The 72089-nt window shown below is 36.2% G+C and overlaps 2 protein-coding genes across 4 annotated transcripts; one reads left to right on the forward strand and one right to left on the reverse strand.

Moving 5' to 3' along the window:
• Nucleotides 1-480: 480 nt before the first annotated feature.
• LOC121267797 (putative PAP-specific phosphatase, mitochondrial) lies at nucleotides 481-21737 on the reverse strand. Of its 3 annotated transcripts, none has more exons than XR_005941082.1 (11): nucleotides 21506-21737; nucleotides 21314-21410; nucleotides 20844-20946; nucleotides 14219-14430; nucleotides 13876-13935; nucleotides 11115-11482; nucleotides 7111-7189; nucleotides 6973-7023; nucleotides 5058-5229; nucleotides 4694-4743; nucleotides 481-757 (listed from the first exon to the last, which is right to left on the reverse strand). XR_005941082.1 is itself a non-coding variant. In XM_041171862.1 (10 exons), the coding sequence occupies exons 1-9, from the start codon at nucleotides 21613-21615 to the stop codon at nucleotides 5080-5082; spliced, it is 1230 nt and encodes a 409-aa protein (XP_041027796.1). In that variant the 5' UTR covers nucleotides 21616-21737; the 3' UTR covers nucleotides 4489-4743; nucleotides 5058-5079. The 3 variants fall into 3 exon arrangements, 1 of the variants encoding a protein (XP_041027796.1); XR_005941083.1 differs by having other exon boundaries at nucleotides 481-769; XM_041171862.1 differs by lacking the exon at nucleotides 481-757 and having other exon boundaries at nucleotides 4489-4743.
• Nucleotides 21738-44611: 22874 nt separating this feature from the next.
• LOC121267798 lies at nucleotides 44612-45449 on the forward strand. Its single transcript, XM_041171863.1, has 2 exons — nucleotides 44612-45034; nucleotides 45150-45449. Exons 1-2 carry the CDS (start codon nucleotides 44771-44773, stop codon nucleotides 45315-45317), a joined length of 432 nt encoding a protein of 143 aa, XP_041027797.1. The 5' UTR covers nucleotides 44612-44770; the 3' UTR covers nucleotides 45318-45449.
• The last annotated feature ends 26640 nt before the right edge of the window (nucleotides 45450-72089 follow it).

Raw genomic sequence — 72089 nt, forward strand, 5'->3', positions numbered from 1 at the left:
CAAAATTATACAAGACCAAACTCTGGCAGAGAGAGAAAGACATACTCAGAGCTAGGAGGCTGGGGTCAACGAAGAGAGGAAGAGAGAGAGACAGAGAGAGGGAAAAGAGAGACAGAGACTGCTGGGGGGAGGGGGTTAAGTTTTTACATAAACTTAATAAGAAATGACATCATTTTATTACAAAAATAATTTTTTTAATATATATATATATATATATATATATATAAAGTGGGTTGGGTCTAGTCGGGTAGACAGGGTAAACCCCAGGCGGGCTTGGGCCCAAACCAGGCCTTGCCTGTAACACCCCCAAACTCTTCTTAGGATTTGGCGTAGCTTGAAGTATTGGGACATGCAACATAAGGTTACATATCTCCATTCATGATAGTTAAGAATGCAATGCACCAAGCATACTTTCAACAATATGCAATAAACTTAGAGGATAGATTTTCTTTTAGGAATACACAATGCACCAAAATACTCATCCCAAAACATAAACACTTTCCATTAATATTCACATAAACAAAAGTCATAACATTTGTCCAATTTGTTTGTAAGCAAAATAATATAGTACTAGAGACAGAACTCCATAGTTACAAACAAAAGAAAACCTAATCTAAATGCCAAGTTACTCGCACAACTCAATTATCAATTCCAAAATAAAATCCAAAAGCAAGAGGATCAACTCTATGAGCTCCCCTAGGCTCCTCCTTGGCCTATTTGATGTCGTCTAGCTGGGGGTACGTGAGTTCTTCGATCCCTAACACATCATCTACCATTCGGCGAGAATGATAATTGGGACTACCATGGTGAGATTTATAAATCTCAGCAAGTAAAACTCCTAAGCTACTAATAGTATAAATAAACATGCTTGATAGTAACATGACATGTATACTTGATGTATATGGTCTTGCTTATGAAAATCATAGCATGCTTCCTTACTTAAGATAGACTTATACATGATGTATTGTCTAATTGGGTTGCCATGATGTCTTGTCTCAAAAGGTTGCCATGATGTAAACTTGACTCTTCATGCTTGACTTAAGAATATTTCATGACATGCTTGCATACTTTATGACATGATGGTTGTGACATGTGACAAATGATCACGAATTATATACATAGCAATATGGCATAAAATAATTCAATCTAATAAGCATAATTAAAACATGAATTTAATTGCATGAACCTCACCACCTTACATACATAAAATACTATAGGTAAATTAGACGTTAACTTACAAAATTCTATGCATAGCGTAGGTTGAAATGAGAAATGTTCTAAAGTTAGAAATTCTCAATTAATTCTCATAAGAAGAACTTACTAACTTTGGGCTTGCAAAATTTACCCCTTAACTTTTGGAAAATTGTAAATTAGCCCCTAAACTTACCAAAATTTACATACATCATGTAAATTTCATCCTAAATCCAAATATGGGCTAAGCATTTACAAAACTAAACCCTACAATAACTTTTCTAGGCCGATTCATACATAAGCTAAAACCCATGGTTTTGCATGCTACTTGTTCATTTATCACCCTAACTTGCTTAACCCGAAATTAACAACTCAAAATATCACATTCCTAGTTGTAAGATCATGCCAAGACACTAAATTAAACATTATATAAAACCTTAAACTAATCATTTCAAAGAATTACCCTAATCTTGGTGTTTTTGGTCCAACACTTGCATTTTCAGTCCAAGGACTCCAAAAGTCCACAAATCTTAATTCTAACATGTTCATCATCCAAACCTAGTTGATAACATGCTTGAAAATCACATTAATCATTAAATGAAACTCAGCTTGCATGGAAAACATAGAAACCGAAATTTAGCATGCTTTCGACTTAAACATAGAGACTAAATCATTGATTCACATGCAATAAATCTTAAAGCAATACATGCATATACCTCACATTCAAGTTCTAACTTGATCTAAACATCAAATCCAACATATCATAGCAAATATCACACCAAAACATCACTAAACCCGTGAGCCTCTAAATCATGGTTAAAACCATACCCTTCGCATGTTTATAAAAAATCCAACAAGGACCTAAGTCACAAAACGTCAAAAATTCAACTTAATCCATAGATCAAAACTTTAAGAACAAGATTTTCAAAAATCAAAACCATAGAATCAAGATCCTAAGGCTAAAATGACAACTAAACCAAACAAAACTCACTTTGAAGGATTCGGCTATATCATTTTGTAGATCATGCAAAACCATTTTATAAACACCCTCATATGCTATAAGTCAAACCATAAACTTTCATAAAAATCATGCCAACACATCAAAGAACTGAGATTCACAAAAACTTTTCATCAAGACAACAAAAACTTCAAAGCTTAACATCATACATCCAAACCGAGTAGTTCCATCACCAACTCCAACATTCAACCATCAAAACTCCAATAAAAATTAACCATCACTCTCCCAATTATTCAAGACTCATAACTTAACAAAATATAAGAGATTTGAGCTACAGAAGAAGACTTACAAAGGGTTGGAACTCAAGGGAAGCACGCAGAAAATTCTCTTCAAGCTCACTCAGTCTCTCTAGGAAAAGTGATGAAAAAAGCCAAGAGTAGGAGAAAATGAGAGGGTGTCGGGGAGAGGGGGGGGGTATAGGAGCTGGCCTCAGGTGGTTTAAGTCTATGACACACGAAATGAAGGTTGCTTGCAAAAAGGAGAAAAAATCTGTTGCAAAGGCGCTACATCCTTGCTGCGAGTAGGGTGAATTTGAGGAGGATTTTGGTCGCTTGTTTGACTTTCTTGAAACCACTATTTGGGGGTAAAAACAAGGTGGGAAGTCAACCATTGTATGGTCTTGTAAGTGGAGGAAATATTGTGGAAGAAGCTTGGGGAACTAAGGGTTTTAGTGGGACTAAAGAAGGGCTAACTGAAGGGGTTTAAAGAGGGTTTCAGTTAGGGTTTTAGTCCATAGCCAATTTTCTTGGTCAAATGCAATTACCAAGATGTAAGGGAGTAGATGAGAGTGTACTTGAGTGGTTGGTTGCTTATGGAAGTGGCTTAAACCATGTGGGAATTGCTTAGTCAAAACCGACCACCAATGTTTAGGGTTTGAAGGTTTAGGGTTTTCGGTTACCCTAACCATTTGGAGTTTCATTTTGCACCATCAAGTTTTGAGTTTCACTAGGGATAAAACCCTCTTTCTGGTTGGCAAAAAAGTGTTTGAGTGGATGGAGTAGTGAATTGTGTAAGAAGCCTATTCACTTGCTTGTTTTTCACTCCAATCATTACAAATTTGTACTACTCTTGACAATTGTTAATTGGATTTCTAAATAGATGGCTAAAATTGTGTCATGTCTCGAAAAATGTTTTCTAGTGATCCTAGGCTGATTTGGACATCCAACATGATGATTTGACTGCTGTTTGAACCAAATGCCACGTCGCACTTTCTCCTGAAGGGTTACTATTCACTCAAAAAATCAAAACTTTTAGTATACCATAAAATCATAAATATTCATTCGAGTCTAATAGTGTAATTCATTTCGTAAAACTATACTCCTAAGTGCCTCAAATAAATAAAAAGGCAATTCCGTCTCTATAGCGGATCTTGATCCAAATATGCTAATGGACTAAAACCTAATCGATCGTTCGATTCAAGAAATTTCAGGATTTTATGATGTTTCTAAAGTCTATCGAATTTCTTTCGAGATGTTACACTGCTCCCGAATGGCTTCACCATGCAAGCGGATGCCCCTCAGACAGACGATAGGACCCCGCTACCCACCCCTAACAAATACTATATAACAATATTTTTAGAAAAGATTTAAAATAAGTGCCATGTTGTTCAATCTACAACTCAAATTTAAGCAAAAACTTAGTTGACGGGTCATTCATGATTCAAGTCAATTGGATAACCCTTGATGACCTAAATAAGCTTTTTTTTTTTTTTTTTTTCCTAATCGCGTCAATGATTTATTCATGAACCTATTAGCAACAACCACTCATTATTTATTCATGTCAGATTAGGTAGACATTAATTTGAATCCAATTATTCTCAATCCTAATCGATCGGAAAATACTAAAGTTACCAACAATGGGTCTCGATTGTTTTTCTTTTTTTTTTACTTAGTGATTAAGGAAATCTTTTTTAAAAATGAATTTTTTTTTAAAAAATATTTAAGAAGATTAAAAAAATTGATAAAAAAAATAAAATAAAATAAAAAAAAAAAAAAAAAAAGAAGGAAGGGAATTATACTTATCGGGCCCAATATCGGACCGTACACTTTATGATTACACGTCGTGGCAGTGTCAGATTGTAGATTTTGCCAAAAAAATGTTAGCCTTATGCACAGCTCATTGATGCATACAGACGTGGAGAGAAGGGAATATTAAAGGTGGTACATGGATTGTCAGCAGTTGTATTTATCGGTTGGACTTAAGATTAACATGTCCTATTATATGGAATGTCAGCAGTTGTATCCATCAGTTTATTTTTTATATATTAATTAAGCTCTTAGTAATAATAAATAATTAAGATTCTTACACATTAACGGCTCATGCTAGCTTAGTAGGGTAATGTTATAATATAGAGGGGAATTTAATTATGTGATGCAAAATAATACCATTATATAATTTAAAAAAAAAATATTATTATTTTATTGGATACCGTAAAAGTTATAAATTAGTTGGGTCTATGTATTTTTTATGAAAAAAATATGTTACCGAAAGTCCATGAGCATAGTTTCCTCCAGGCAGCTTCTGTATGCGATTTCCTGCACAACAAAAATCCCAACTGATCGATGGTTAATCAACTGCAAATTCACGGGAATGTGTTCAGATTTGACTTTGCATTGAAAGAGAAGTACTATAGCCACAAATAAATTTCACAAAAGTGAATTTATAAATTGATATGGCTTGATGTAGTGTTTTAGATCTAATGTATCATATGAAACACGTCAGTTTGTAAGTTTATTTCTATAAAATTCCTTTGTGGCTAAAACATCTCTCTTTTTATGTTAACTAAACTAGATATCTTTCCGGAATTGTATAATTAATGCTTAAAACACAAGAAAAGGAAAAATGATACCAATATCAGCGAGGTTCTGCCATCAAACAGTTGATGACAGGGAAGAGATCATCTCCAGAATCTCATTGTGTAAATTGCCATTAGTCACAAGCACTCCTCCTGAAGGAAATATAATTCTCCGTCCATTTTTATCCGCAGCAAGATCCAGCTGACTACCTTTCCAGTCAGTCACCTGATTTTTATTCCAACTTTTATCAATGAGTCATCAATGCAGGCAAAACATTTGTAGTATTTATAGTTTCTACAAATAACAATCCATCAGAAAGCTAGGCCAAGACATTTGAAGCATACAGACATACCATGGCTAATAACAATCCAAACGGTCAAGGCACCTGAAGAGGTTTCCCAACGTAATACTGATCTCAACATGAAACCCACTATATTTTAATTAGAAAGAAAATAGTGACTCTTATTTTTTCCTCCTTCTACCATGCACTGTCACATTTATTTAACAAGAAATTGTGTGATCGATTTTGTAAAGGAAAAGATTATCGACAAGCAACATGGTGTTATAACTACTCTACATACTGGCTTCCAAAGAATCAAGGATGGCAGGCTTCTTCCTTGTGCTTGTATAAAGTTGATCCTCTTCACTCTTTTTTCTCCCATAAGGTGTGAAAGTACTTCACTGTTAGAGATGATTGTTCCTTTTTTCGTAGATCCAGGGAACACTATCTAAACAAAGTTCCATTGAACTCCCTGTAGATTTTTTTAAAATTAAGTGCTAATTTGGAAGAAGAAATTTTCCTGCATGGAGCGTTCATTTGATACAGTGAAATAACAAAATTATCCCTAGGACAGTTTCTTCTCTCTCTATTTTTTTTTTTTTTTTTTTTAATGCACCAACACATGCACAAATTGCACCCCTTTACTCTTGTTTTTATGATTTTCTTACTTTCTAATCACCACCCAGCACCTGATCCCTCTCCCACGTGATCTTCCTGAACCACCATAGCCATGACCTCCCCCTGTACCCTCCACTGCCGTTTCCAACAACCCTGCCACCTCTGCCACCACTTGCATCCAAATCAAAAGGAGAATTAATGCACAAACACCTCTTACCATCATTGTTTGGGTGTGACCATCACCACCATAATCGTCACAACCGCTCCCTCTCATACCTGATCTCCCACCACCACCATACCCACAACCATCATGACACCCTTCACCACTTCGCCTCCACCACTACAACTTCCCTACAAGAGTTGGGGCCTTCACAGGGATTGGATCAATGACTTGTGCACATCCTCCCAACACCATCTCTGGGTTAACAAACTTAAACTGCTCATCTCTTGTCCTTAGATCCATTTCTTATTCCTCATCTTTAATCCCTGTTCCTCTTATACAGATTGTTTTTTTTAAACCCTTGCCATTGCTACCACCTCTTCGACAACCACCACCCACAAATTTTAATTTTAGTGATGGACCTGATTTGGTGTTTGAATCCAATTCATGAGGCAGTTTGGATATGTTTTTCAATCCAATTTTGTATTATGAAACTGGTTTCTTAGGGTTTGTCCAACAGTGGTGAAGATGAGCAAGACGGTGAAGTGCTTTGATGACCAATAGACCATACTCCTCATCCACAACACTCATAATCCTCAATCCATGTGCAAGAAAAGAAAATACTGTTCTAAGCACAATGTGGTCAGTTCATAATCCTCAATCTATGTGCAATGCACTTGTCATGAAATACACTTGTCATGAATTTCTTTCTAAATTGATGCTGAGTTTCATTGGAGGGGGCAAACTGAGTCAAACCTTTAAAACGGAGTCCCAGGTGTTCTAAATTGCTCAGGGCAAGTTACAAATGAATGGTAATTTATACAAGAATTTAAAATATAATAACTAAAACTTATGAACATCACAAAGACAAGGGAGTACCATGAAGGGGAGAGAGAGAGAGACTGCTTACCTTTCCCCCTGCTTCGTGCACACATATCATGCCAACAGCATGATCCCAAGCCTGAAATATGCATCATAAATGAGATTAAAAATTAAGGCATGTAATCACAACTTTGGAAGTAATTAAATCTCGAAAACAACACACTACCTTGACAGTTTTTTGAATTTTGGCTCGAAGAACAAAAACAGAAGTCCTGCCTGAAGCCACCATTAGATACTTGCATAAGCTGCATACCCCGAAAAGAATACATGATATACAAGTTAGAAAGAGAATCATAAATCCAAGAATAATATTAATTAATAACCGATAGAATAGGAAGCTTAACTTATCAAAAAGAAGATACAGTCAAATTAGTGAACAAGAACATAATTAGAGATAATGCACCACAGATTTTACAGGGCTATCAGAACCAGAGAATCATAACAGTAGGCTTTCTTCTCATTGTGTGCTTCTTGCCAAGGCGGGAGCTTATTACTGGCAAGAAAGTAGATACCTCATACACCTTGAATCCTCTCTTTCAAGGCATTTCAATAGAAACTTCCTTATCAATTTAAAGGTGACCCTATTATTCTTGAACAGAAGTAGCTCAAGATCAAAATGAAGAGCAGAGTACTATAGGGCCAAACTACTTAATACTCTTATGGTCTTTAATGTCTTAGATTTTTCTCTCTTAGTACAAAATACAAGACTAGGAAAAAAGGAACAAAAACCCAAGATGGACAGAAAATGGTGGCCAACTACCCAGTAATCACACCTTGACATGTAGGACGGTAAGCTAAGACTTTAAAGCCAGTAAGATATTTTATTTGTTGAAACTTGCAATTACTAATATAGGAATAAAAGTTTCATTTGGTTAGCTGGGATAAAAGATTTGTACTCCTTTGTCGAGTGGTGGGTTGGGGTTTAGAAAGTTGAGTATCTTTAATAAAGCATTGCTTGGGAAGTGGTTATGGAGATATCATCAGGATTGTGAATCCTTGTGGAGGGACACAATTGATTCAAAATATGGGAGTGCCTGGCAGGGGGGGGGGGGTGGAGTTCTAATGAGGTAAGAGGTACTCATGGTGTGGGAGTGTGGAAAAGTATTAGGAGTGGTTGGGATGATATTGTAAAACAGGTTTTTTGTTGTAGTTGGTGAGGGTTCCAGACTTCCTTTTTGGCATGATCCATGGAGTGGTAGGGTTCTTCGTGCTGTTTTTCCAGATCTCTTTCATATTTCTCAATATCTGAATGCTTCGGTGGCTGAGATTTTGGAGGTTTGTCCCATTGGAATGTTCAATTTTCTAGAGTTGTTAATGACTGGGAAATAGAGGCTGTTTCTGAATTGTTTGGCTTATTTTTTTCTAAACAGCTCGGGCAGGATGAGAGTGATAAGATGGTCTGGAAGCACACTGGTAATAAGAAGTTTTCAGTTCGTTCTTTGTACAAGTTGCTGTCTAGGCTGAGTGGGTACACTCCTTTCCTTGGAAGAGTAAGGTGCCTTCAAAGGTTGCATTCATTGGCTGGTCTGCTTCTTTAGGGAAGATTTTGACTTTGGACAATCTTAGGAAGCAACGAAGTGTGGTTTAATTGTTTTGGATTGGTGCTTCTTATGTAAGAAAGCTGGTGGAGTGGATCATTTATTATTACATTGTGAGGTGACTAGGGTGTTATGGTATGAAGTGTTTAATAGAAGTGGAATGGCTTGGGTGATGCCTAGGGGGGTGGTGGATCTTTTTGTTTGCTGGAGAGGTTTAAGGGGTAATTTGCAAATTGTTGCTGTTTGGAACATAATCCCTTTAATACCTTATTTCAGCCGTGGTCTTAAGCCGTGTCCCTGTGTCGCAAATTTAGATTCTCTGAGATGACGAATGGTTGTTGAAGGAGGGGAGTTGGTTAGCATGGGTTCTTCTATGGAATTGGTCATAGAATCTAAATCCTTTACATTGATGAAGGGGGGAGCATGTTGGTCATCACTGAAAGGAGTTGAAGGGTGATATCTAAGCTGGTTCTGGGCTTAACAACAGTATAGGTGCTGTAGGATCGTTGCTCGAATGCTCAATGACGTTATATGGTGGTGGGGGAGGAGGAATTTTATTTTCAATCCTGAGGAGGGGAGCAATGGCTGGAGAAGGATGGGGGAGGTGCTGCGTGATTTTTCCTTCGGCAAGAGAGGGAGTGACGATTTGGAAGGACAAGGTGCTGTAGGACATGGCTCTGTCAAGGAGCCGCGTAGCGGACATGGCTCTGTCAGGGAGCCACGTAGCAGACATGTGGCGAGGCGATCTTATGCAGCAACTCTAAAGACGGGTCAGGCTTTGGGGGTTCAGAGTGAGGAGGGTCTGCAAATTATGCCTCAAGACCAGCTTGTCGAGATGCACAATTCTTTAAAAAAGATGGAAACCCAACTTGGCGAGTTGAAGACAACGATAACTATATTATCTACGAAAATAGACCGGCTTTCAGTTAGAGGTAACAGGGTTGTAAGTAACAAGATAGGCCCGAATCGTTTAAACTCAGAAAAAGGAAAACGGAAGATCGGATTCGGCCTTGTCCCTATAACCAGATCCAGGAGAGTATGGCGGGTCAAAAAGAAATCTAGTTTATTTGAAGCAGGGTCTACATCGGGTATCGGCGTAGAGACATCAATGGAATGTCATTCGCCTCATGTAACACAGGATAGACCGATAGTCGGTTTTACACCCTTGGTCCCCAAAGAAACTATGGCTCCCTCGTCAGAGTTGAAGGAAAATTGTGTATTGCCGAGGTCTGAAGGAGATGTAGGATCTGTTATCACCCCAGAGGTGAAGGGACTTGTTGTCACCCTAGAATCTCCAATAGAGAGAACCAATGGAGTTGTTGGAGAACCTATGGGTTTGGCATTGATTCCTTGTGTAGACTCGGGAGTGCAATTGGATACTGTGTCTAGGAATAACGTTGCTTCCCTGGTCTCTCTTCCTCCAATAGCAGACTAGATTCTGCCTAAAATTAACGAGATTCAGCAGTTTGTGGGAATCTCACATGGAGGATGTGAAGATCAATTTAAAGAACTAATCACTGCAATTGAAGCAAGCCACGCGCTTGAAACCAAATCAAATTTCAAGAAAAACAAGGAATTACAGTGTCTTTCTTGAGCAATCAACTACGACGCTAAGGGTGGTAGCTCAACTAGAGGGAAGTCTAAAGAGAGGGCATTGTGAAGACGAGAATCAATGGGTTGGGGTTGGTTGTTCACGTAGAGTTTTAGTTCTATAGGGGAAACAAGGGGTTGGGGTCAGGGCTGGTATATTTCGGGTTGTTTTTTCACGGGTTTTTTTGGGTCATTATGGGCTTTTTAGGTCATTTTGGGCAAGGTGTTTTCTTATATACATTTAGTGTACTTGGTTTCTCCTTTTGATATATATAATTTTTTACTTATCAAAAAAAAATCAGTCTGCATTTTTTTAATCATTGTTATTGATGTTCAGCATGCCCTCAAATTGAGTAACAAAAGTTATACTCTAAGAAATAGAAACTCTAAGCAAATGCATTTATGAGAATAATGATTGCAAAAGATTGAAAACCATTGGTTCTTTCAGTGGAAGCTATTAAGTGTAAATGAAACCGCACATAGAATTCCAGCAATTAGTTCCAGAGCCAAGATACAAGAACTAAAAACTAAAAATTAAAAAAAGTTCATAGTAGAAAGCATACATAAATCAAACTAGCTTCAAGGTATTGGACTGAAGTTCAGGAAATGTTGAAATAAACTGATATGCTGTAATACATCAATTTTTTTAAATTCTTTTTTTCGTAAGGTATTTCACAAAAGTATTACACACTGCATTGAATTCAATTCAGGAATGAGCATGTAATTACAAGTACACCCATGAACCGGGATTTAAAAAGGCCAGAGCAAATTCCAAACTTTACGAATACACCTACAAATGAAATTTAGGTATGTAAAATACAAGAAAAATATCATCCTACGAGTGCGGGCCAGCAAAATAAGCACAATACACTAGTGAGGCACCTTTGTATACTCTATATGGTCTTTTTACCTATATTTATGCAATTATTTTACAAATAGAATACAGACAACCAGTTAACACCACAACATATTTACCTATTTCAAGCAGAAGCAGGTAAGAAGGAAAAAATTTAGCTTTAATATTCACGGAATTAAATTAAACCTTCCACAGCATGCTGGAAAAAGAAGAATCTGATTATCCTTAATACTGTCGGCATTAGCTGTTGCAGTGAATGTTGCTGAGAGTGGCAATGACTCCCATGTTTGACTTTCTGGAATACAAAAGCGTGCCTTGTGTACTAAGCAGCAATCGTCTACGAAGCATCTGGTCCAGCTATCCAGCATATTGGGTAACCTCTTTGTCCATGTCCCACAGCCAATATGAGCAACCATTATGATACCAGATGCTGATAAGTCTTCCCTGTTTTTCTGGACCTCAGTAGTGGATTCACTGGAAAAACCATAACGCCAGTTAGGGCAGCCCATAACACCTAACACAACATCTCCTTCAACTATAAGGGCCAAACCTACCTGAAAAATTAGGAAGTCCCCTTAGCTAAAATCAACATATAATGTAACATACAGGTCCTAAATTAGGGCTTAGAATTATTACTTTTATAATTATTATTATTATTATTATTGTTATTATTAGTATCTTTATTATTTTTAAGATATGTTTTGAGAGAGTAATTTGATTTGAATAGGATTCCTCCACTCCGTAGACTGTACGCCCCTTTTATCTCTCTGTTTGATTTCCTAATTTGAATAGTTTCCTAATTGGAAACCAACTCTCACCTCCAAAACCCTCCCATAAATCCTCTTTTTTTCCTAACGCTTTTTCTCCATCAAACCAGCAGCTCCCCACCGCCAGAACCTACCCACGTGAAAACAAAAATTTCCCTACCCATACCTTGCCAGAAACCACCACAGAAGATGCTGCCAGTAAGTCTTCCTCCCCTCACGACGTGCATCGACTCCTAAACCCCTCTCCGTCACTCTCTCTCTACTGTCAACAACCAAACAAGCCCAGGATATTTGACTTTGCCACCACCGGCCACCTTAAGAGGACGTCGGATCACCTCACTGCAGCCACAGAACTCGCCGACCAGGCAGCTCCCTCCACCTTGCACTATTCCGAGGGAGCCTCTAGTTGCACCGCCATGACTCCCAGCCAGCCACCCAGGCCCACAATCGTAGTTGGTTCTCCTCTCTCTCAGCTATGATGTGAGATTGTGGAAGCCGTGCTATGAGATAAGTAGCGTGATCATAATTATATGTGTGCTGTAATTATTCTGATTGTGCATGAAAAATGTGATCTTTACCTACGCTACGCTACAAGCCAAGTCAAGGTTAGGCCCCTTTTCACGAATCTCGATGAATTACGACGATATGCTTATGATGCTATGCTGGTATGGATTGTTAGATGGATGAGATGTTATGAAAATCACATGTATGCGATGTAATATTCATGTAATGTTTAGATCATATTATGCCATGCCTATGTTATGCTATGTGGTGTAAAACTCATATTAATATGTCATGTATAATGTTATGTCATGCACAAGAGTATGCCATGCCAGGTAAATCATGAAGTCAAACATGTTCTCATGCATTATGAAAGTTAGTAATAAAACACATGAATGACGAGTGAACTTTAAAATTGGTCTTATGTTATGGGTGAATGTGCAAGTCACGAACTCAAACGTGGTCCACGTTCTCATGCATTATGAAAGTTAGTAATAAAACACATGAATGACGAGTGAACTTTAAAATTGGTCTTATGTTATGGGTGGATGTGCAAGTCACGAACTCAAACGTGGTCCACCACATGAAAGATATGATGTTTTGAGGTGACACGGATCCAAGCGTGTTTCACCACAGGTTATGTTATGCGGTGCCACAGACTCAGGCATGGTTCACCATATGATATGTGATAACACGGACCCAAGCGTGTTTCACTACATGTTATGATACGTTATGGGGTGCCACGAACTCAAGCGTGGTTCACCATATGATATGTGATAATACAGACTCAAACGTGTTTCACTACATGCTATGATACGTTATGCGGTGCCACGGATTCAAGCGTGGTTCACCAGATGTTAAGTGATAATACGGATCCAAGCGTGCTTCACTATATGTTATGATATGTTACATACAGTCAACGACCATTGGACCAATGTACACATGTAATGATGGCCACTAAATAAGTGAAAGACAAGATGAACAAGTCATGTATAATTGTTAGGAAATGCATGGAGTCACTCACTCATGCATCATGTTACATGCAATTCCACAATTTTGTTAATTCCGCATATGTTATGATACATTAAAGTTTTATAAATTAAGCTTAATGTTAAACTAAGTTAAGTTTACATTATGATGTGCTATTACTGAGTTTTCGACTCATTTTTTTATGTCTTTATGCTTTAATGTCTTAGATGTTGAATGCAAGGACGCAGAGCTAGAGAGCCAAGAGTAGATTAGTTCAAAGACTTAGATTGGAATAATTGTTATTTCCACAAGGATTTAGTCTATGATTCTGATATTTGAATAAGTGATCATCACATAGAACTAGTTTATGCCTTTTCATTATGTTTTCAGCTTTATGTTATCAAAGACTGTTTTGTTAAGTTAGTTTGATGATTCAATAAATGAGGTATTTTCATGACTTCGAATCTCTTCACCGGGCATTGTGTTATGAATGTTTGTAATATTCCTAACCTACGGGAAGGGGTGTTACATATAAAGAGTGATATAGTAAACTAGGGTTCATCTATACGCACAGAATTTGTAGTTGAAGAATAAATTTTGGATGAACGGTAGAATATAGAACAATAACCAAGTGAAGTAGTGACTGCTAAAATTTGCTCAATGAATCAGATATCACAAAGTTTAGAACAACCGTACTTAACAAGGCTTACCACATATAAGGCATCACTTCCCTTTAGAAATCCTCGGGTGCCATCTATTGGATCCAGTACCTGCATTGAGTTTATGGCCTCACTATAATGAAATAAAGTAAATGTTTGACCATAAAGTATCACGAAAAATAAAAATATGAAGGTAAATGATATGAGGCAAACAAATAAGTTCATTTATGGGACTAATTTGCAAACTACTTTGTCATCAGAAGCAGAAGATAGTTTTACCTCCTTAATAGTGCATGCAATTTGCAAACCATCGGATCCACAGATATATATTGGTTAACACAAGCATACAATGTAGTGAACAGTCCAAACAGAAGAAAAGATCTGTTATACCAACCCAATATGTGGCTGGCTTAGCGCCAAATACAAAAGCTCCCTTCCCTCCTCTATCAATTGCTTTTAGTACATCATCATGTGTCCAATATTTATCTTCAACACTTGCTTTATCGGTAACCGCATTTACCACAGAATCTTCTAGATTATTTGATTGTATAAAAGACAAATCTTCTTCAGCCACCAAAGGAATAGAAGGGAACTGTTTACCCAATTCTGTCACCATAAGCACAAAAGCAAATGAGCAAAGTTAGGATCCCAGACAAAAAACTACAAGATATCAATTTGTACAAATGTTCACTGGATTTTGAGATGGATGAATAGCCAATAATATTATTCATTTGTAGTTATATTTTCTTTGATGAGATTACATGCTAGTACAACGTGCAGTTTTTTCACACAACAGTGTACGCCATAAAACGTCCTACAGCATGACAAGTCTATCGTAATAGATATGCTCTTGCGCAACACCCTAGTCCCATGTTGGGGATTATGAATAACCTGAATAGAGTGGGTAGGTTATAAAAGTAGTCGCCGATGCCAGTCCCACAGTAGCTACTTCCTTGGTGAAACCGAGTTTTTTAAGTAATTCTAGGGAAGCTTCAAATTGACCAGTCTTTTTAGGGTTATAGCGCGGATGTTGCTAACACTTTCTTTGAGTCATTACATATGGTATCAGAGTTAGGTTGTAACGCCAATCATGTGATACTAGATTACTACATGACATGGCCCTGATGAGGACGTTAATAATTTAAGAAGGGTAGTTTGTGTTGGGAAAATCAACACAGTGGAAGGAATAAAAGCGGAAATAAAAGAGCACACTACGCACTCAGTGACAGCAAGAATTTAACGTGGTTCGGCAACTGCCTACGTCTACAGAAAAGAGCTTCACTAATAAATAGTGGAACACAAGAAAATATTACAGAGGAGGAGGATCACACTCCACTCAACTCAACTCTCTTCTTTTCTCTCATATCTCTCCTGGCTCTCTTTCTTTTCTCTTCTTCTTGGTGTATCTGAAGCTCTCGCAGGGAGCTTCAATTTACAGGCAAACATCGCCTCACGTATGAATGCATTAAATTGTTGCATTCAATAGGTAACTGCAAATGCAATTAACCGCTGAAGGTTGAGCAGCAAGCTGTTGACTGCTTGCTTGGGCAGGGACTTCAACAATTCTCCCCCTCCATGCCCATTTACTTAGATGCTATCCATCCCAGCTATGTCTCTGCATAACTCAAGTTTCTCACTTGTAACCACCTTCGTCAGCATGTCCGCTGGATTCTCTTTCGTATGGATCTTCACAAGTTTCAACAGTTGTTATTCCATCGCTTCGCGTATCCAATGATAGCGGATATCAATATGCTTGGTGCGGGAATGGTACATTGAATTCTTGCTTAAGTGTAGAGCACTTTGACTATCACAATGTACCTTGTAGTCTTCTTGACTAACCCCTAGTTCTTGGAGAAAACGTTTCATCCACAACATCTCTTTCCCAGCTTCCGTTGTGGCAATGTACTCTGCCTCTGTTGTAGATAAAGCAATACACTTCTACAATTTGGACTGCCAAGAGACAGCTCCTCCTGCAAAGGTGAAGAGAAATCCCGAAGTAGATTTCCTACTATCCAGATCTCCTGCCATATCTGAATCAGTATAGCCTTTCAAGACTGGTTTAGCTCTCTTAAAACACAAGCACATCTTTGATGTACCTTTTAGGTACCTGAGAATCCACTTGACTGCTTCCCAATGATCATTTCCTAAATTTGAAAGGAATCTGCTCACCATGCCTACAGCATGAGCAATATTTGATCTGGTACAAACCATTGCATACATCAGGCTTCCTACTGCTGAAGAGTATGGGACTACTTCCATTTCTTCAATCTCTTTTTTTGAAGAAGGACACGAGCTCTTGCTCAACTTGAAGTGGTTTGCAAGTGGAGTATTGACTGACTTAGCATCTCCCATGTTGAAATATCTGATAACCCGTTCAACATATTTTTGTTGTGATAACCACACTCTTTTGGCTTTCCTATCACGAACAATCTTCATGCCCAAAATTTGCCGTGCTGGGTCTAAGTCCTTCATGTCAAAGGATTTGGATAGTTCATTCTTTAGTTTGTTAATCATGGACCTATCCTCACCAATGATTAACATATCATCAACGTAAAGGAGTATGATAAACTTGTCATTCTGGAATCTTCGAACATAGACACACTGATCTGCAACAAGTCTCTTGTAATCATGACTCATCATGAATGAGTCGAACTTCTTGTACCATTGCCTCGGCGCTTGCTTGAGGCTATAGAAACTCTTCTTTAGCTTGCAGACTAAGTGATCTTTCTCTGGAACTTCAAATCCTTCTGATTGCTCCATATAGATTTTCTCCTCCAAATCTCTATAGAGAAAGGCTGTCTTCACATCCATCTGTTCGAGTTCCAAATTCAAGCTGGCTACCAATCTCTGATTGATATCATTTTCACCACCGAAAAAAATATCTTGTCAAAGTCGATTCCCTTTTTCTGCTGGAATCCTTTGACAACCAATCTGGCATTGTGCTTTATCAACTTTCCTTGGCCATCTTTCTTCAGCTTGAACACTCATTTATTCTTTAGGGCTTTCTTTCCTTCAAGAAATTTTACCAACTCATAGGTCTGATTTTTCTACAAAGAACTCATCTCTTCTTGCATTGTCTGCACCCATAGGCTTCTATCAGCATGAGTTTAAACTTCCTGAAAGCTCTCCGGCTCCCCCTCATCAGTAACCAGAATATAGTCTGATTCCGGATATCTCCTCAACGGAATCAATAGGTGGCCTCTTGCCGATCTTCTTGGTTGAGCTTCATCAACCAAAGGAGGTTCATCACCATCTAACCCTTGTGATGGTACACCAGCTGCTGGTGGAGAGGGTTCTTGTCCCCCCGCTCGACACCCTAAGCTTTTTCTTCTACTTCTAGATCTCGATCCTGCATATCCTCATTATTTGTGGCAAACTGTAATGGTGTAGGGTCTGGAGTATAGGAACTAAGCTGTAATGACATCGAGGAAGCTTCAGCTCCTATGTGCTGGTTTTCTTAGAACACAACGTCTCTACTTCTGACAATTCTCTATCACTGGATCCCATAACTTGTATCCAAATTCTTCATCTCCATATCCAACAAAGAGACATAAAGTTGACTTGACATCGAACTTCTGTCTCAGCTCCTTGGATACGTGTGCAAAAGCTTTGCACCCAAACACTCTCAGGTGAGAGTAAGAGACATCTTTTCCAGACCAAACCTTCTTAGGAACTTCAAATTCCAGTGGTGCAGAAGGTGATTTGTTGATCAGGTAACAAGCAGCACGAACAGCTTCACCCCAGAATGGCTTTGGTAACTTGGCCATACTGAGCATGCATCTTGTTCTTTCAATAATGGTCTGATTTATTCTTTCGGCTACATCATTGTGCTGAGGGGTATATGGGATCGTCTTCTCATGTCGAATACCGCGATCAGCACAGTATGTAGCAAACCTTTTGGAAACATATTCTCTTCGATTGTCCGTTCGCAAGCACTTCAACTTCTTTCCCATCTCTCTTTCCACTAGGGTGTGGAAATTCTTGAAGTGCTCGAAAACCTAATCCTTTGATTTCAAAACATATACCCAGACCTTTCGTGAAGCATCATCAATTAATGTCACGAAATATCTGTTACCTCCCAATGACTCTTCTTCCATGGGACCACATACATCAGAGTGTACCAGACTCAACAACTCCGATCTTCTCTTCGTAGAGGAATTAAACGAGACTGCATTATTTGCCAAACAAACAGTACTCACAAGGGTTTAACACTGTACCTTTGGCAACTTTGATGAGTGCCTTCTTTACAAGCGTATCCAACCCTTTTTCACCCATATGTCCGAGTCTCTTGTGCCACAGATTCGGTAATGCCTCGTCTTCCACTGCATTGAGGCTATCAAAACCGATCTTCACTTAGGTCTTATACAACGTACCACAAATATGTCATCGGGCGACAACCATGGCACCTTGTGACAGCTTTCAAGTGCCTTTGCTGAAGTAGCTGTCATAGCCCTGTCGATCAAGGGTTGTTCCTGAAATCAGGTTGAGCCGAAGGTCAGGAATGTGTCGAACATCCTTCAACACTATGGTGCAACCAATGTTGATTTTTATTTGCACTTCACCAACTCCCACTATCTTCAAGGAACTGGCGTTCCCCATCCTTACTGTACCAAAGTCTCCTGCTTTGTGTGTAGTGAAAAATTCACTATGGAAAGTGGCGTGGTATGATGCTGCTGTGTCTACCACCCACTCAACATCATCGCTTGCAACGTGTAGACATATCTATTCACTGGTGGAGAGTATTGCCACATCTCCTGAAAGAGTGACAAGAGTTTCACCATCTTCTTTCTTCAGCTTACTGCTTTGACCTTGCTCCCTTAAAAACTTGAGGCAGTGTTTCCTCATGTGGCCTTCTTTGCCACAATGGTAACACTTCATGTTACCCGTCTGCTGGTTCCTGCTACTGCTGGACTTTCCACGTGGCTAAGACTTCCTTCCGTTTCTACCTCTACTTCTCCCTCTATCATTACCTTGAGGCCTTTCTCTACTCTTGATGACAAGCGCATGAGATTGATTCATGCCCGTATCCTTTCGTCTGGCCTCCTCATTAAACAGGGCATCCTTAACCATCTTCATGGTAAATTTGCCATCTGGAGTAGAGTTACTTTTGGAGACCACCAGCGTCTCCCAACTGTCTGGTAATGAACTGAGAAGTAGCAGGGCTTGTTCTTCATTGCCAAGATTCAACTTGATAGACCCGAGCTGGTTAACTAGGTTGAAACTCGCTAGTATGCTAGGCAATAGAGGTGTCGTTCTTCAATTTCAAGTTAACAAGCCGTCTCATCAAGAGGGCCTTGTTTCGAGTAGTCTTAGCTTGATACATATCCTCCAACTTTTTCCAGAAGTTATATGCATCTGTCTCCTAGGCCACGTGGTGAAAGACACTATGGTCGATCCATTGCCTAATCTGACCGATAGTCTTCTTGTGCATCTGTTTCCACACTTGATCCGTAACTTCATCTGACTTCTTCCCTTCATCTTCCAAAGGATCAGACAGATCTTTACAGTTCAAGAGATCCTTCATCCGAGGCCTCCAAAGACTGTAGTTTGAGACAGTCAGCTTTATCATGGCGCCTGATGCTGAATCCTCCATAGATTTAGACTGATTCTAAATACAAAATGCAAGTACAAGATCTTCAAGGTGGAATATCGCAAAACAGGTAGCACCGTTATGTCCGGAACGCCTAATTTTGTTATAAGCGAGTCTTGTTTTGTCAAAATCGAACTCAGATAGCACAAGTAATTAGCAAAAGAACCAAAACAGGAACTCTGTCGCACGTGCAACGCGTGTGACACGAAAAACGCATAGGCGCGTGAAGTTCATGCGCCAAAACTCTCTGGAGCGCATGTGATGAGAGTGGGTGTCACGCACTTGATCCTCCCCTTGGCGCGTGTTGCACGTGTCAAGAGTGTCATTCACTCTCCGATCTTCAGGTGGCGCGTGGGGGAGCGTGCGGCGTCCGTTAGGCCTCTTGTTTTCACTGTTTTTCTTGTCTCGATGAGACGAACACAATGGTATGCTCAAATTTTCAAACTGAGCAACACACTAAAAACTCGTTTTCTGTAAAAAAAAACTTCTCCCAACAATTACTTTGATACCACTTGTTAGGAAAATCAACAAAGCGGAAGGAATAAAAGGGAAAATAAAAGAGCACACTACGCACTCAGTGACACCAGGAATTTAACGTGGTTCAGCAACTGCCTACGTCCATAGAAAAGAACTTCACTAATAAATAGTGGAACACAAAAAAATATTACAGAGGATGATCACACTCCACTCCACTCCACTCAACTCTCTTATTTTCTCTCAGAGCTCTCCTGACTCTCACTCTTTTCTCTTCTTCTTGGGTGTATCTGAAGCTCTCGCAAGGAGCTTCAATTTATAGGCGAACATTGCCTCACGTATGAATGCATTAAATTGTTGCATTCAATAGGTAACTGCAAATGCAGTTACCCGCTGAAGGTTGAGAAGCAAGTAGTCATGGTTGACTGCTTGCTTGGGTAGGGACTTCAACAATTTGCAACATTCCAGTCCCACAATGAGAATATGAATTATACATATAGATTGGGTAGGTTATAAAGGTAGTCATAGGTGCTAAGCCCTATATTGGCTACTTAATAGGTGAAACTGGGCTTATAAGTGATTTTAGGAAAGCTTCAAACTGTCTAGTCTTTTTGGGGTTATATAGCACAAATACGGCTAGCGCATTCATTGGGTTGTCACATCCTGGTTCAATGGTTCTCCCATGGCTTGGAGTTATGATTACAGTTAAAACAACAGTTATAAGATTATGAGAGATCTTATCTCTTGGCAATTTACGCACAAGTGCAGCAGCATTGTGTAGTAAACAAATTTTGAGTTCAAATTGTAAACTAGGGTGATTGTTAGGCTCCAATTTCTGAGTTCCCAAAACTGAAATCAAGTGAGTAGCTCAGCAGCTGCAAAAATTTATCTCAGTAATGAAAATATTGACAAATTTGAACAAACAAAAGTGTATGTCCATTTTAGAGATAATTACCCAAACTAACCAGAGCCTGCACCCCGAAATCTGCTACCGTGACTGGAGTCTGGTCATTCTTTTCAAAGCTTCGTCCATCACTCGAGAACAAAGATGATTTCACCTGGACATTTTTATTAAAATTAGTAATCACAAACGTAACGAAAAGAATAACAGAATAAAGAAATAATAATACTCCAGATCTTAAGGCTTGACCAATGACTACAAGATAATGTTTGGTTTCCGAGAAAATGTTGGAAAGAAATTAGAATTCTCAATGCGTGGGCCGTGTGCTGTTCTTGATCCATCAAGCAAAGGAATTCTATGATTAAAAATAGATAACGCAATAACTTGCATTGTAGAAAAACAAGACAAGTGCTTCCAAAACTCTATAGAAGCAGCATTTTAGTAAATTAGAAGTTGAAACTGATTTAACTTTCTCAGCAACCAAAGAGGCAATTAAGGAAGAGAATACGAGTGGAGGAAATTACGTCCACACAAAGACGACAAGCTCTCTCCACGACGTCCACGGCAGCTTCGAGCTCTCTGTAATACTTCCCTTTCTGAATCGGAAAAGGCAGACTCGCCCTGAAAATTCAGCAGGATATATTGAATTTTGTCTGACAAAAAAAGAAAAAACCGCAAATTTTTTTTGTGGGAGTCGAAGAGTAGAGTGCAGAGACCTTACATCCAAGAGTCGTCTGCAAGTGGGTAGAGAGGTAATGGATCGGGAACGAAGAGTGTGGGTGGAACGGAGGGCCCGGAATGAAGAAGCTGTGTAGAGAAGATCCATGGCGGGCTTTGAACGGTGGAGAATGTGGTAACCGAGATAAGGGTCAGCGACACCGTATAAGTGTGGGGTGGTTTGGAGCCTGGAGGTAGGCAGGGGATTCCAACGGTGCTCCTATTTTGAGGATTTTTTAATATAAATTTATTCCATGCAGTTTGCATTGAAGTTTTAACTCATTTTTATTCATCCTATTGTATGTAATATCAAATGAAAAATTCTTGATCATCATTACCCTACATCTTATATAAAATACCTTTATATCTTATAAAAAATTAAAAAAAAAACTACAAGTATAAAATATAAAAATAAATAGTAATTGATGCATATAATTTCTCACATCAAATTGTTTGCTACATCAAAATTTAGGATGAAAATAAATGACACAATCTGAACATAATACAAAATATATGGATTTGTATTTAATATAAATGAATTTGAGTCAAAATAGATTGACTCGATAAGATATGATTAATAAAATGATCAATTGTAGCTTAACCTGCAATCAGCCCTATAATACGAATAAAATCTATTTTTAAAATTTATAAATTTTTAGTCTTATATGTCTTTTTTTATTGTTGGAAATATGTGATATTAATAATAATATTTGACAACTTTATATCTCAGACTATTAAACGTTTTTTTATTAATATGTAATTTTATTTTATAAAAAATAATTATTGGTTTGGATATTGAAAATAAAAGATTTTATCATGAATCTAGTTGTAATTATGAATTATTTATATAGTTATCATTGTATTATTAAACGTTTTTTTATTAATATGTAATTTTTATTTTATAAAAAATAATTATTGATTTGGATATTGAAAATAAAAGATTTTATCATGAATCTAGTTGTAATTATGAATTATTTATATAGTTATCATTGTATTATAAATGAAATTATATTAACTAGGTTAAAAAATAAAAATACGAGTCAGCTCAACCTATTTATATGAAACGGGTTAAACGAGTTGAAGTGGGTTAAATGAGTCGTGTCTAATTTTAGGGCGTGTCATGTCACTCGTTAATTAAATGAGTCGAGTTCTATTTTAGGGGTCTAACCCATTTAATTAAATGAATTGGGTTCGGTTTAATTCATATAGTCTAACACTTATAACTTGACATGACACAAATACAACCCACGACACAAATTGTCACTCCTTTTTCAAAATTACCTTAATGATATATTCTATTTGCAACTCAGTATGGAAAATATCATACCATCTCTATCTCTTACATAATAATATTTGATTTATAAGATTCAAATTTTAAAATTTACTTCTCAAATCAAATTATGTCATATAAACACTCTGTAAAGTGTTTTATAAATAGAAATTTTATATCTTAATAAAATGGTAGAGAAGCCATATCATCATTAGTGGAGTAAAAAAAAAGATCAAAAAACTGATTGAACCGATCGAACCAGTGGGTTCGGTCCATTTCATAATTGGTTCTTAAGAACCGAAACTAGTCCGAAATCGATTTTCATATTTTGAAAACCGATTTAAACCGAATTAGACCAGTATATATACATATTATTATAATAATATGTATATATACTGGTCTAATTCGGTTTAAATCGGTTTATATAAAATATGTTTTATATAATTTTTTTATATTATACTATATAATATTATATGCTAAATTATTAATTAATATAATATGAAATTTTATGTAGTGTCACATGTAACAGCCCGCTAGAAATTTAAGAGTGAAATTTCTATAGATTTTAGGATTTTCATGAAAACTTCATAAGATTTTACAAATCGACCAATTGCGTAGGTTTTGGTCTGTCAATATAGTTAGTGTTGCACTCACTGTGGGGCCAAAAATACGATTTTATTTATTTGAGATTGTTAGAAGTGTCAGAATAAGTTATGGTCTGCGCCATTAGACTTAGTTGATTATTTAAGATTTTATGGTACAAAAACCTATTTTCAAATTTTGGACGAAACACTTGTTCAAAAATGCGTTTTGACTCTTTCGTGACACTTTTGAGCTGAAATTTGATAAACGATTTGCATTATTAGGTTAGCATGATCATTTAGAATTTTATAGTGTAAAGTTTATTTTCACTTTTCTCATAGTTAATAGTAACCTCAATAGTAGCACTAAGTGCAGTGTTTTCAAATTACACTATGGAATGTCTAAATTAGTTAGAGAAGTTTTTATTTAGACACTTGGTAAGATTTTAGCCACACTTACTGAATAGTATTGGACACTTAGCACCAAGATGAACCATGAGATGGAAATGTAAAAGAAATCAAGGTGTGAGATCATGCCACCTAAGCAAAATACTATTCCATCCAATCACTCATTTTGTGCCAAATCAAAGAGGGCTTCAATCCTAATAAAATCCTAAATACTTGGAATCCAATTGAAACCACAAAAATTTGGAGGAAACCAAAACCCTAAACTGCAATTACCCCAAACTTGATTTCAAAATCCTAATGAATCCCATTTTTAGCATTGTTTTTAATCAATTGATTAAATAACTTCCACATGCTATTAATCCCTCAAATTCATGTTATGATATTCAACCCTTTAAACTTTGAAAATTTGATTGGACCAAGAAAAATTCGATTTGAGCTTGATAGCATCTCAAACCCTTACCAAACCCTCTTCAAACCCCAAAATGAATCTCACTTGTTTAAGGCCCATTAGGCCCAATAATTTTGGCCACCTTGGAAAAGCTTCTTGAGGAAGTTTTCACCCTCTCAAGGATGACCATCCACTGCTCATGACAGCCCTCAAATAGTCCTTGATGGGAAAGAAGTAGGCCACCTCACCATCACCTCCTACACGTCACCTCTCAGTAGCCTATACCTTAGGCAGTTTTCCCCTTGCTTTGACCAAGACTTCCATTATTCATTGTCATTCAAAGACCTCACTTCACTCTTCAGAATGATTAAGAGACATGCAGTGAATTTCCTCACTCATTTCATCAATTTCATTTCCGTTATTGGAGAGAACACTTAGTGCTTTCTCTTGGCAGTTTTATGAGCTTTCTTGCATTCACTTTTTGAAACCCTTTTAATATTATCTCATGAAGCTTCATTCATGAAAGTTGTTCCTTTTTTAGTTTAACTTCTATTGGTACCTTTTTCGTTTGATTTTATGATCATTTGATTGGTCAAAAGTTGTTTTAACTATAAATAAATCTATATGGGCAATAAACGGGATAGTATATTGTATTTTAGAGTTTTTGACCAAGCTAATGGATAGATCTTGGTTCTAAATTTTTATAGAGTGTTGCTAACATGTTTATATGATTTTTTGTTGAAAATTCGTTGCATGATAAAAGCTTTTGATGAAGTAGTTTCTCAGATCTAGAAACCTAGAGATTGGAAGGAGAAAAACTGTTTTTGTTTTAAGAAAGTTTGGATCTTTTGGGATTTAATCTTACTCCAATGGTTTTGATATTTTTATTTGAAGATCATATATCTACATATTAGGGTGTTATTTTGAGGATTTTTGGGGTTAGTTTCAAAGATATTAATTTTTATGCAAGAGAATACCGGTTGAGTCAAAAGTTTGATATTTTCGACTAGATCCATGTCTTTGTTTATTATTAGCTATGTGATTTTAAGTTTAATGCTTGGATCTGCTTTAGTACACATTTTTAATCATATGATGTTTTTGGTCTGAAGATTTCATAATATTATGTCTTGGATCAGATATTTGATCAAAGCAAAGTTGAGAAACAATTATGTTTTTGACTAAGTGTTGGAACCGAGTACTTCAAATGAGATTTGTGATTTTTGATAACTTTTATATGTTGATTCAAAGCATAATAATTCTTAGGAGTGTGTTATGGACATGTTAAAAGAAACTTTTGAATTTTGGAGTTCTTGGAGATATTTTTAAAAAGAGTCAAAACCTTGAGATTTAAGGGGTTTGTATTTTAGTTAAAAAGTTTAGATCCTTTTACTAAAAAGTTGTGTTTATGTGAAGTGAGTTTTTGTTGTTTGTTTTAGGCATGATTCTAAGTATAAGATATGATGATCTATGTTGTAATATTTTGATTAAAGTATTAGTTTTGAAGTTGGATAAAATTGCAACAAAAATAAAGAGAAATGGCCTAAGGGAGTTTCGGCCTTGGTGTACTTTAATGGTTGTGAATTGTTTTAATTTTTTCAGAGTTGATATTTGAGTTTCAAACAAAATTAACATGAAAAATGTAAATTTTGGTATTTTTGGAGTTAGGATGTGAAATCCTTATCTTATGGGTAAAATGATCATTTTTTCATATGTAGAGAGCCATTTTATTTTAAGTTAGCCCTATTTATGTTACTAAGTTATTAGCAATAAAGTTTTTAACTTTTAGAATCCATACTTATAATTTCGCGTGTTTTGTACTTAATGCCCTGTAACGCGACAATCATTGTAAATTAGTTTCTAATTTACTGTCAGATTACTATGTATGTGTGATGGGTAAGGGAACTATTTTTTATGCACTCATGTTATTATATATGAGATGCTATGCCATGTCACTACATGTTTATCTTTTATACATAATATTCTGTCACACAATATTTATTTGTTACACAATATAGTCTCTCACTTAATGTTTATCTGCTACACGTTATGCTATGTCACTTAATTATTACAATATTTTCAAATTTCTAAATAAAAAAATACAATTTTTTAAAAATTTAAAACAAAAATTATATTAAAAAAATATATTCAAACTTTATAATATTTTTATTCAACTTTTTCTCTCTCTTTTTCTGAATACTAATAAAGTATTTTAACTCAAGCTAGCTGTTTTACTACTATTCATAAATTATTTTATTATTATTCATAAATATTTTGAAATATTCTTAACATCAAAACCAACCATTTGTGTATTCAATTCCTGATTCTATTAAGTAGAAAATAATTGTTGAATCACATTTTTTATGGAATAAAAAGCTTTTTCATATGTCCGTTATTCTAGCACCCAAAAAAAGTTTATAAAACTCAAAGGTGCTTTTTTTTTTTTTTTTAACTAACAATTTCATACATCATTGAAGCATTACAAGATAATCATTACAGTGAGTTCTAAGAACCAATTGTTCAAATTTCACTCTAAGATCTAAAGCTTTTTTAACAAGAGAATGGGCAATATCATAGCCACTTCTTTTTACCAACATAATTACACAAATCTCAAAAGTAGATAGAAGATTTATAGAATCATCCAATACCAATCCCACATAATCTCACCTGTCTTGTTGTTTATTTAGGCATTGAACAACTTGATAGGAATCACCTTCAAGGATGATTGATGTTAAACCCATTCTAATGCTAACTTTGCTGCTTGAAAGCCCCCTATTGCCTCAGCTAGTAAAGGGGTTACACAACCTGCTTTTGACATTCTTTTAGTTGCTAAGATACCTCCTGCATGATCCCTTGCCACCGAGCCATGGCCAATAATGTCCTAAGACTCACTCAAAGATGCGTCCCAATTAATTTTAACTTGACCATGAGGGCCGGGGGGGGGGGGGGGGGGGGGTGGAGTCCATTGCACAACTTGGTTGGAAGTAAATCGATGAGTAGGCTCTGAAGCTACCTGTGTAGCTTTAAATTTTGCAAGATTCTGAACTGCTTGTTGAGCTAACATAGTGGGATGCAAAAAAATTCCTCCAAAAATTGACTTGTTTCTTCGATACCAAATGCCCCTTACTATTACAACAAATAGTTCCATAAGTTGATTGTCACATTTAGCAATTAGAGATTCAAAAATCTCATTAAAATAACTGCCTAAATGAGCTCTTTTGAAAAAGTGTTGGCCCTTGACTCCATACATCTCTAGCTTCAATAGAACATGAGTAGTTGTTTCTCTTTCCCTGTAACATATAGGGCATAGAGAAGAGTCTACAATCTTCTTCTTAAAAATGTTCATCTTTGTTGGCAGGGACTCCATACAAGCTCTCCTTCACTACATTAGGAAGATTTAATTTCAAACGAAGGTCCAGTCTTTTTTGTTTTGAGCTCTTCAAGATGATTGTCCAATATAGATTTCATTGAGTTCCTTATGAAGATTATAGGCACTCTTAACAGTAAAGCTCCCATCCTTTGTGCCTAACCATATAATTATGTCTCTTGCACCAATAGCACTCACATGAATTCTCTAGATGGTGGCAGCATTTTCAGTACCCAATATGTCTAATATCATTTCTCTATTCCATTGATTGGTGTCCACTTGAATCAAATCAACTACCTTGACCTCCTCATTTAAAATCTGCCTTTGGGGTTGAGCCATGTAAGAAGATGGTTTAGGAAGCCACCTATCTTTCCATATTTTGGTATCTTGACCATTCAAGATTCTTCACATGGAGCCTTATACAATAAGCCCTCTTGCAGCCAATAGAGTTCTCCAAATGAATGAAGGTCTATTACCAAGTTTAGCCTGGAAGAAATCTGTAGTTGAAAAGTATTTTTCCTTGAGCACTTTAGTTGCTAAGGAATCAGAAAATGCAGAATTCTCCATGCTTGCTTAGCCAATAAAACTAAATTAAAACTTTGCAAATCACTAAACCCATGATATCCAATGTACTTTCCTATCCCCATCTTGTTGTCCCTACCAGAAATGGTTCTAACTCGATTGATTTCCAACAACAATGATTTTGGTAGTTTAAACACTTCATACAGTAGGTAGGAAGTGCTTGAACCACTGCTTTTAGAAGAATTTCCTTCCCTGCCATGGAAAGAAGTTTGGATTTCCAATTGCTCAACCTACTCTTAATTCTGTTCAGAATACTTTTGAAAGTTTGATTTTTAGATCTCCCCACAAGAGCTGGTAAGTCTAAGTACTTTTCATAACTAGTAGTTGCTTGAGATCCAGCAATATTCAAGATATAATCCCTTGTTTCCTTTCGAGTATTTAAACTGAAAAATATTGTTATTTTGTCCTTATTAAGTACCTGACCTAAGGCCCCTTCATAAAGACACATCAATGAGTTGATATTAGCCCACTCCACATCATTGGCTCTATAAAAGAGTAAGCTATCATCTGTAAAAAAAAATAAATAGTTGATAGTAATATGACCTTTTTCCCATAGGATAACCATGAATGCTCTTAACAGATTGTGCATAATTGAGAAGAGAGCTAAGGACTTCTGCCACCAAAAGGAATATATAAGGGGATAGATGATCCTCTTGTCTAATACCTATAGATGATTTAAAAAATGTTTGTGGGGATTCATTGGTAATAAGAGAGTATGACACAGATGAAACACATCTCATCACTAATTTGGTTCAATTCTCATTAAAGCCCATTTTCAGCATTACCCTTCTCAAAAAATTCCATTCCACACGTTCATAGGTCTTGCTCATGTCCAATTTGATTGCCATATGTCCTTGCTTGCTTCCTCCTTTAATAGCCATTGACTGCATAGCCTTGAAAGCTACAATAACATTATCCATAATAAGTCTTCCAGAAACAAAAACACTTTGGGTTGGAGAGATGATTTGAGGCAGGATCTTCTTTAATCTATTAGCAATAACCTTGGATACCATCTTATACAACACATTACATAGGAAAATAGGTCTATAATCCATCATTGACTTGGGATTTTTGAGCTTGGGAATGAGCACAATATAGGTATCATTTATACTAATGATGTCCCCCTTGAATTGAGTACTTCCAGAGCTGCTTTAGTAACATCATCTCCCATGATGGACCAATGCACTTTATAAAATTATGTAGGAAATCCATCTGGGCTAGGTGAACCCAATGGATTCACTTGTAAAATGGCTTGTTTCACCTCCATGGCAGTGTATACTTCTGAGAGCAAGTTATTCATGCTCAAATCCACTTTACTTTCCATCTGACTTAAGCATACATCCAGTCCCATATGGTCTATAGAAGAAAATAAGTGCTGAAAATACTGGTCAATGCACTCAGCAATTTCCTCCTTGTCTCTAACCATTCTGCCATCTTCCATTTTTAAACAGTTGATCTCATTTGTTTTCCTCCTCGATTAGCACATCTATGAAAATATTTTGAATTTCTGTCTCCATTCTTGAGCCAAACTTGCTTTGCTTTTTGTTTCCATTTAATGTTGTCTGCTTCCAATAACTGATCAATTTGTTGCTATAATACTTTAATAGACTTAGTGTTGGCACCTGTGTTTAATGTCTGGATTTGAGAAAGTTGCTGCAACTTGGTTTGTAGCTCCTTTCTAGTATGGTTTAGAGATGTTGTACGCCAATGTATTAAAGAGTTTTTACACCTCCCCATGCATTTCTTGGTCAATCTGAGCTATTAATTTTGGTTCAAAGATTTCTGAGTCCAATTGTCATTAATGATTTTAAAGCATTCCTCATGTTGCTTTCATGCTGCCTCATATATGAAAATCTTCTCCTTTTGTGATCAGTATTGGTACCTCTCTCTTCCCATCTTGAAGCTCATCATTATAGGGTTATGATCAGAAGTTTGTGTTACTAGAACCTGTATGCAGTAATCAGTAAAGGTCCTAATCCATTTAGAATTACCCAATACTCGATCCAATCTCTCTTTTGTGAATTGGGGCCCCTCTCTTTTGTTGCACCATATAAATTTGTTACCTTTGAAGTCAAGGTCACTCAGTCCACAGCAGTCCACAAACTCAAAGGTGCTGAATGAGTAGTTGTATTAGTGATAAATCTTGATGAAATTCTGGTATATGCCACGTAAAGCTAAAAATTCAAATTAGAAAATGGAAAATACTACTCATTATTATTTTTTCATTTTTTTAAAATGATATTAAGTAATTGAAAAAATATTTATTAATCATTTTATGCTATATCAAAAAATATGAAAGAATAATTATTAAAATGAATTAGGGTCCAACACAATAGAAGCCCATCGCCAAGAGTAAAAGGAAAAGATAAGATATGAAAGAGATAAAACTCAGAAGGATGTTACATTCACCATAGTGAATTTTAACCAATTGTATCTTTATAAGATCAAAATCTACAGAATAAGTTTGAGCGAAATATCCTCGTTGGAGGAGTGCTATCAATGACAAAATCGAGCTAAGGAAGGTAATATTCCTAACTGGATACCAAGAATTGAGCCCCTGAGAAGATAATGCCATAGGCGAACACCTCAACTCCTATAAATACCCAATCACGTATGTTCTAAAGAAATACTAAGACCTCGTTTAGTTATACAGTTTAGATGAGATATTTTGTTAAAAGTTGAATAAATTATTGTTATAATATTATTATTGTTTTGAAATTTAAAAAATTAAATTTTTTATTATATTTTATATAAAATTTAAAAAAAAATTATAAAAATTATATAAAATATAAAAATTTAATTTTATATAACTAAACTATCCTAAATTGATTACCGGAAGAAGTAGTTCCCTCTCTAATTTAACCCTCGGAAGTATCGAATTTGCCGAGACTCTTGTTTTGGTTACAGGTTGATAAAGTACGTGGAGGGCATCGCTGAAAATATCAACTAATAATTTCTTTTTCTCAAAAAAATAAAAAAAAAAAGGCCTAAAAAGGGGCAAAATCTTTGGTGCTTTAATCATTGCCCTGCCAAGACCACTTCCTTCCATTTGACCACCTCAGCATATCCATCCAATCTTTATTAAGCAAGATGCTTATCCTCCTACTGCCATCTTAAATAAATGAGATCACATGATTAAACTCCAATTTCATGTGATTAAGGTTTTATTCAGATCTTCAATTATTTTTAATTTATTTTAATCTATTATTATAATTTTTTTAAATTTTAATATAAAATATAATAAATAATTCAATTTTTTCAAATTTTAAAATAATAATAATATTAAAAAATAATATTTTATCATTTCAATTCAACTTAATTCATTTCAATATCTAAATCACTTCAAGATACTTTATTCCCAGAAAAATCTACACAAAAGACAATTCCTCTAAATTCAACAACAAAGACTTTTAACAATATCTGATAAAGAAGTTATCAATATTTTAGTTGACATCGGTGAAATATCTTATCTTAGAAGACCAAATTACATCCGACGAAAACAACTTAATTCTGGAACAAACTTCCAAAAATCCAACGTGGACAAACTTAGTTCTTATCCAAAATCTTTAAGATGTAACCTACACGTGTAAGCCACTCACATAATCAGACGACAGACGCCATTGCGGCATTGCCCACAGGTTTTCTTTGCAAAATGGGCTGAAAACGACGTCTGCATGCAGCCGGTTGTTTCCCAAAACCCTTTGGCTTTATAAATATTGCAGACCTCTTACCAAACTTTGGGAACTGAAAACTCTTGAAACCAGCATTTCCAGGAGAACTTCGCTTCATTGTCTGATACTCAGATTTACATATTGGCTTGGCTTAATTGGTTGATGAGTTTGAGGTACGTGAGCAGGGTGTTGTGGCAGGCAGGGACGAGGGTGATGCAAGGCATGAAAGACCAAGCTTCCAAGCGCGATTCCACGGTCAAGTCCTTGAGAGATTGTGCTTCTTCTTCATCCAGGCAGGCAAGGCATTTCAGTGTTGGTGCTGTTGATTCAGCTTCTTTCAAGGCTTCCAACAACGACAAGATTAAGCAGGCGGAGGAGTCTCTCCGGACTGTCATGTACTTGAGTTGTTGGGGTCCTAACTGAAGAAAAAAATAAAAATAAAACAACACAAATAGTACTAATTAGATCGATGCTGAAATCAAGTATGTGTAAAAAACGGTTGTTTCTCATGTACAATTCCAATTATGTGTAAAAATGGTTTTGTGAATGCAGAGATTTCTTTCCTTGTTTTTTTTTTTTAAATATTCTTTTAATGTTTTTGGTCTTGATACTTCAAAAAAAAAAAAAAAAAAAAATAGTGGTTTTTCTGACAGAAAATTTTCCAATAATCGGAAAATTCTCCTCGCAAATAATTATATTAGAAAATTTTATTTGTCGCGATTTATAATATGTGAAAATTAAAGATTTTTTTCCTCCTCAGAAAAAGATCATGATTCAGAGACCCTTTGGCTGCCATATGCGCTCACTCGGCTAAGCTAGCTAAGCAGCTTACTGCCTATGAATTAAGCACTTGATGCTTTATTTAATTAAAAAGTATTTTATTTCTGTCTTAAATTTTGTTTATCAATCTTTGATGTTAGATCGAAGAAGAAATTATATAAGGTGAAGAAAATTCTAGCGAACTAGATCATTGATCGGACAAGAAAGTTCGGAGGACATGGGAGCGAAGCCTGGAGGTCGAGCACATTGGTTGGATGACGTGGGAACTTGGTTTCCGTGGGAACTCATCACCCACGGGACGATTAGAGATTAGAGAGTTTCTTGATCTCTTCAAAGTATCTCTAGATTTTGGTAGTATTTCTATACTTTCATCTCTGCCGTAGTCGCGGGTCACGTAGTTAGTCAGATGCGCCATGGTCAATGAAAAAACATGGCTATGTAAGAAGTAGAAGAAGAGAAATATTAAAATAACAGAACAAGATCAAAGAGGGTACATGGAGAGAATATGGAAATGAATTTGATTATGAAGATTTTTTTATTGTCATCGGCTCGTTTTATTTAGGTTAGGGTTATTTCTGTCTAACCCGTTTTGTTATAAGGGTATTTTAGTCAGTTTGGATATTTGGAAGGGACATTTTAACCTAACCTGAATCTCTTCCCGGAGCACTTTGGTTCAGAGGTAGCCCCTCCCTGCCGACTGATGAATGGGTCACAGGCCTAATCAGGTTTCTGGGCCTAGGATTTAAGTACAAACAAAAATATATATAAAATTTAATAATAAAAATAATAAAAAATAATTTATAATAATAATAATTATTAATTATATATTACTAAGTTGTAACTATTAACTAATAATCATAACTAAATTATTAGTATATTACAATGATAATTAAGAAAAAATTACAAAATTAAATTATAAATTTATCTAAAATATTACAAATTATACTATTATAGCAATATTACAATTAACCAACTAACAAAAAAATAATATTTCATTCTTCAATGGAATTTGGGATGATCATAGTGGTAGAAAAGTGAGTTGTGCTAATTGCTATGAGATTGTGATAATTGAGATCATAAAATCTGAAACATTAATAATTTCAAAAAAAAATAAATTAGATTCATAAACATGAAGTAAAAATTAAAAATATAAACATATATTAAAAATATAAAAATTACAAACATTAAAACTACTAATCAAGATGAGATTGAGATCAAAATGAGAGTAATCATTGGATCATTAGAAAGTTAGGATTTTAATTCGGCATATGATATTGAGATTATAAAAGTTTAAAAAATACAAGCAAAATAATTAGATACAAAAAATTATATAAAATATAAATTATATAAGGGACAAATTGTACAAACCAATGACGGATGGCAATGGTAGGTTCAATACACACAAAATCACACTACAGTGGAGCTAGTTGTAGATACCTTCTCATGTATTGCTATAAGAATTAAATTTAAAATTAATACCGATTAAATAAATATAAACAAATTTGAAATAATCTTAAATTATAGAATATTTGTTAACTGTTAGACATTAGTACCCATAAAAAGTTAACCATACTTGACATCTTATCCTGTGCAAAGAAACAATAATTCATGCATTCCTGAACTCCAAAAAAAAGATGATGTACAAACAAGTCTCAATCTGCAACTTTACCCTATGGAAGATGTTAGTTTGTCGTCACACTTTGTCTGTTTATTTTCATCGTTTATGTATTTAATTTTTTATTTATTTAATGATTAAAAAAATAATTTTTAATATATTGATGTATTTTTTCATTTTTTAAAAATATTTAAATATATTAAAAAAATATAAAAAAAGTGAGAAAAAAAAGCCAAAATGACCTAGCGGTCAAATGGAGCGGAGGACCGCTCTTACCCCATACCAATGATTCAGACCACCTCTAAATTTTAGAATAAAATCTCAATTACCATTACCCTACAAGACCAAGATAAAACCTGAGTTCATTGGCATGCAAACTAATATAAATTAAATCATAATGAGCGGCAAATTATTCCGGAATAAAAATAGTAGTTGCAGTTAACTGATTTCTAGTATGGACAGTTTTCTTTTCTATTAACAAGTATTTCAAATGTGGATAGTAAAAAATTAAGAATTCCACTTGAAAGGCAGACAGTGCAACAAGAAACAAACTAACAAAAAACAGCCATTGTTTTTAAAAGAATAATGGCACATGACATACAATATTCCAGTTGACTCAATAATTAATTCATAAGTATAACGTGATTGACCATATTTATTTAAATATTGAAACCCTTAAATTAATTTAGGATTTCATATTGGAACCCTAAACTGGGCTGGGGGGAGGGGAGTCGCGGGAGGGGAGGGGGTGGTTTAATTAACCCAAACGAAATGACTTTGCTTCGCCTATAATGACAAAACTGCGTCATTTTGTATGGGGTGTTTTTTTTTTTTAAAAAGTCTCATAAACAAAACAACGTTGTTTTGACTATTGGGCGAGGGGGGGGGGGGTTGGCCCCCTCAGGCCCCCGCCTCTGCTAGAAGCCTCAGATGCAGGCGGGGCCACCCACCCCCTGCATCTTTGGCACAAAGGCCAGCCCCTCCCATGTGGGGGTGGGGCGGATGGGGTGCAGGGCCCTGTTACCCACCCCTACTTTGGTTGGATCACCTTATGTAGTGCCTTCAATCCAACATAGAATCTCTAGAGAAAAATCTTATTTTATTTATCTTTTAAGCTTTGTTTAAAAGTACATATGATCCTTGATGTAAAAGTAAAGTGAACAAAAAACTTATGTAATTATAAAGCGCACCGGATCATTGGTCAAACCAAAAAAGGGTTGGAGGACGTGGGAAGTGGAGCACATTGGTTAGATGACGTGGGAACTCGATTTCCATGGGAAGTCATCACCCACGGGATGACCAAAGAGTATCTTGATCTCCAAAAGTATCTCTATATTTTGGTTATTTCTTTATATTTTCACCTCCCTCGTGGTTGCGGGTCACACAGTGGTCAGATTCGGTCATGTCATGGTTAATGAATATATAAGATTTTGTATGTAATTTCTTCTAAAGGAGAAAGAGAAGAGAAATTTCAAAGTAATGAAGAACAAGAAGAGGAAAATGGAAAGTGGGGAGTGCGAGAGAAGATGAAGATGAAGTTGATTATGGAGATTTCTCATTGTCCTTGGCTGGTTTGATTTAAATTAGGGCTATTTCTTATTAACTCGATTTGTTGTAGGGGTATTTTAGTCGGTTCAAATACGTGACAGAGGCATTTTAGCCTAACCAGGGTGTCTTCCAGGGGCACTTTGGTTAGATCACCGTCTGTAGTAAGCACATTTCAATCTAACATGGAATCTATAGAGAAACATTTTGGATTTTTTTTTCTCTTTTAAGTTTTGCTTAAAAGTACATGATGCATTATTTAAAGGTATTTTAAATAAGGTGAACTTTAGCATCCGATAGATACCTAGACAAGACAATTGGCGAGTAGACAAGTAGCAAGAGTTGCCTTAGGCATGGAAAGATTGCTCCCACTGTGGGATGTAACGACCCAAGTGTCAAAGGTCCCATCAATTAGGAATGAGGTATATGTGACAGGAATAGTGGTGTTAGAATGGGCACAAGATGTGGCGAGGTACCTAAACTCAGGCAAGCTCCCCGACGAAAAATCGAAGACGAGGAAGGTAATGAACTAGGTAGCCAGGTTTACCCTCATAGGGGAGTTTGTACCGGTAGGGTTTCTCACCTCCACTCCTGTGATGCATTACCTCAGAGGAATCACAATATGAGATGGTAGAAATGCATGAAGGGGTACGTGGAAACTATCCAAGCAGTAGGGCCCAATCAAAGAAAGCCTTGAAAGTAGGGTATTATTGGCCCCATGCATTAAAGGAGGTTGAAGAGTTTGTCATCAGGTGTTAGCAATGCGTATGCGATTAGAGCTAATACTCACACTTGGCGATCAAAGGCTAAAAATGTGCATGAGATCAGGGTTAGCATTTGCCCATGTAGTGGTCGAGATCTTCTCCCACCCACTCATCAAGTTTGGTGTTAGCAACGTGCATGTGATTAGAGCTAACACCCGCACTTGGTGATCAAAGGCTAACAACGTGCATGCGATCAGGGTTAGCCTTCGCTCATGCAACAGTCCAGAACCTCTCCACCCCCATTTATAAAAATGGGTGCTAGAAATGTGCATGCGATTAGGGATAACACCTACACCTTGCGATCAAAGGCTAACAACATGCATGTGATCAGAGTTAGCCTTCACCCATGCAGTGGTCAAGAAGCTCTCCCGCCCACTCATCAAGCCAAGTGTTAGCAACTCACATGCAATCACGGTTAGCCTTTTGATGAATTGCATAATTTATTATATTTTATCACTTCTTAACTTTAAATTTTAGTCTAATTTTATTTATTTTTGTTGATTTTAGGCTTCATTGTCATTATTTAAATTTATTTTAGATTTGAAAAAAATGAAGACTCAATTTACAAATCTATCGTCTAGGGACTCATTCTCGTTTAAATGGAGAGGAACAACACGAACAGAAGACAAGAAGATCATTTCCTTTTTATTTACGGAGCTGGACACATGCTGGGAGTTATTTTGGCTTTGACATGGTCTTTATGGCATGTGTGGGATAGTTGGGCTTTTGAAAGGATTGGCTGGGATTTAAAATTCAATTTGGTTTGGACGCAGGCGGGAAGGAAAAGCTGGAAGACGCACGAAACGGATTGGCATGTGGGAGGAGACATAACGCACGAAATGAATTTGACTTTTCCGTAACACAGGAGAGAACGGATCTTGGGGCTTTTGAATTTGACTTTTCAAAAGAAAAAAAAAAGAAGAAAAAGAAAGTTGAAAAAAAGAAATAAAGAAAGGGAGTGACGAAAAAAAGAAAAAAAAATGGAAGAACGAAAAAAAAAAATATACAGAGCGAAAGAAGGAAAAAGAAGCATTTGACGTGGACGCGAGCAGAGTTCCACGCAAGGCTGACGCTGCGATTGAGAGGTTTGGACTGCGAGGAGCATTTTTAGTATTTATTTTTTTCTATTTTTTTCTTAAAAAAATTATGGTGAATTCGTTTATATTGAATTTATTTTAGCATGAACTAAATTTTCTTTATTCTAGGAAAACAATGTAATCTAGTTCTAAACTATGCTTGCTTTTCTATTCTAATTTGATGTAATTCTCTTCTATATTTGTCTGATGTATTATGAGTTTATTGCTTCTAATTAACTGGCCATTAATTAGATGATTTTAATATTGTGATTTGCTGTCGAAAGAGGAAATTATAAGATAGATCTTGGATATTTCAACATAGGTAAATATAGAGATCGAAAGACTGGTATGAACCTATGTAATATTAAAATCATTAGTCTTATTGCTTTATTAATTTGCATACTCTTGTGTAAAATGATGAACAAGAATAATTTCCAATTGACTATCGAAAGAGGCTTTTGGATATTTGTGGAGATTTGCTAACAAATACAGAGAATTAAATTCAATTAGTTAGATGAGTAAAGCATAGTGAGGAATTAGGTGAAATCGATTTCCTAGAAATTTACTTTCTCATTGATTTGATCTTTGAACAACAGTTTTCTTTTTCTTTGAGTATTTTCTTTCAATTAATTTTATTTTAAATTGTAATTATAAAAATCTTAGTGATTTTTCTAGATAAAGTCGAGATTAGTATAATTTCGGTATTTGTCAAAAGTAAGTTATCAATCCCTGAGGACGATACTCTTCTCATCACTTTATTATAAAAACTACGATATTGTGCACTTGTAGTTTTGCACCGATCAAGTTTTTGGCACCTTTGCCCATGCAGGGGTCGAGAAGCTCTCCCGCCCACTTATCAAGCTGGGTGTTAGCACACACATGCGATCGGGACTAACACCTGCACCTAGTGACTAAAGGCTAACAACACACATACGATTGTTGTTAGCTTTCGCCCAAGCAGCATTGACATTAGTCAACAGTACGAGAATAACAAGGAACCTAGGGAAAAAGTAAAGGAGGCAATGAAATGAACAGCAAGTCCCACAACTTACAATCAAAGACCAAATCAACAATGTAAAAGAAAGCGTGGAAGGTCAAACTCAAAGTAAAATATTATAAAAGAGCATTGACATTGGTCTAGCCAAAGCCAAGCCAAAATTTGGCTAAAAGAAAATGTTTTGCTTAAAAACCAAAGCCATTCAAGTATAACCTCACATTAGACTAGGTAACTATAAGCCAAAATAATAATATGATATTTTTTTTTAATAATAATAATATTTTTTTAATTTATTTTTTTCATATTTTGTAATTATACTAACTATATGTTAATTAATAATTTAACTTTTAATTAACTTATTGTTTCCCAACTATTTTTTTCCAACCTAATTATCCAACACAGACCACATCTACAATTCTTGTGAGGAATGTCTTTGTCTTCTAATAGCAATTCATGCACGTTCATCATGTCCAACAAAACTTAGTGCAAATATGAAAAAAATCAAACTCAGTATAAAAGACACGTTCAATATAACTCAATATAAACACCAAACAAAACTCAGTAAAACTCAGTCCAATTCATGCACGTTCAGCCTAAAAAAAATAAAAAATTCAAGAGCCAAACCACGTATTCCTAAGTTTCTAGAGCCAAACTATCACAAATTAATCACAAATTAGTCAAAAAAATATATATAAAATCATATTCAGGAGAGGGAGGGAGAAAGAGAGAGAGGAGAGGGTTAGAACAAAATATATTTTAAAATAGAAGGAGAAAGATGCGGGAGAGGAAGAGAAGATATTGGAGAGAGAAACTTCGGATATGAAATAAAGCAAAAGTTTTCTTCAATTTCCATCTGTTTGACTACTGAGAAATAGTAGGAAAAAGGAATGAAAATTTGAGCCAAAAAGTGTCTCATGCTCAAGAAACATTTCCTCCCTTGTATCTTTCCAAGCAGCCAATCATACCAAAACAAGCAAATCATAAATTCTTTCTAAGAAACAGGAATCGGAGCAAGAATCCTTATCTTTTGATAAGAAGTTGCGGAAAATGAGGGAGAAAGAAGAAAGACAAGGGACTTATCCGATGACATCAGAGTTTATGTGAATGCCAATGCAAGGGGGTTCGTAGAAGGAGAAAAGGAAGAGGAAAATATGGGGCATTGGGGAACTGAAATATGAGGGAACTACGGATCTGCGGTTATGAAACAAATTTTGGAATAAAAATTCCTTTTGGTTAAGAACAATAGCACACCAAATTTGGAGAAGAGTTTAGAGTTACTATAGCTTAAAAGTGGAGTTAAGGAGTTTTGAATACATCAATACAGACCATTTCAACGATAGCTAGGCAAAATTTGGAGATGCACTGGCATTTGGCTAAGCCAATGCAAGTGCTCTAACGTGTTAAGCATATCACAAGACACTATCGAAACCCAAGACAATGTATTACAAGAACAACACACAAAACAATAAGAAGAAAAAGTTCAAGTCTAATGGACTAGGCGTCTGTCTTAGGGTGAGCTAACAAAAAGCCTCTATAGTGTCTGCATCTCGAGGTTGTATCCGGCCCCCCAGTCCCAGTCACGAACCCAAGTAGCCACGTCGAGTTGAGGGGAAAGACAGACTATCTCATCTTAGAATGACCTGAGCTCAGCTTCCAATTCATTACTGCGTCGTTGGGACCATGTAAGCCTAACCTTCACAGTCTCAGTTATGTGGTTGAGCTAGAAGTAATGCCCATCATATTGCCTAAGGTCCTCCCTAGCAGATCTAAGCCTTGTATTTGACTGGGCCAACTCGCTGTGGACGATGTCGAGATCTAATTGGAGGCGCCGGCAAGAATCCTCAACCTATGAAGCTCTCTCTGCATACTCGAAATAACGCCTTCTCGCCTCCTCTAGATTAGCCTCCCGTCTGTTGCCACGATTACATTTGCCGCTGACACGTCTTTCAAAAGCATGGATGCATACTTGGTCTCTCTACCTTGCGCTCTTGGGCCTAGGCCAAGTCTCTTAGTGCTCTCTCCGAAAAGGATCTCCCTGCATCCAAGGCACGCTGAAGGCTAGAAATCTCAGCCCTCAATGGACCTCAGCCTCCTGGACATGCGAGTGGGAGCCCAGTCGGGAGTACGTATCCTCCCATTTCTCCATTGCTTCTATCTTCTTTGAAACAGCTTGGATAGCTCCATCTATAAAGGAATGTGAAGATCCAATTTGCTCCTCTAAATTGGATTGATGATGACAATCTAGTCCGTCAAAGAGTGTAACCCCTACAACAAACAAACACAAGTTAGCTAGCCACATAAAGAAAAGAAATGGCACAAACCAGGGATGAGGTTATGTACCGAGGAAAGAAATAATTCCAGTTCTTGAGCAATTTGGGTGGCTACAGAATCTAAAAAGATGCTTGCTAGCGGGGTAGAGCCTAAAGGTTGAGTTTGAGCAAGGATTGAACTCTCTAGCGGCTGCGTCAGGTAAAGTATGGCTTGGTTGTTTGGTGGGAGACACCGAGGTAGCAACTGAAGAGGATAGTATAAGGAGTGCCTTCAAGGTCGGCAAGTGAGCCATGAATTGGTTCCCCTATTGCTAGTGGGAACTCTGCGTTTCCTAGGTAGGAGTAATGACAGACGAGGAAATACTCCCAAAAAAGGGAGTCAAAGGAACTTCCTAACCAAGAGGAACGTTGGGCGAGAAAACACATACTAGTGAGGATGCTATGGGAACTTCCTTGCCATGGGTATTGACGAGAGGGAATCTGCCCACAGGGGAAATGGGTACTCCCTTGGCAATATCAGAAGTTTCCCTACTAGAGATAGTAGCTTGTGCTGATGAAGGCGAAACAATCGTAGCCTCATCATCCCCGGCCATGGCTTGGCAGACAATGGGGGCTTGCTTTTTCTTGCCAACTCTTAATACTTCGATAGAGTCACTTGCACCAAAGAAAAGGACAACGACTCAAACCTTTCAAACAAGGCCCCAGGGAAAGAGCCCGAGAATACATTTGGAATCAAGTCGATGAATGAGTCCAAGTCTTGAGCCCCTTGGTCAATGACCTTCGTGAGGCGGTTAAGTTGTGGCGGTAGGGGAGAGGGCTTAGTTTCTCTTTGGCCACCAGTTGCAGGAATGATGGGTGATTGTGGACGTCCGATACCCTTCTTTGGACGAGAGGGGATGCGGGGGGCCCGTGACCCACTACAACACCCTTGATGCAAGATTTCTTCCCTTTAGGGTCTGATGGGGCAGAGTTGGACCACTTCCACCAACGAGAAGGTCATTGGCCCTCCGAACTAACGGCCTATTGGCCTATTGCTCACGATCGGTCCAAAGACACCAAGAAATGGTCTATGTTCTCTCAAGTGAAGATCACGTTAGACTCAATAGCATTCAGATTCTCCTCAATCCACGAATAAACAATACATGAAGGCACAATCTCACTTCTGGAAATGCCGACTTCAAACTCACGACCATTTGGAACAAGAAGCCACGAGGCCCTAACTGGAAAGTCACGGTGACCAGTCTCAATGATGGGGAACTCCCGTCCTACTCCAAAAATTAAAAAAAAAAAATTCCATGTCCCAATTTTAACATGAAAATACTATGATTCCAAATGCATGAATAGCCCACTAGCGAATGGAAACTACACTGGTTCACATCATATTGTCTGACACCATGAACATAGAAAAACTCACGAGCAGTAATATGGGTGTTCTCCTCTCCCGCGACCTCCAATCGATGTAGCAAAATAACATAATCCTCTAGGCATTGGGTAAGAGTTGGGTCAGAGCCATGTCCAAGAAGTCCAAGATGACATGAACAGGGCGACAAAAAGGGAGTCTTAGCCCCATTAGAAATATACAATATATAGTCCAACGTACTCGGCAACCCTATCTGAGTTGATAATGCCATGGTGAGATTCAGGGAGAATCATGTCCATTGTGTCAAGAATGACATACAAGTCCTGCATAGAGCCCAACTCCATCTGAATAGTGTTATTAGTGCAATGACAACTCTCAAAGGTCACCAGTTGTGAGGACCTATCACCACAAGCCTCGTTTGTGGACCTGCGCGGTCTAGAAGATTGAGGAGTGAACCAAAAGGTGTTCTTGGGAGCCATTTGGAGCAGAAAAGTGAGGAGATTGAAAAGAAGAGAAAATGATCTTAGTGAACACGAAAACTGTAAGGGTAAAGAAAGCAGGAAAATTGAATAGATGTAGAAAGTTTTTTTTTTTTTGGGAGGGGGGGCAACAAAGGAGAATGGAAGAAGTTAAAGAAAGAAGGCCGATGACTGTTACGGGGGGTGGAACAGCAAGGAACATAGCAGCTAAGTTCAAAGGGAAAACGCCAGGTATCACAAGCAAAGAAAGCATGTTGGACAAATCCTGCGTTCATTTCACTTTGCACGAAGGGATGTAAGATGAACCGACAAATTTTGCACTACATAACATAATCAATCAGGGGAAGACATGTGAATTGTTAGACATGAGGAATGCACAAATAACATTTGACACTAGAGAAGGACACGTCTAAAAAGAAGAGATCAAATTCAAAATGGATGATGTGGAGAGTAAAAAGAAAATTCCACCCGACACATCTATTGTAAGAATTTACGGGGTAAATATTAGGTCCAGTTATATTTAATAGGTGAGGAAGTACTCACAGGCAATTGTTTTGTTCACATTGTATAAGAAAGAGATAAAGGTGAACCACCATATCCCTATAATATAGGGGTCGGTTCACAAAGATAATCCCTAGAGGGGCGTCTTAAATTTGAAAACTTAACAAACCACATAACAATGAGATACATATCTCTAAAGGTAAATCTAAGCTAGATATCCACATTGAATCGGCACCATCAATGACCGAATCATGCCAGAAAATGTAACATACTAAAATTGGGCACTGAGTGTCATATCCACGGAGAAGTCTGGCCATATCAAGTCAGTACAACCCTTATAAATATCCCACTAGGTAGTACTCTTTCAGAGAGATTCTTGAGTGATCACAGTATCATAAACTGTTGGATTATGGGATCCAGCAATCTCCCTTAAGGACTCGCTAGACTTATGAGAGTCTATCGGTGCTTGACAGCCTAATCCGTCGATGCACTTTGTTTGCACTACGAAGCCCCTCATGCCCGCCCATAGCACATATAGATGCTGGGCTCTGCGCTGCTAAACTTTATAAGGAAATAAAGTTACGCCTCTCCTAACAGCAATTGCTTTTGGCCTAGTGGTAAGCGCTTGATCCTAACAAGTGGTATCAGAGCAAGGTTGTGGGTTTGAGTTCCCTGGGTGTCGTTGGGGGTGGATTGTTAGATTATGAGATCTAGCGATCTCTCTTAGAGACTCGCTAGACTTATGAGAGTCTATCGATGCTTGACAGCCCAACTCGCCAGTGCACCTTGTGTGCATTGCAAAGCCCCTCATACTCGCCCGCAACATGTATAGATGTGGGGCTCTGCGCTTCCAAAGTGCATAAGGAAATAAAGTTACACCTCTGCTAACAACAATTACTTTTGGCCTAGTGATAAGCGATTGATCCTAATATATTGCTGATTTAAGCATTGTAGGCATTTCCCACTAGGTATTCCGATTATTCTTTCAAGTTGCAAGTTGTTAGGGCCCACTGTAGGCATACTGAAAATTATACCATATTATTAAGTACAAAAATCTAATTACAGCTAAAAGACAAAATCAGTGTGTCCTAACTAATTTTTCAAAACATTTTATATTTACCGGTACTCCTTATTGAGACCCTGATAATTCAGGTCTGATTGCATGAAAATTTTAGATTTTTGTTAGTCTTATTTGCAACTATAGAGTGTGACACATAAGTTTATCCTATAATATTTATTATTAGTTTAATATTATCGTCAAATTTATTCCAAAAAAATAATAATTAAGATACTACAAATTCCACCTCATCTGCTCTCATTTTATAACGTAAAATGTGACATTTTTATTATTTTTTTAAAAAATTTTAAAGTTAATCAACAATAACAACTAATCATAACGAGATAAATGCCGTATTTGTATAATTCTCATTAGTCGGATGATCCAAGTCCGTGACAGTACCTCATGCCCCGTCTCCACCACATAATGCTGATAATAATAGTCATGCCATCAGAGCGATAAGGCTCTCTCCTGCCATCTTCTTCCTTTACGCACTCCTCAGCTCAGACAGAAAACACAAGGAAGAAATTTTCTTTTTCCCGATAAAGTGAAGAGCATGATTCTGTCCAGACAAATCAAGAACTTCTACCAGTCACCATTTCTATCCAACCCTTCAAAGCTCCAAAAGCGAAAAAAGCCAGAGACCTTTTTGGCACCAAGAAAGGCAGCAGTGGACAGAAGGAAAGTTGCCATAAGAGGATGCAGTGAACCGGAAGGAGAAAACAAGACCGAGAGGCGAACTTTCTTGACCCTTGAGGAAGCCGGGTTGGTAGAAATGTCCGGCCTGGATACTCACGAGCGCTTTCTTTGCCGTTTAACGGTACGGGTACCTATCTTTACGCGCATGTCCAGGGAATCAGAAATTATAGAGTAGCATTGATCCTTTAGATTTAAAATGTTTGTTGATGTTTATGCATGCATGATATTATATGCAGATATCGTCACTGAACCTACTAAGAGTTATTTCGGAGCAAGAGGGATGTCCCATCGAGGAATTGAACGCCGGGAGAATCTGTGATTGGTTTCTGAAGGATAAGCTGAAAAGAGAGCAGAATATAGGGTCTGCAGTCCTTCAATGGGATGATTCTGGGTTTCAGATTTGAGCCTTCAACTTATTCTCTGAAGTTAAAATATGATATTTGACCTTTAATGGAGTAATTGAGTAGCAGTTGTTATTGATTTAGTTGTGCGATGCTTCACTTTAATGGCAAACAATGAATAGTTTCGGCGTAAAAGATCTGTACGGAATATTGTTACATGAAATTGTTATCTTTCTTTTTTTGAAAAAATATTGAGAGAAACCACTTTTACATATTTTATATGGTATCATTTAAACCACATATCTCTCAAATTTAAAATTATTACGGTTATGAGAGAGAGAGCAGAGATGAGAGAGAGACCAAGATGAGAGAGACGATAAGAGAGAGATCAAGATGAGAGAGAGAGAGTTGATGAGGGATGAGAGAGAGAGCGGAGATGAGAGAGAGAGAGCATGAGGGGTGACAGAGAGAGTCGAGGAGAGAGAGAGTAGGCGAGAGAGATCTATGATCAAAGAGAGTCAAGGAGAAAAAGAGCCAGAGAGATTAGAGAGTTGATGAGAGAGATGCTGGAGAGAGATGATGAAAGAGAGAAAGAGAGATAGAGAGAGAGATCAGAGAGTTGATGAGAGAGATGCTGGAGAGAGATGATGAAAGAGAGAAAGAGAGATAGAGGGATACAAGTCGTCTGTCCGTTTTGCACAAAAAAAATAAAAATAAATGGACCAAAAGCAGTCACTATAATATGTGCACTGCTACGTAGCAATATTTTTTTTAAATGACACAATCAGTGCTCAATGTTAAAAACATGGGGTTCAAATCCAATACTAGAGCAATAATGATATTCCCAATGTCCCATGCAAAGTTTAACAGAATTTTCCACGGGCTGATCATGTGGCACGCGCGTACACGTACCACATCAACTAAAAACAGTAACTACTGCTGTTTGACTATTGTTAAAAAAAATATATATATATAGTTATAATAATGTATAAGTGTCGTGTAATTATTTTAAAAAAAAATGAGTAAATACAAAATTTATATGAAAAAAATATTTTTTTAATAATAGACTACTATTTTTCAAAACAATTATGCGTCACTTGCGCATTTTACGACTGTACCTTCAATTACTAAAAAAAAAAACTAAGAACAATGGGATGTGTCTAAGAAGTATCCTATTGGGCTTTTTTTCCCCATTTTGTTAGGGGTTATCAACTCGTGAAGGATTGTTGAGAATCCGTTGCACTGAAGCTGCCATTGTGGTGAAATTTTCATGTATGTTGCTTGTTAATGGTGTGTTTCGTACGCTTTTAAGTCAGGTTCTAACAACTCAGATTTTCAGAACTTGGGTATGCAAAAGATAGGGAATAAGACAACTAGGAGAGGCTAGCCTTGAGGACAGGAGTCTCCGATATCAAAGTTAGTAAATTCTCTTAAAAATTTGTAAAAAAGTGAAAGAGTTTAAGAATCAGAGAGACTTCTAGTACTTAGAACTTGTTATTTATACCATAAGTTTGAAGAAGACAGATCGTGTCTACCCCATTGAGTCTGTGTCTTTTGTATTGTTCATTTTATCAGAGGCTTTTAATGCGGCGTGACTTTGCGATGACGTTATTAATGTAGCGTATAGCTCGGGTAGTGGTGCTATTAATGCGGCATGATTTTTCGATTTCTCCCCCCTGCTAGTATCCTTGGTGGTCCGCTGATGTCTCTCTTGTCAGGGGATCGAAAGTCCTCCATACATTATGCCCACTACACGGACAAGCACTAAAGAGGTAGACACTACCCGAGGGGTTTCTAGGTCGATGAGTCCCACCGCTGCAGTACATTCCCTCATGCAAGTTGCATCCAAAGGATCTTACCCATAGGCCGAGTTGGAGACTTTATTTGTTATAGGCTGGGCCTCCGATTCTTATTCCCTTAATTGCTACTCTCAGGCCCACTAGGGGGGAATCCCCTTACACTGCCATTGTAGTGCTCCTTTTTGCTCTTATTTGAGGTCTTCGTCGCTATCTGTTGTTGGCATCCTTAGCCATCGTGTCAGTTGCTGCGCTGAATTAGACCTACTCCAGATGCCAGCATTCCTCCGTCAATCATTGCCTGAGTAAGCAACTCCAACCATCTTCTTGCCTTTTAATGAAAGCCAATAAAAAAGCCTTGCTTCTCATCTATCTGTAGATATAAGATCGAGCTCTAAAAAATGTTAGCTTTAGGAATCAAAATGTAGCTTTCATATTAAAGGTGTTCTCTTCTATACGGTGTTGGGTGTTAGTTGAGTAATATGCATGTTGGAGCAATTTCTGATGATGCCTGCAATGTACTCAGAGCCAACTTGTAATTACCAATCTCGGGGAGTCCGGTGGGGATGCATCTGATAGTTAAGTTAGAGAGGGATTAACTTCTCTTAAGAGGAAGGAATTTCCGAGTCATCTTTATAGAAATTGAGGAGCTCAGCATGTCATGACCCCTCCGGGGACGCTTCTGGGGGGTCCGGTATAGGTTCCTCTAGGAGTACAATTATGGTTTCGTTAGCGCCCTTCAGTTGCGAGCATCTCGTCTAAATTTTTCTTCGCGAATCCTAGGCTCTGTCCATGGCACCGTACGATGCGTTTTATTAAATTTTATCCTTTAGCCGCCTTACCTCACTTCGATTCCTCGTGACTACGTCTTTGGCCACCCACTGTCTTTTCCTCGCCTACTATGTACTCGAGTCTTCTCATTAGTTGCATGCAGTTCTTTTCCCACCTATAGCGTGTATTTAGACCCAACAATTTGCATACCTCTCATACCTAACATTGTCTATGTTAGCAGTTTGCCCAAACTCTCAGCTACTAAGATTATGTTTGGATGCTGAGCTGATTTATAAAGAATAATATTTATAAGTCATATTGAAATGTTTTTAAATGTAAATAGATTAAGATATGTATTTAAATATATGAAGTAGGTTATAATGGGTTTAACTTTTTTATGTGAAGTTAAAAAACTATCGAGTCACATCAATAATTGGTTTGACATATATTGAAGTCACTTTAACAACCAAACATAACCTAAATGCACAAAGATGGCCAATTCTAATGCAATTAAGGGCATTAAAGAGTAACCTAGGCCCAAGATCTACTTTAACGTCTTTGTAAGGCTAAAAAACTGCAGCTAGTGTATGTAAAAATACTTGATAGATGATGATGGCAGGGGTTTCATATGGACAATTGACTCACTAAAAAATGAGTAGCATAAAGGTTATCTCAAATGTAGGAGGGTGTCGCGTAATAATTAAGAATAAATTATTAGATCGTCTCTTCAGGAAAAATTTCTTAAAATCAAACTCGCTTAAAATAGTGAAAATATTCACAAAAAAAAAAAATAAAAGTGATGGTATGTGCAATGAATGAGAGAGTGCAACGAGAATAAAAAGAGCACTAGTCATGGACTAGATTCATATTTTTAGATTTTTAAGTGTCGAAATGAAATATACAATACTAACAATTGAAATTAACAACGAAGGAATCAACTAAACTAAACAATCTTAATTAATATAAAAATTAAATAATAAAATTGAAATTATTTAAGTCCTAATTAAGGTTTAATTAATCTAGTATACAATGAAACTAAGAGATTAATAAAACTAAGTTAAGAATTAAACTAGATTAGAAAGTAATTGATAAAATATGAACTGAGAATTGAAAAATTCCAAAATTAAGATTCTAGAATTCATTCATGTTTTCAAATCACAAATTTTCAAAATCAATCCATAGCAATTGTAATTACTATTAAATAAAAACTTAAAGAAACGAGAAAAATAATTAATACGAAGTAAATAAATAATAAATAAAATATCTAAAGATCTAAGCCAAATGTCTTAAAAATACATCACAAAATTTAAATTTAAATTAAATAAATAATAGAGAGTGAAAAGAATAAATCAAATAAATAAAGATAAAGATGGTAGACAATAAAAGAGAAGGTTAGAGCGCAACAATTAGACCCTTGGAGAAGCTCTTCAAACGCGTGCGGCGCTTCTAAAAAGTATGTTTATTTTTCAAGCCGAAAAGAAACCTGTTTTTATTTATGCGTTTGTGTCCGTCCAAAAGCCTTTCTTTGTTCTCCGTGTGAGTCCGTCCCAAGTCAGAACTCAACTTTTCATCAACCCAAAAGTAGCTTGGGTCTCACGTGTTGTGTGGCTTTAGAGAATAAAAAAAAAAACTGGTGCCTTTTTCACTTTTCTCTTGGTGCCTCTTTAACTTTTCACATGCTTTTGAAAAATAAATAAATAAATAAAAATAAAATAGAAATCAATAAAAATAAAATAGAAATCAGTAAAAATAAAAAGAAAGAATAGAATATAAAAAATATATTGTGCATGTGAAGAAAATATTACTCAATTAAATCACAAGTTATAAAATTAAGCATAAATTATATTGTAAATCAATTTAAATCACAACTCAGATTTATGCATCTTAACTATTTTTTTATTTAAAACCAATGATAATGTAATGAAATAAATAAAATATATTAGTTCTAAATGTATAAAATATGCAATATTTCAGCTCAATCACATCCTCCCAACTAGCGTTTTGCTAATCCTTGAATAAAATAGTGAAAATTAATTGAGAACAATATTGCATAAAGATCGAAATTCAAACAGAAGAAATCAAACATAATTCTGAATTCTCACAAAAGTGACACGTTATTACTCAACCCCCATGGGCTATACCAACCAAGACTATCTCAACAATCTTTCATATAGAATTGAGACAAATATCTAAGAACTCAAATGTGTGTGTGGAACTAAACTGGTTGTGTGTTCCTCATTACTAGCCATGATTTGTCATAGGATTTTTCAACCTTAAGATTAATTATTGCTGATTCTAACTACCTCAAAGCCTAATGGACTAACAGTTTTCACACCAGCTCTGTTTTTAAAAGTTGAGCACTCAACCCCCAAAGTCTTGGGTAACTGTTTCTATCCCTTTATTTAGAAAAGTTCACTAAGCCGCCTTTATCCCTTTTTTCTTCTATTCTTTTCAAATATATTTTTTTTCTTTTCCTTTTCTTCTTTTTTTATTTTTTATTTTTTTGAACCATGGCTCGGTTAAATAAGTGAACAGTAAATAAGGAACACTACAAAGTGTAAGTATGTGCAAAATGCCCTTTAAAATGTTCCCTTCATTCTATATAAATCTTACCAAGCCTCATCTCAATAAGTATAGCATCCCGGTGTTTCAAGCCAGACATCAATAAAATATGATGCACAAAAATCATGCTCCGTGCTCAAGCTTGAAAATAAATCTTCATAAAATGATTCCGTTCAACTACTCCACCAAGATGCTTAGATTTCACAAAATATTAGAAATAGAGTATATGTCAATCATATATGTATCAATGCACATCACATTAATGCAATTTTTTTTTTTAAATCTATGCACACACGTTATCCCTAACTAGTGAGAGACATGGTTCTCAAATGAATCGAACGAAAGAAAGCAAAGTGCACAGGAATAAGCAAGCAAAACAAAAAAAAATCAACATGAAATATAAAATCAAAGCAAAACAACAAATAAAAAGAAATAAAATGCAAGTAAAGAAAGCTGTAAAGGGGAGGAAAAAAAATCAAAATCATAATCAAACTCAAGATACTTCCTTGGGGTCTTGTATAAGCAATATCTCTTCTTTTGGATCAAAGGCAGTCATAAAAGGGTTTAGATGTTGTCTATTGACAATGAAGCTATTGTCATTCTTCAAATTGACAATGTCTATCACCCCGTGAGGATGAACATTCTTTATAATGTACGACCTACTCCATCGAGATTTCAATTTACCAGGAAAAATATATAAGCGAGAGTTGTAAAGAAGAACTTCCTGGCCAAGTGTGAAATGCTTGGAATGAACTTTTTGATCATGTAGAATTTTCATGCGTTCCTTCGCCAGTCGAGCGTTGTCATAGGCATCCCGACGAGTTTAATCCAATTCATTGATCTGCAATTTTCTCAATCCTGAAACTTCATCAAGTGATATGTTAACATGTTTTATAACCCATAGAGCTCGATGTTGAATATCAACAGGTAAATGCAAGCTTTACCATAAACTAATCGATAAGGGGACATCCCTAGATTTGTTTTAAAAGTTGTCCTTTAAGCCCACAAAGCATCAAGAAGCTTAACCGATCAATCTTTCCTATTAGGATTGATAGTTTTCTCTAAAATGATTTTGATCTCTTTGTTTGCCAATTCTGCTTGCCCATTTGTTTGAGGGGTGATAAGGGGTAGAAATTTGGTATGTGATACCATATTTCTTCATGAGTGTAGAAAATGATTTATTGCAAAAATGAGAACCCTCATCACTAATGATAACTTTGGGCATGCCAAAGTGAGCAAACAGAGATTGCAAAAATTTTAGGATAACATAATGCATAATGGTCATTTGTTTTGCAAGCGACGGCCTCCACCCATTTTGAAACATAATCCACAACTAATAAGATATATGTGTTTCCAAAAGAAAATAGAAAATGTCCCATGAAGTCTAATAGTCAAAAATTTCTAAAGTGAGAATAGGGGAAATAGGCATTATGTCTCTTTTGCTAATGGATCTAAATTTTTTATAAGGCTCATAAGCCTTACAAAAACTATAAACATTTTTAAAAATGGAAGGCCAGTAAAAACCGCTTTGCAAAATTCTAGCCACTGTTTTCTTTGCTAAAAAATGACCACCACATGCACCCATATGACAAAATCTCAACATAGAGGAAAACTCATCATCAGGAATGCATCTTCGAATCAATTGGTCTGAATAATATTTGAAAAAGTATGGATCATCAAAGTAAAAGTGTCATACCTCAGAGAGAAATCGGCACTTATCTTGGGTGGACCATTCAAAAAGGCATTCGCTCAGTCACCAGATAGTTGATTATGTTAGCAAACCATGGAGCTTTGTGAATCACAAAGAGCTGCTCATCCGGAAAACTATCATCAAGAGGAAGGCTGACATTTAAAGAAGAGGATGATGACAATCTAGAGAGGTGGTTAGCTACCACGTTTTCATCTCCTTTCTTGTCCTCAATGTTGATGTTGAACTCTTGAAGTAGTAAAATCCAGTGAATCAAGCGTGGTTTTGCATCTTTCTTAGCCAACAAATACTTAAGAGCAGAGTGGTCAGTGAAAATAGTAATAGGAGAACCAAGAATATAAGCCCAAAATTTATCAAGTGCAAAAACCAATGCAAGCAATTCTTTTTTAGTAATGGTGTAATTTTTCTGAGCATCATTCAAGGTTCTACTAGCATAATAAATCACAAAAGGTCTATTATCCACACGTTGCCCCAAAACAGCTCCTAAGGCATAATCACTTGCATCAGTTATGATTTCAAAAGGAAGGTCCCACTGCGGGGGTTGCATAATGGGGGTAGTGGTAAGTGATTCTTTAAGGGTATCAAAAGCTTTTTGGCACTCATCAATCCAAACAAATTCAATATCATTTTGTAAAAGAGTGCACAAAGGTTTTGCAATAGAACTGAACCCTTGAATAAACTGCCTATAAAAGCCAGCATGACTAAGAAAAGAACGAATATCCTTATCCGTCCTAGGATAGGAAGTTTAGATATTAATTCAACTTTTACCTTGTCGACCTTTATACCTTCAGAAGAAATAATATGTCCCAAGACAATGCCCTGAGTACCCATAACTTGGCATTTCTCCAAATTAAGTAAAAGATTTTTTTCCTCACATCTCTAGAGAATACGTGCCAAATTATGCAAACAACTATCAAAAGATTTCTCAAAAACAGAGAAGTCATCCATGAATATTTCACAAATATCCTCAATCATATCAGAAAAATACTCATCATGTATCTCTGAAAAGTAGTTGGGGCATTACATAAACCAAAAGACATTTTGGTAAAAGCAAAGGTGCCAAAAGATAGGTGAAAGTGGTTTTCTCCTAGTCCTTAGGCGCTACAACAATTTGATAATAACCAGAGTATCTATCCAAGAAGCAATAAAATGCATTACCAGTCACTCTTTCTAAAATTTGATCCAAGAATGGTAAAGGAAAATGATCCTTCCTACTGGCTGAATTAAGTTTTCTATAATCAATGCACATTCTCCAGTCAGTAACCGTTCTAGTTGGAATCAACTTATTTTTATCATTTTTTACAACAATTAAATCAGATTTTTTTGGTACCACTTGAGTTGGACTTACCCACTTACTGTCTGAGATGGGATAAATGATACCCACTGTGAGCAGGTTAAGCACTTCCTCTTTGAAAACTTCTTTCATGGTAGGATTGAGCCTACGTTGAGCATCACAAACCAATCTAGCATCATCTTTAAGATGGATTCTGTAGGTACAAATAGCAGCATCAATACCTTTGATGTCGGCTATTGCCCAACCAATTGCGCCTCGATGCTTTCTTAAGACTTCAATCAACTGGGCTTCATCCTTCTGATTTAACCTTGAGGAAATCACCATAGGAAAAGTGCCTTATTCAAGACCAAGAAAAACATACTTTAAATTTTGAGGAAGTGGTTTCAGTTCCAACTAGGGAACTTCTTCCTCTGAAGATCTAAGTATGTCTAGTGGTGGTAGAGTTTCAAACTGGGGTTTCCATCTTGCACTTGCAAATTGTACTTCAAGTGGTAAAGAAGAATCTGCAAATCAGTCCAAAAATTCGAAGATATTTTCAACAACATGGTCAGTTTTTTTCAACAAGCAAAAATTTAAGTGTCTGAAAAATAGAATCATCATCAGAGAAAGGAAAAGTTGAGCAACTAAATTCTGTTGGTGTCAAACTCTCTACAGCATTCAAATAACTTGTGTCATCAAAATGTGCTGGCATCTTGCAAGTATTGAAAATGTTCAACTCAAGTGCCATCTTCCTAAAAGTAAGCTTCAGAACTCCACTTCTGCAATTAATTAAAGCATTTGATGTAGGTAGAAATGGTCTTCCAAGGATGAAAGGAGCTTGGTAAATAGTGGAGACTGACTGCTACATATCAAGAACTACAAAATCCACTGGGTAGTAAAATTTGTCCACCTGGGCCAGCACATCCTCTACAATACCCCTCGGCTCCTTAACTAATCTGTCAGTCAACTGTAGCATGATTGAGGTCTTTTTCAGCTCACCCAATCCCAATTGCTCATACACTGAGAACGGTAGCAAGTTCACACTACTCCCTAAATCAAATAAAGCTCTCTTAATGCGTGACTCACCGATCATAATGGAAATGTTGGGAGAGTCGGGATCTTCGAACTTCTGAGGAGTCTCGCTCAATATCAATGCACTGACTTGCTCCATTAGGAAAGCTTTATTCTTTACATTCAGCTTCCTTTTGACTGTGCACAAGTCCTTCAGAAATTTTATATATGAAGGAACTTGTTGTATGGCATCTAAGAGTGGAATATTAATCTTTACTTGCTTGAAGATCTCCTGAATCTTAGTGTGGTATTTGTTCTTTTGGCTAGCTGCTAATATCTAAGGATAGGAAACCACAGGTTGGTACCCCCTACTAGTTTCAGCATCTGCACTCACAGGCTTCTTCAACTCTGGTCTCACTACGTCTGGTTCTTTTTTAGCTTCATTAGTCTCTATTACATCTTCAGGTGTAGGAGCAACTAGTGGTCTGTCAATGGTCATCTCTGGTTGGGGAACTTCATTTCCACTTCTCAAAGTAAGAACGGCTTTCGCTGCCTCAATAATATTCCCTGAGACATTATGTACCTATTGTGGTTGTTGCCGGTATACTTGAGGATTAGGCTGAGGCTGTGCTGGAAATTTCCCTCTCTCTAGAGTGCTCAATGTCGTACTCATCTTATTGATGGTGCCTCGCAAGTCATTTATAGCCTGAGTGTTCTGATTGTTTGCGGTGGCTTGAATCTTCATGAATTGCTGAAGTGTATTGGCCATATGTGCTATACTGTTGTCTAGAGACTTCTTCGTAGATGATTGAGGCTAAGAACTCTATGCAGCTACATGAGGTTGAAATCCTGGAGGTGCTACAAAATGATAGCTCTAAGAACTCTGATATGGTTAATACTGGTGCTGAGGAGCGACCTGATGAAATGGTTGTTGAAAAGGTGGTAGAGACTGGCCAGGCTGATCATTCCTCTATGAGAAATTTGGGTGATTCCTCCACCCCAGATTATATGTATTGGAGAAATGCTGATTTTGTACTCTATTTATCCAGCTCGTTGATTGCATTTGCTCAGAGCCACTCTCCTAAAATACTAGCATAATCGAGCAATCTTGGGTCTTGTGGTTCGAATTAGCGCATATAGAGCATGCCTCTACTACTTTCACAGCCTTCACCTTTTCCATCTCCATGACCTCTAATCTTCTAGTCAATGCGACTATTCGAGCTTGAACGTCAGTGTCCTCCTTAAACTCATATCTGCCCCCACCGGGAATAGCCCTCAGTGGCTGTGCTGTCAATGAAACTCAATCAGTCTGAGTGTTCCATTGTTGTGCACTCTCAGCAAGATAGTTAAAAAATAATAATGCTTTATCAGGTTCCTTGCTAAACAATTCTCCATTGCACATAGTCTGAACAAACTGCTTGTATTGTAGAGTGAGACTAGTGTAAAAATAATTCACCAATCTCCAGGACTCAAAACCGTGATGTGGACAGATGTTCACCAAATCCTTAAACCTTTCCTAGCTGGCCTGGAAAGTCTTGTCAAATTTCTGATTGAACTGGTTGATCTGCTCTTGTAAATACTGAGTTCTTTGAAAAGAAATTTTTTTTGTAAGAACTCACGTTACATATCAGACCAACTAGAGTTAGAATTAGGTCTTAGAGAATTAAACCAAATCTTCGCTTTATCCTTTAAAGAGAAAGGAAATAAACGAAGTTTAATAAATTTATCAGTAATGGCTCTATTGATAAAAGTAGTGCAAACCAACTCAAAATCTGTCTGGTGCTAAGAAGGACTCTCAGAATCCATCCCGTGGAGCTGAGGTATCACTGACATCATGCTATGTTTAATAAAAAAATTAGGTACATCATCAGGTAAAATAATGCATGATGGTGTAGTGGTGCGAGTAGGCTGCAAATAATCCCTAAGAGTGTGTGGTGCAGGTGCAGCTATGGTTTGTTCAATTTCAATGTCCTCGTTTGTAGAAAAAACAGAAGAGCTATCTATCTCTGGGTTATGTATACTACTCTCAGTGCTCGATGTAACTCTAACCAACCTATTTGAATTGTCTCTCATCCATAACATGAAACATCAGTCCAGAAAGCATAAGTAAGGTTCACGTGACTAAGTAGTAGGTGACAAGTAAAATGTGTAATCAGAGATAAGATACTGAAATAAACATTTGAGATAAAAAAAAGATAATAACGAGTTTAAATTTATTTAAAGCAACTCTTCCCCGGCAACGGCGTCAAAAACTTGACTTACTAAAAAATGAGTAGCACAAAGACTATCCCAACTGCAGGAGGGTGTCATGTAATAATTAAGAATAAATTCCTAAATCGTCTCCTCAGGAAAAATTACTTAAAATCATACTCGTTTAAAATGGTGAATATATTCAAAGAGAAAATAAAAGTGGTGGTATGTGCAATGAATGAGAGAGTGCAATGGGAATGAAAAGGGCACTAGTCATGGACTAGATTCATATTTTTGGATTTTTTAGTATCGAAATGAAATGTAAAATACTAACAAATTGAAATTAATAATCAAGGAATCAACTAAACTAAACAATCTTAATTAATCTGAAAATTAAATAATAAAACTGAAATTATTTAAATCCTAATTAAGCTTTAATTAATCTAGTATGCAATGGAACTAAGAGATTAATAAAACTAAGTTAAGAATTAAACTAAATTAGAAAGTAATTGATAAAATATGAACTGAAAATTGAAAGGCCCTAAAATCAAGATTCTAGAACTCATCCTTGTATTCAAATCATAAATTCTCAAAATCAATCTACAATAATTATAATCACTATTAAATGAAAGTTTAAATAAGCGTGAAAAATAATTAATATGAAATAAATAAACAGAAAATAAAATGCTCAAAGGTCTAAGTCAATACATCATAAATTTTAAACTAAAATTAAATAAATAATAGTGAGTAAAAAGTACAAACTAAATGAATGAAGATAAATATGATAGACAATAAAGGAGAAGGTTGAAGTACAGCAATTGAACCCTGGAGTAGCTATTCAATCACATGCGGCGCTTCAAAAAAGGATGTTTATTTTTGAAATTGAAAAGAAACCTGTTTTTATTTGTGCGTGTGTTGCGTCGGTCCAAAAGCCTTTCTTTATTTTTCCGTGTGAGTGCGTCCCAAGTCAAAACTCAACTTTTCATCAACCCAAAAGTAGCTTGGGTCGCACGTGTTGTGTGGCTTTAGAGAATAAAAAAAAAAATGGTGCCTTTTTCACTTTCCTCTCTTTAACTTTTCACATGCTTTTGTAAAAAAAAATAAAAATAAAAATCAGTAAAAATAAAATAAAAAAAAGAATATAATATAAAAAATATATTGTACATGTAAAGAAAATATTATCCAATTAAATCACAAGTTATAAAATTAAATATAAATTATGTTGTAAATCAATTTAAATCACAATTCAGATTTATACATCTTAACAATTTTTTTTAATCTAAAATTAATGATAATGTAATGAAATAAATAAAATATATTGGTTCTAAATATATAAAATATGTAATATTTCAGCTCAATCAACAATCAATGTCTTCACACGGAACCCACTGTCTATTTGATAAATGGTAATCAATATTCAAGACACTTAAATATTAAATTAGTTAATGTTCTCAATTCTATTTCTGCACTTATTTTTCACTCTAGAAAATTAACTATTAGATCACTTTTCTTACCTGAAATGTGATGTAGGAAATCGTCAAATGCACGATGGACTTACCTCAATCACACATTCAAAATAAAGAGGTCCTCTCGCAGGTGGAATGGGGGTGGAGAAGTGTTCAATAAACCAGAGTAGGAATGATGTTTTCTTTTGAAGAAGAAGTCCGGGATTACCATATCAAGTATGCGAAGTAAATGGGTTTTGTGATCACAAAAAGCTCACATGCTGGGGACGATGAGAAGTTAAGATACTTTACCTTGGCATATGTCAGAGAGGGTAAATCTAAAAGTAATGCATCCAATATTCTCAAGCCATGACCGGTGGAGAAAATGCGTTGTAAGGCAAAGATAAATCATGTATCCTTAAGTCTTTACCGAAGTATATTCATTGCCTGCAATCGTACTTGAACACACACGTCCTAGGTCTCGGGAAAGCTCAATCCTAGATGCCATAAGAAAATGGATTCAGTTACAGAAAGAAAACTTGAAGTTTGCGACAAGGCTGGAATTGGCGTGGCCAAGAATTTTAAATCAATTGTCGTAGATGCTAGGGGATATGAGAATCTGGAGTTTGGTGAGAGGGATTGTCATAACTACGAAGATAAGGCAAGAGAACTTTGGTTGGGGGTAGCAGTTGTTGAAGCCCTACGAAGTCATTTTGTCAAAATGAATAAGAGAAATGATTGATTCTTCTATGTAATAGATATGGATGATGAATGCCGACTTAGAAATGTCGAGGACGTCATAACATTTGACACGACATATCTAACCAATGCAGGTGTCATTTGCACCATTCGTGGGAGTAAATCATTATAGTCAGTCAATTTTGTTTAAATGTGGTTTGATATCAAACGAAGACACCGATACCTTTGTATGGTTGTTTGAGTCTTGGATACAATGTATGAACGGAAGAGTCCAAAACACCACAATCACGGACCAAGATAGGGTAATGCAAAATGCCATTTTAATAGTGCTCCCAACATCATGCCATAGGTTTTGTTTGTGGCGCATAATAAAAAACTACTTCAAATATTTGGATCAAGCATTGAGTATAAGGCCATTAAGCATGGTATACAAAGTTGTATGTATGAGTCTGATAAAAAATGGCGACTTCTCTTTGATGACTACAATCTACATGAAAATGAATGGTTGTCATGGATGTACATAAAGCGCAGTGTCATTTGGTACTAATTTATGCCAAAAACTCATTTTGGGTTGGGACGTCCACTATTCTGTGTTGTAAAAGTATGAATGTTTTCTTCAATGATTAAGTCAACTCAAAGACCATGCTGAAACAGCTTGTGGAGCAGTATGATAATGCCTTCAGAAGGAAAGTGGAGAATAAAAATGCAGCTAACTTTAGTTCCTTCAATACTGCGTTGCCATGTATCAACCATTGTGGTATTTAGAAGCAATACCATCAAACGTATACCAATGCCAAGTTTAAAGAAGTGCAACATGAGCTTAGAGGATTCATGTACTGTGATGCTACACTCATTGCTTTTGATGGTATCACATACAAGTGTGATGTCTTGAATGAGGTGAAGATTTGGGATGTTTTTATCAAGCAGGCAAGGTTTTGTCTAATTTTTAACGAGGAGACATCTTATGTGAGCTGCAATTGTATGTAATTTGATTTTAGGGAAATATTGTTTAGACATACCCTACGTGTGCTTACCCTCTGCCCTCCTAGGGAAGGAAGAAGTGCCACCAAAATTCATTTTGGGCAGGCAGCATACGGACTTGAAAGATAGTTATACACTTCTCAAAGTAGTTATGATGATTTAAGTGGCAATTATGTGGCCCAAAGACTTGATAAATTGATTCTTTTTTTCTGATATGGCATCTCAATTAGTAGATAGTATGGAAATGTGTGTAGAGTTAATGACTTGCCTACAATTGTTTAATAGATAATTCTTACAAAATGAGAAAATGGATAGCTTCATCAAATTGCCTCGACTAATGCAATAAAGGAACAAGTAAACCTAATTTGTAGTCCACTGGTTTTGCAAAGTAAGAGCAGACCACCGAGTCACCATTGAGAAGGTTGTGAAGAGATTCAAAACCAAGAAAGCAGCAAAGAAGTGTGGCACACATGTATTGTTGTATTGTATTAGTTTAGAACTTATTGCATCTTTATGTACTTGGATTTTCTTTTATTTATTGTAGAAATGATAAGCATCACAATCTTTGAAAACATGTAGACATCTATCGGATGACTTCATTAATGCATCGCAACATGATATACTCCTGGGTTAGGTATGAGCATATAACACCCTCGACCATGTACATTAATTGTGATATTGAAGCTATGTATTTTTCTTACCATTAGGACAAGCCACCTCTACTTTGGAGTCAAGGGATGACATATATCAGTAGTACTCCCGTTGAATCACAGTCAAGTAGGTATTGTGCATGACTTTTAGGTCATATTTGTGCTTCATCTTTGCTCCTATCATTGTGGCTTTGTCCAATGTGCATGATTTTGTTAATGGTATATGTAGCTAGAATAACATTGGTGATATGATCGGTTCTTTATTTAACCATGTCTTCCATGGTACAGTAGCACATGATCATGAAATCAAGATAATTCTTGATGACCCTTTCATGAAACAAGTAATTTTGGCTTCCATCACAATGCTTTAAACCCAACTTCAAATTTATGAAAAGATAGAAACATTACAATGTCCGACATGCAGCTATTGATGGATTTTCAAGAAAATCCTTATGCAGCTCAAGAGCTAGGAAATCCCATGGTGATGATGAAGATACAAAACTTGTTAGTGCAAGAGTAAAATAACTCGCATGAGGAAATGAACAATGTCAAGGTCTATACGAAGTTGCCACGCATGAATCTTTAGCCTCAGCATAGGTAGAATAGTAGTCCCTCTCGCCTTGGAAGCGACCCTTATCCCCTCTTCCAATTAGGCTGGCTGCTCGCCATTGAGTTGACGCTCGGCATCCAACTCATCCTCCAGAAACAATGCCGCTTGGGTGGCCTTCTACTCGTAGCCCAAAACCCAATCCAAGTGGCCTTAGGTCTTTTCCCACAAAGACATTTCTAAGGCCAAAGTGTGCCATAGGCTCCATACCTCAGCCTTTAGCATGCAATCTCCACTGCCTGCACATGGAAGTGGCCGCCCAAGCGGGAGTAAGCCTCTTCCCATAGTTTCCGCTCCTCAACTGCCTTGGACACAACCTTAAGGGCTCCTTACATGAATGAGCAAGAAGATTGCACTTCTTCTTCTATGCCACACAAATGGAGAGCGACCCATTGAACCAAAGAAGATAGACCCTACAAAGAACAACTTAGGCCTGTTATAAAGCAAATGAAGGATTACAATAAGCTAGCAACAGAGTTACATACTAGGTGAGAAACTAGTCAATCTCTTTGGCTATTCTAGCAACTAAGGGGTTAGAAGACTCCCCATTTTTGGGATGCCAAAAGTAGGCGAAACCTGGAAAAATTCGGAAGCCTCCGAATGAGGACTAGGCCCCAAAGAAACAACCTCAAGGGAAATAGGGTCCACCTAGTTGATGGAGATCATCACCCCCACCAACCCTCAAGGCATTGGCCAAGTCAATAACTGTAGCAACCACGGGACTTCCTCCCTAAAGATAACGACAAGCGTGGGTGCACCCTTTAGGAAGGTTACCACCTTGGCAACAGTCTCACCAATGGCAAAACTGTGGCACTCTCAACCTTCGATTGGGATGGAACAGAGACTTAGAGCGTCGGGACATGCAACACATGGTTACATACACCTGTTCATGAAAGATAATGTGCAATGCATCCTAGTATGCAACTAGTAGTATGAAATAATCGCAACGGAATAAAGGTGACTTATAAAAATTTCATGCCAGAATGAACTAAACATACCAATAGATAAAATTAACTATAAATAAATACTATCTTACTTAAACAGGTCCACATAGTAAGGCATAAGTTCAGACATAAAGTATGAGATGGAATCTCCTTATTACAGATATACTGCATCAAAGTTTCATAACTAAATCAATTCTCTCATTCGCTCTATGGTGTACAGAGACATCGCTATAATCATCAATATCAAATACAATCTTCAATTAGGGTCAAGCTCATTCTCAACCATTTGAAGCCAAGGGTTGGAGTTCATTACCATCTTTTTCGTCTTAAGCCCATTATGACACGACTTCTACAATTCTAGGGGAATGGTAGTGGATTTACCACAGTTAAATTCTGTGAAATCTTAGTAAGTTAAACAACCAACTTGCACATAGATAAGATATGCATGATTAATGATAAACATGTGATGCATGCTTGATATGCCAAAAACCCGTATTTGTCTCCCATCCAAATTCTTCAACATTTTTAAAAAAAACTTTAATGTCACGTTTTCTTACGGAGAATATTTTTCACTTAATCTTTTCAAAAATGTAACATTTCTTAGTTATTATAGTCATCATTAACACAACATATCACATGATATCATCATAGTTCCCCCATTTGCACTGTAAGTACTTGTCAGTGACTGTAGTACAACTCATGTAGAGACTACATCATTGTTTGCAGCAGACTCATAACTCAATGCATTGGTATCATAACATTTCATCATCATTACATATCATCATAACATATGCAGCTACCAGCATTAAGTGTCATATACGACTTTACTCCGGTATTCTTTAAAAATAATCTATTTGAAACTCGTTTACAATTCTTTGTCAACCTAGGGGTTACCACTCAATTTTTACTCACTCCAAAGTGAAAAAAGTAGTTCCACTAAGATAATTTCTCATCCTAACATTTGGGAACATGAAAAAATTTATTTTCATACTAGGATTGAAAAATGTATTTCATGACACGTGCATATGTAGTAAGTTTCATGTGAAAATGACATTTATATGTAATATGCTAAAACGGTGAGAACTTCACATGTCATATACGCTAGTAATCAAATGCTTAATGATGTATCATATGATGTTTCATGCTCAAAATAATATTTAATATGAATGTAACGTTTATACAAGAATCATAAATAAATTTATCTAAGAGTAAGTTAGAAGCTAACTTACAAACTTCTCGGGTACTTAGAAATTTGGTGCGGCTGTAATAAGAAGTATTCTAAGTTAGAAATTGGAAAAATAAGAAAGATTTTCATCATTAAAAGGATTCAAAATAATCTTTACAAAATTGCCCCTATATTTTTCAAAATTGCCACTTAGGCACTAAACTTTTATTATTTACATTTTGACCCCAAATTTCACAAACCTCATAATTTTCATGTTCTAAATTCATATATGACTTTAGAATTGTAAGAATCAATCAACTACTATGCCAAATCCATCCAACTCATGGCATGCATTTGTGGGCCTTTTGTGATTTCAAGCCTATAGCCCATTTGGATGCATGAGTGACTGAATTTTATTAAGTAGCAAACAATACATTTGTTCCTAATGGACAAGCTAGCAACTTAGATTCATGTCACATGAGTTCTCATTATCATCAATGCATCATTTTGCACCAAAATGTCATGAAACCTTCAAACAGGGGTATAAGCATAATGCTTTTAGCTTCTTTTAACATGTAAACCCTTTATGCCTAAATAAATCATGTACTTCAACCCCTAACATTATGATAATAAAATTTCTAAAGGTTTATAACACAAATTTTGGGAAAATAATTTATGATATGACAAGATCATCTTCATGCAAGTGGAAACTAAATGCTTAGAAGATCAACACAAGATACGGACTTATAAAACTATCATGACATGCTTTTTTCCTCAAATCTGAATCGAAAACAAATTATTCAAGCAAGATTCCAAATCTAAACCGAAAATGCATGTCTTCAAGTTAAACCTCACATAACTCATCAAATCTTCATTCTCATGTTATAATTCAAAGCCTAACATGTCAATTTAACACCCAAAAAAAAGATAAGGTAGGATTACTCACCAAATTGTAACTTTTGATGCTCTAAAAACAACTCACTCCAAGAACTCACTGTCACACTACTTGGTTTCACCCTTCTCTCTCACTAAGAGTACTTTGCTCTCAAGAACACTAAGAGAAAGCTTGAGGAAGTTGTGTGATGAAGTGAGGGGGTGAAGGGGGTATTTATAGGACTCAATAGAGGGGTGGGGTGATGGAGTACCAACTTGGCTGAAAGGCGAGGGTTGTGAGTGGTGGATGTGGGCGGTGGAGGTGTTAAGTATATTTTCAGATGTGTCATTGCATTGGTTAGTTGAATAGTGGCCTTAAATACTTGATTACCTCATGGTCAAGTTCTAGAGAAAGGCCATAGGTGTAGCGGGTGAATGGTTTCAGAAGTTTGAACAAAAATCACAAGGGAAAACAAGTTGATGGTTGATGGTTTTAGGGTTTCAAGGCTGTCCAGTTTTTTATCATCTTTTGTCTCCATTCCTTTGGTCTATTTTGTTTGCATAATTACCACTATTGTGTGGACTTCCTTGGTGGAAAATGAGATATGAGTGATGGCCATGTGATTTGATTTGAGAAGAAAATGAAGGAAAGGTTTGAGTGCATGGGTTTCAGCCGAGTGATCCATCTTCACCATCCCACTTGCCAATTAGCTTTGATGCTCATGGAAGGAAATTGGCCAAGCATGTAATGGAGTGCTTTGAAGCACTTCCTTAGGGTGATTTGATGGCATGTGGAGGTGGTTAATTTCGGTATAGAAAAAATGTGAAGAGGCAAGGGTGGTTTGGTCATATTTTATTTTCCTAGGTGAATAGTTGTGTTTTTGGCTTTGTCTTTGAAACTGTTTTTGGCCACCTCTTAGATCTGATTTTTAGTGACATAATGAGGTTTGAGTGGTGTAGAAAAGCTTCATGACAACTTATGGAAGGGGCGTGGTTTTAGTGGCTTGTTTAAAGGGTTGCTCGGGTTTGCACCAAAGGTGCCGATTGATAGATTTTTATGGCATTGACATGCCTTTTCTTCAAGTGACATGAGTTGGGTTTGTTCTAACATTTCAAGGGTTGCTCGGTTTGCACCAAAGGTGCCGATTGGTGGGTTTTTGTGGCATTGACATGCCTTTTCTTTAAGTGACATGGGTTGGATTTGTTCTAACATTCAAGAGTTGCCTAAGAGTGATGCAAAACAAGTGTAAAAGATAAAAATTTCAGATCTAAAATTATGAGGAAAAAAACTTGAAGAAATCTATGCAAATCATGATGCTTGGGTTAATATTCATGATTATGATGAGGGTTTTGAAATAGTAACCTTAACTCAAGTTTGAGGTCTTACCATGGTTGAAAAGAAACCATAGGGGCATGTGGGATGGGCTTGGGAAGAAAGGAAAGTAATGATATGGTGTATGTGGGTCCCATTTGGAAGAGTGATGTGAAATACTAGGCTTGGGCTTTAAGTGTTGAGTTCTCATTGGGCCATATGATCAAGCCTTTTGTGTGGGCATAGAAGTGGATTTATCCATGGGCCCCATGTCCATATATTATTGGGCCTTAGCCTCAAAAGTTCACTAAGTTAGGTCCTAGTCTTGGATTTCACCAAGTTGGCCCTATAGCCTTGGGTCTTACTAAGTTGGGCCCAATAGTCTTATGTTTACTAAGTTAGGTCTAATGTCTTGTATCCATCAAGTTGGGCCTAATAGTCTTATGTCTACTAAGTTGGGCCTAATGTCTTGATGTATATCATTAGCCCTCTTATCTTAGTAAGCTAGGGCCCTTAATAAACAACTATTGGGCCTTCTCTAAATTCATCTAATATTTTAACTAAGTCACTTAGCCCACCAAGGTGACAAGTCTTCCATATGCTATGTGTGATTCTTCCATTGGTCTCTTGGCACATTTTTTTTAAATGAAAATAGTACTAAAATTCTCTAAATAATCCATGGCTCGAGGGCATTCTTTTTGTAGAGCTTCATGTAGAATCCATGGCACTTTATGAGCCACAATGCGAAGATTCTATGGCCCTCAGATCACCCGAGCTAAGCTAACAGTAGAGCGTTTACAGGCAAGCCCAGAGGCTACGGAGAATTGTTTCCCTTTGATCATTTTGGAAAAGCTCGAGAGTAAACCGTCAGCAAGCAAGCCCATAGGCAATGGAGAATCTAGAAGCCAATGTGGGGCTCAACGGTGACCCCCACCGTGGAGCTTTATGAATAATACGAAATGCCCGAGCATGGAGAATATGTTACTCTTTATGAAGAAATAATGGTTCTTTATGGAGAGATTCATGAGTCCAAGTTTGTAAGTGCAAATAGTAGATCGCATGATCCACACTTTGGAATGACGATGGCTATACTTGTGGTAAAAATCCAAAGCTTGAATAGTGAAATATATATATAGAAAATGAATAATGCTACTTTGACACCTCTTATATTTTAATTTTTTTTTAATTTCTTTTTTACTTAATAGTTAAGGAAGTGACTATTAGTTATTGATATTTGTTTTTTAAAAAAAAAACTTTTTAAAATGATAAAAATATATGAATAAAAAAGTTTTTAAATAATGATAAGCTGATTTTGGCTTAGCGGTAACTTGCAGCGGGCATATATGAGCTGCAGAGTAGCACCGCTCGTAGAAAATAAAGATAAAAGTGGAGATAAGATCTCAATTCATCTCATCTAATTATTAGAATTTTTTTAAATTTTCACACAAAATATAATAAACAATTCAACTTTTTCAAATTTTAAAATAATAATAATATTAAAAAATAACATTTTATTAAATTTTTAACTTTCATCTCAATCCAACTCATCTCAATTTAATATCCAACCGTACTTTAATCTTTTCTTTCATGTAATGCCCGTCTTATTCCCTTAGCCCAACACAACTTATGGGCCTCTTTTCCTATATTGTAGTAGGGTCCACAGTCTGGCTAACTTTATCCCTAGCAAGTTTCATATAACACATTTTATTCGAACTTTATTACTTAAAAGTGGGAGGAAGACGAACACTAAACTTCAGTGAATATGTCGAACAACAGTAATGAATGCTCAGTAAAAAAGCGTAAGTTTCTGTTTAAGTTGAGATCATCAATAGTGATCAAGGGAGATAAAGGAAAGAGAGAGCTATGGTATGCATCTTGGATAAATATTAATCCCTTTTTAGTGAAATATCAAAAGAAATATGATATTAATGTGTTTAAAAAGAAAATAATGATATGCTCAAGGGAAAAGGACGAGGTAACTTAGTAAACAAAAATAAAGATATTTTTTTCTAACTCTATATTCCAATTGATTTTATTTTAAAGCAAGATGTTGAGTAAATGATAATTTTATACCTTTTAATTAAAAGTTGATATATCAACTTTTTTATGATGAATAAAATAGACTCATCAACACTGAATCAATTTTTTTTTTTTAAAAAAGAAAAAGTTAAACTAAAAAAACATAGGGGTGGTTGCCCATTCAAGTGGTGATTCAGCCACCCAAGAAAAAATGGTGGTCGCTGAGCAACTTGGGAATGGTGGTGGTTGAGCACCTCGGGAGTGGTTCTCACCTTCCCAAAATTGCTAGAACCACCTAAGTTCTACGACCAATAATAGTGTGCTAGATCTAGCAACCCTAGTGTTGAGTTGTTTGGAATGGCAAGATCTATTGAGGTTGATCTCAAGTCGCCATCATTAGGGTGGCTAGACCCACCCAAGATGGGTGGATTGACGTTATGCAAGTGTAAACTTTGGTTGCCACTATGAGGGATGACCAAAGTGGTGGCTGTTGATGGTCCTTAAATGAGTTAGGGCTTGGGTTCAGGAGATTTTGATTTAGGTTTTAAATTTTAAGGGTGAAGTAAAGTTTTGATTTTAGGGATTAGGATTTAGAATTTTAGGAGTAGGGATTTTAAAGAAAGGTCAAATCTGAGAAATAATCCTATGTGGTGTGGCTTTTCTAAAATCAGTGAGACCCATAAGTGGCAACTTAGGATTACATGATGTAAAACTTGATTTTAGACCAGATCAGATCAGAAAGAACACTGAATCAAATTTGAACTTGAGTCTTCCACAGAGGAAAAAAAAAAAAAAAAAAGTGCTCAATTTTTCAAAGAAGCATTTGATTGCTGGCGGCAGTTCAGTTTCCTGGCCTTACCAAACCCACCAAGCCACTTGTCGTGCAGTTGAAAGCATGTTAGATAAAATGTCTTTCTAAGTTTGGACTTTGGAGTAAATTAAAAAAAAAGAAAAAGAAAAAAGGTACAACCTGTCAACCACCAACTCAATTGTCATGCAGCTTGATTAAAAAAAAATTGTCATGCAGTTAAAAAAAAAAAAAAAGGTCTTATTTATTTATTTTTTTTTTTTAACATTCTAACACATCATTAAAATATCTAAAACTAAGCTTCTATTTAGATATAAAAAGTATTTCATTTCATCTCATCTCATCTTATCATTACAATTTTTTTAAATTCTCACATAAAATATAATAAATAATTTAACTTTTTCAAATCACAAAATAATAATATTATTAAAAAATAATATCCTAACAATATTTTATTTATGTTTGATTAGAATCTCGTGATTTTTATTTTTATTTATTTTTGGTGAAGGATTTTTGGGTGTTTCGTGAAGGTAGGAACGGTATGTTTGGAAAGATCAAAATTTTACAAGTTTTCGTATTTTGTGAAGGTGGTTTTGATGTTTTTAGTTTTTTCTCCAAAGCTTCTTATTAGAAGATTTTGGTGTTTAAAAACATGTCTCAAATGAAAATAAATAAATCTTGAAATCACATTTTCTTTTTCGTATTTTTCCTGAATCCACATATTTATTCGTCTAATAGTTCTCTTTTGTATACCCGGTCAAGCCCTATTTACTATTAAATCTTGTTTTCTTGAATAGTTAATTTTGTTATGTAATTTGTAGTTGATTTATATAAACTAATATACTTAATCTAGCCAAAGTTCGAGCTCAATAATGAAACTTGAATTATTTGTAATCATTTAAAAAATTAAGTTTATTCGCATGCAAATTCGTCAACTTGTTTAATAATTACGTCAAGTTCAAACAAGATTTCTAATATGGGAATTGAATTATAGTCGAGATCGAACAATCATAAGGTAGTGATAGGCTAATAACTCATTCACAATTTATAGACAACAATAAATATAATAATATTTTTTATTATATTTAAACGCATAAAATCAAAAGTAAAAGTAAAAATCAAATTGAAAAAAAATATTATTTTATACATAATTGAATAAAAATTATTATTTAGTAGTAACTTTATCGGTTTCCAGCAATCATATATATTAGTCAAGTCAAGCTCAAATATCCGATACTTAATTCAGCTTTGATTATATTTCCGACCATCTAGGTTCTATGCTAAATAAAGGCTTTAACAATTTATAGTTCTTTCACTCCAAGCATGTCATATTTATATATATTTATATTTATATATATAATTTTGGAAAAAGAAGGGGTCAAAGAGTTCTAACAAGTGTGAGATCAGCATTTGTCTTAAAAGCTAGGTTACACTAATAAGAAGAGGTAAAGTTGATCATATATTTTATATCTTAACATTCTCCTTCACGTATAGGTCAGACTTTTCCTCAATGAGTGAGCTCAATACGTGAAATATTTAATTCAATGAGATAGAGTGTAGAGTTAAGGTTCGAAATCAGGACCTCTGATCTGATATCATGTGAAATCATCACTTGTACCAACAGGTTAAGCTGATGGAAAGAAATAGATTTTATTATTTAATTTATATTTTAATACTCCCTCTCATGTATGGGTCAGATTCCCCCTCAATGGATAGTCCAACACGTGAAATATTTAATTAAATGGCATAGAGTATAGAGTCAGGGCTCGAATTCAAGACATTCACTAGATACAATATAAAATCATCACTTATCTCAAAAGTTTAAGCTAATAGGAATATGTAAATTTTATCATATATTTTATATCTTAACACTCCCCATACATGTGGTCCAGACTTTTCCGCAATGAGTGAAGCCAACAAGAGTCAAGATTCGAACTCATGACCTCTTCTTTGATAACAAGAATCTCATTACAAAGTTACCAAAAATAAAAAATAAATAAAAGAAGCAAGAAATAAAGATAAATGATTGTTTTAATTTTAGAGATACTTGCTCGGTTGATCGATCAAAATAGGTGGGTCGCCATAGTGGTTCAAAACGTGATGAACCTAATAATAGAATTTCAAAAATTGAGATCAGGAAAATTGATGAAGTTGCATCTATAGATATATGCATTTTTTTATATCAATGTAGAACTTTATTGCAAAAGAAAGGTTTACAACCGATTATTAGCCCAAATGACCTTAGCAATATCAAGAGGAAAAGATCCCTACCAAACACAAATATCAGTTACACTTCAAGCAAACTTTGCAAGTCTATGAGCAGCTTCATTTCTCATTCTTCCCACATGCTGGATAGTGCAGCTATTGAAGCACAACATCAGTTCTCTAATATCTTTTATCATGTTGCCCTACTGAGACAAAGAAGCTTCTCTTTGTTGTAACTCCTTCACTAACAATAAAGAGTCACTCTCTACAATCACATCTTTAATACCAGAATGAATAGTGAGTTGAAGACCTCAAAGTATGGCTAATAATTCCACTTCAATGGCATCATTAACCTCATTCTCTCATTTACTAGCAGACATTATAACTGATCCTCTATCATCTTTGATAATGATCCCTACGCCAGCATTATGTTGCTTAGCAAACATGGCACCATCCACATTAAGTTTCAAAATTCCTTGAGGTGGAGGTTCCCAACTGCAGCATCTTTTCGTGCCCTTTTGAGGCATTCCTCTACGCTCTTTATGACTTTTCAGTAATGCAAGTGCCTAGCTAATTACTTGGTCAAGGGTCAAAATCTTGTTCTTATAAATCAGTTGATTTCTTTTATACCAAAAACTCCAAGCTAATAGAAAGAAAAGCTCCACATCCTTCCTTTGGCCTTGCTCCTTGGCCTGATTTGCAATCTCCATGAATTCATGGTGAGACTCAGAGATGTGTAGTATAGGAAGATGTTGTTTCCAGCTCTGTGTAAGTGTAGAACAATTCGAAAGTGCATGTGTCGTGTCTTCCATTACATTTTGGCAAAACTGGCACTTGTCATCACTGATCACCTTCCTCTTTAGCAGATTGTGTCATATGGGAAGTCCTTCTTTACAGGCTCTCCAAGCAAAAATTTTGATTTTATTTGGAATATGCAGTTTCTGAATTTCTTTCCATATTGCCTTATGTCTTCCAACATTAGAGCTCTACCCTAGTGTACTCTCATATTTTCTATTTCTAAAAAGTCTATAAGCACTCCTCACACTAAAATTACCATTATGCTCAGGTGCCCATATGATAGTATCCAAGCAGCGTCTTCAAAACCTCATTTGCAGCAGCTGGAGGTAGCATAGTCCTCACATTTTCCACATCCCACCAATTAGTATGCTCATGAATGAGGCTATCCACAATTTCATTTAAATCTCTGTCATCCCCCTCTTGTAGGCAATGTTGTAGGCTCATAAAATCTGGAATCCAGTTATTTGTCCATATCTTGACGTTTCTCCCAGTGCCTACTCTCCATCTCCATCTGCAGCCAAGAGTCAAGTCTTTTCTAACAACCCAAATGCCCCTTCACACATAATAGGGATTGTGCCCCAAACTGGATCTTATAAAATCCCCATCAGGAAAATATTTAGCTTTGAAGACACTTTGAAGTAAAGTATAATTTTCCTTCAGAATTCTCCATCCTTATTTAGCCAAAAGAGCATCATTAAGGGCTCGTTTGTTTTCGGAGATGAGATTAAAGTTAAAAAGTTGAATAAAATATTGGTAGAATATATTTTTTAATATTATTTTTATTTTGAGATTTGAAAAAATTGTATTGTTTATTTTATTTTGTATTGGAAGTTGGGAAACTTGTAATGATGAGATGAGATGTGATGTTTTCTGAAAGCAAACGAGGCCTAAAAGATCTCAGATCTTTAAAACCCATGCCACATGCATGTTTAGGCATGCACATGTACTTCCAGCTGACCCAGTGAATTTTATGTTCCTGATGTTTTTGCTCCCACCAGAATTTAGCCATCATTTGCTC

This window comes from Juglans microcarpa x Juglans regia, chromosome 5S, assembly GCF_004785595.1.
Source record: "Juglans microcarpa x Juglans regia isolate MS1-56 chromosome 5S, Jm3101_v1.0, whole genome shotgun sequence".
NCBI classification, from domain to species: Eukaryota; Viridiplantae; Streptophyta; class Magnoliopsida; order Fagales; family Juglandaceae; genus Juglans; species Juglans microcarpa x Juglans regia.

Bases quoted from the DNA above. Each gene is read 5' to 3' on its own strand.
- LOC121267797 (XM_041171862.1), bottom strand. From the start codon at position 21,615: ATGGATCTTCTCTACACAGCTTCTTCATTCCGGGCCCTCCGTTCCACC. The intron at 20,947-21,313 runs GTAATTTCCTCC...AAAAATGTCCAG, and splicing joins CTTGTCGTCTTTGTGTGGAC to GTGAAATCATCTTTGTTCTC. The intron at 7,024-7,110 runs GTAGTGTGTTGT...TGCATATTTCAG, and splicing joins AAATTCAAAAAACTGTCAAG to GCTTGGGATCATGCTGTTGG.
- LOC121267798 (XM_041171863.1), top strand. From the start codon at position 44,771: ATGATTCTGTCCAGACAAATCAAGAACTTCTACCAGTCACCATTTCTA. The intron at 45,035-45,149 runs GTACGGGTACCT...TATTATATGCAG, and splicing joins GCTTTCTTTGCCGTTTAACG to ATATCGTCACTGAACCTACT.